Source organism: Chaetura pelagica, unplaced genomic scaffold (assembly GCF_000747805.2).
Source record: "Chaetura pelagica isolate M959 unplaced genomic scaffold, ChaPel_1.0 scaffold455, whole genome shotgun sequence".
Classification (NCBI taxonomy): domain Eukaryota; kingdom Metazoa; phylum Chordata; class Aves; order Apodiformes; family Apodidae; genus Chaetura; species Chaetura pelagica.
Genome location: NW_009953483.1, coordinates 97,718 through 148,431, shown reverse-complemented (window position 1 = coordinate 148,431; position 50,714 = coordinate 97,718). Strand labels below are relative to the sequence as shown.

The 50,714-nt window shown below is 36.0% G+C and overlaps 1 protein-coding gene across 3 annotated transcripts; it reads left to right on the top strand.

The window, feature by feature from the left end:
• Positions 1 to 1,416: 1,416 nt before the first annotated feature.
• On the top strand, positions 1,417 to 47,538 carry REPS1 (RALBP1 associated Eps domain containing 1). Of its 3 annotated transcripts, none has more exons than XM_009998523.1 (19): positions 1,417 to 1,546; positions 6,593 to 6,789; positions 14,317 to 14,470; positions 20,300 to 20,427; positions 20,885 to 21,047; positions 21,358 to 21,421; positions 22,227 to 22,381; positions 27,592 to 27,713; positions 32,512 to 32,592; positions 36,062 to 36,149; positions 36,981 to 37,082; positions 37,416 to 37,485; positions 39,695 to 39,813; positions 40,575 to 40,639; positions 41,573 to 41,758; positions 43,932 to 44,027; positions 44,643 to 44,791; positions 45,412 to 45,517; positions 46,553 to 47,538. In XM_009998523.1, exons 1-19 carry the CDS (start codon positions 1,426 to 1,428, stop codon positions 46,619 to 46,621), a joined length of 2,235 nt encoding a protein of 744 aa, XP_009996825.1. In that variant the 5' UTR covers positions 1,417 to 1,425; the 3' UTR covers positions 46,622 to 47,538. The 3 variants fall into 3 exon arrangements, with proteins under 3 accessions (XP_009996825.1, XP_009996823.1, XP_009996824.1); XM_009998521.1 differs by having other exon boundaries at positions 1,424 to 1,546; positions 37,413 to 37,485; XM_009998522.1 differs by having other exon boundaries at positions 1,426 to 1,546; positions 27,595 to 27,713; positions 37,413 to 37,485.
• The last annotated feature ends 3,176 nt before the right edge of the window (positions 47,539 to 50,714 follow it).

The window sequence follows — 50,714 nt, the reverse complement described above, 5'->3', positions numbered from 1 at the left end:
CTACATCTAGCTCAGCTGTAGTTCATAAACCTGTCCATTGTTCTGATTGTGTGGAGTTACCAAAGTCAGTTTCCTGTTTCAGCAGTGCTGAAGCATATAGGATAACTCATGTGGTTCAGCCGCTGCTATGTGAAAATGTAGTTGACTTTTTCTTTTGGAACTTGCCAGCAAGCAAAGCTCCTCTGCTTTTTGGAACTGTCTCCTCTGAAAGCTGGTAAGTTCTTTCAGGACAGCTTTTTCTAAGCCCAGTAAGTCCATCCCAGTAGTTAGGAAAAAGAGCATCTTTTATGTTTCATTTGGAACATTACAGTCTAGATAAGACAGCTGCGTAGATACAAAGACACTGTAGCTTGGAGAGCCTGATTTGGGATGTTTCATGCTTAGTATCTTATCAGTGACCTGACGCTGACAGTGCAAACCTACTTGTAGTTTTTAGGTCTGTGATGTGAAGAGGTGGGCAGTCATTGCGTTTAAAGACATGGCTTGCTATCTGGATGGACCAAAGTTTATTAAAATTCATAACAAAAGACAAAACCAGCTTTCTGTTACATAGAATGCTGGGGGAAGAAAAGGGAATAAAATAACACCAATTCTTTGTTGTATTTCTTAATTGAAACGGCATCTGTGGCATTTTTTGGTGAACATGAATTTCTGCATTTTACCGAATTGCTGAAATCCGTGCGTATGTGCAGATACTTCTTTGTGTTCCAAATGAATGCTTTAGAGGCTTGTTTCGTACGTTAAAAGCAGGCCTGTATCAGAAAAGGCTGGAAGGTATCATTTGCTGTTGTCAAGTTTTTTTACCTTTTTGTAAATTCTAACCTTGTTCACTGAAGTTCTTCAGGGAGGAATTTGAGGGCAGACCACCTCTAACTTGATCAGTAACACTGTTCAATTTTGCCTAAGAATTATTTCAAAATCATGATTTTGTGTTTCTGGATTATATCTGACAATACAGTACTAAAAATGCTGAATGTTTCTGCTTTTCTGTCATTGTGATTGAAGACACAATATAGGTGCTAATGGACTAGCTAGTAGTGACATAGGATTTTTATTATGTGGTTTTAGGGAGGGGGATTTATTTGTAGTTTTTAAAGGAACATGACCCCAGCTACCCTGTCTTGCACGCTCTCTTGTCAACTGTGTGCATCTTCTAAAGCCTAGGTGAAAGAAAAGGTGAATAATTGGGAGAAACTTGAGTTTCAGACTTGATGCTTTTGCTGGTCATGAGGAATCACATGCTGTGACTCATGTCACATAATGTTTAGAGATTGCATATGAAGTTGTTACTGAAAGATTGTCTATAGGAAGTTAAGATCATTTAATGCAAGGTGTGATGCTCTTAAAATGTATGAAATGGCCTCTGCAGAGCATTTCATGTTTTGAGTGACTTTGTACAAGTAACTGTGTGTTTTGTTTCAGATTATGGAGCTCTGTGGTGCAACAAGACTTGGCTATTTTGGAAGAAGTCAATTTTACATTGCTTTGAAACTTGTTGCTGTGGCCCAATCTGGTCTCCCTCTAAGAGTGGAAAGTTTAAACACAGGTAAATCTAGGAGGGGGTGGGAATTGAGTTGCCAGGTGGAATTACTGTGCTGGGCTCGCAGGTTCTTGTAGAGTAACTTTGTAAATTAGTTTGGTATTTCTTTTTAAGCATGTTGCTAACTTAAAAAATTGCAAATAGACTATTGGGGAGGGTATTCATACTACACAGTAAATATGAGGTGAAATACCTTACTGTTGTTCAATAAGTATTGTTCATGGGTAAATGAAAAACTACTACTGCCTATTGTGTAGGTACAAGTTGATTTTATAGGTTACTAGTGTGAGAACTTGTGTTCATACGCTGTATCATACTCTGAATAAAGTAGTAATAGGACTGATGTGAATTGGGAGGAAATTCGTAGGGTTTTGTAGTTGCCGAGTTTATGAAGCCTTGACTGCAACAAATAAGAGGTAATCTTTTCTAAAGTCACATTCCTCTATACATGACAGTTTTTTTCCTTCTTAATGCAGATATGAAGGTTAATTTTTAAAGATTTTTCTAGTGAAAAAGGTGAACTGTAAAAGATATTTGAAGTCTGTTATCAGCCTGTTTTTAAACACCTGTTTACCCCACTTATCAAAGGTCAGCTGTGGTAATAAGTAGTGAAATAGGAACAGGGGAAAGACTCTAGGAAGATCATTCAGAACAGCAGAAGCTTTGATATGAGGCTCTGCTTTAGCCTTCTGAGTGATGTAAGTGGATCCATGTCAATGTTGCTCTGTGAGATGAAAAGAGATGTAGGAAGATGGATTAATGAGTTTTAAGCTACCGTAGCCCTTTGCAGCATAATTCACAATTCACAACAATCTTTGGAGCACAGCTTTGCATATAAGGTGACTTTCCTACTAAGTTTTTTACCTGTAGAATACATGTTGTGATATAATTTATATATGCTGGTAATTAAAAGAAAGCTTAGGAGTTTTTGTGTCTAAGGGATATAGATTAAACAGAGTAGTTAAGATGACTAAGTTCCAACCCCAACTGCCATGGGCAGGGACACCTCCCATTAGATCAGGTTGCTCAAGGCCCCATTCAACCTAGTCTTGAACACTTCAGAGGTGGGGCTTCACAGCTTCCCTGGGCATCCTGTGCCGGTGTCTCACCACCCTCACACTAGAGAATGTCTTTCTAATGTCTAAAACCTAAATCTTCCTTCTTCTGGTTTTGATCCGTTACCTCTTGTGCTCTCACTACAAGCCCTTGTAAAAAGTCCCTCCCCGGCTTTCCTGTAGGCCCCCTTCAGATACTGGAAGGCCACTATAAGGTCTCTCTGGAGCCTTCTCTTCTCCAGGCTGAACAACCCCAGCTCTGTCAGCCTGTCCTGGTAGGAGAGGTGCTCCAGCCCTCTGATCATACTCATGGCCCTTCTCTGGACTCTCTCCAGGAGCTCCATGTCCTCCTTATGTTGGGGGCTCCAGAATTGGACACAGTACTCCAGGCAGGGTCTCAAGAGAACCAAGTGAAGAGGGAGAATCACCTCCCTGGCCCTGCTGGCCATGCTTCTTTTGATGCAGCCCAGGACACAGTTGGCTTTCTGGGCTGTAAGTGGACATTGCCACCTCATGCTGAGCTTCTTGTGCACCATCATTCCCAAGTCCTTCTTCTCTGGACTCTTTTTGATCCATTTTCCCCCCAGCCTGTGTTTGTGCTTGGGATTGCCCTGACCCAGGTGCAGGACGTTGCACTTGGCCTAGCTGAACTTCATGCAGTTTGCGCAAACCCATTTCTCAAGCCTGTCAGGGTCCCTCTGGATGGCATCCCTTCCTACCAGCATGTCAATCTCATCACACAGTTTGGTGTCATCAGCAAACTTGCTGAGGGTGCACTGAATACCACTGATAGGACTGAAGTGTTTGATAAAGCTATAAATAAGAAAGGTATCATTATGTATACTCTTACAGTTACAGTTCTTCAAGGCTTGTACAAGCAGTATAAACTGTTTTCATGGGTTTTGTAGCTTTTTTTTAGAAAGTGCATTATTTCAGTCTATGTTTTATTGGTATTCGAGTTCTTTCCTGCTCATAAGCCACCCTCTGTTTCTAAACCATTTCCCTCATTTTCCTGATGAGAGTTTCCAAATCTAAAGCCTCAGGAGGTTGTAGCAGCATGCCCTAGAATCAGAAAGTTGGAAAAGGGACCTTAGACTCTTAGTATCCAGTAGAACTGGGACTTGATATAACAATTGTGGGATTTTCCATCAAATTCCTGTTTATGTAGCTGGTTCCAGGGTTTTTGTATGCTTGGTTATATTTTAATGCAAGATACCTTAACTGGAATGAGCTTTTCTGTTAAGGAAAATAAAGATTTGGAAGACATTAGATGGAAGAAATTGAAATGAAGGCACAGAATTAAATCCAAAATACAAAATACTTTGCTGTAAAATTAGCAGCCGTTGGAACTTTATAATAGAATACATTTCCTTGAGTGATGACAATATTAGAAATACATACAATGGCTTCTAGATTTCTAGGAATAAGTCTCTGTAACTAGTTCCAAATCTACTAAATAAAACAAATGCAATTGACAGAACATTTATTTTTATCCTAACTGTTTTTAGCTTTGGTTGTCTGTTACCTTGGTTGCAGACCTGTCTGCAACCTTCCTGCTCCTAGGATGATTCAAATGTTGTTATAGCAGCTACTAAACAGCTAAAATTCAGCAGGCTGAAGACTCAATAACATGATTCAAAGCTTGGGTTACCTTTCTTTGAAAACTGATGTTCAGCAGCCTGGACAGCTGGGTTCTGCCCACAGTCCATCTCCAAGAGGTCTTGAAGAGGAATTGTTAGAGCCACCCCAAACTAAACTGTATACTCTGTCTTCAAAGTAAAACATTTAACATTTTTATTTTAGGTCATCTACTTTTTAGCTCTGCATTCTATGTGTGTTTTATTCCATTATTGTCTTAATGTTATTCACTCTATCTGGACATTTTCTCTCCATGTTTCTTTTGGTTTTTTGTTCACTGCGTGTCCCTTAAGTAAACATGAAGCTTGCTTTATGTGAGTTGCTGAGTAGAGACTACAGTCAAGTGTAATCTAGGTTATCCTTTGCTAACTGAGTGCTGTTCTGATTACTCATGTGTGCAGTGTAGTAAAAATACTGGCTTTGGTTATTATACTACAAACCTCTAAATCTGTTGATCTTTGCTGTCCCAGAAAATTTCTTTCCAGGAAGTTAAACACTGAGAAATTAACAACTGGTATCTATTTCCTAAGTATGGAATACAGGTGTTTTGTGGGGTTTTTTTGTGGAAGAAAATGTTAACAAGCCTATAAAAAGTAGAGACTTTCTGGATTTACTCAACATCAAGGTTTAATTCCATTCATAACAGCTATCACATTTATAATTGAGGATTTTCTAAGTGGTAAAAATGTAGTGTTAAAATGAGTTTATTTCTGCTGTCATGGGGAAAAGATGAGAGAAGTAAGATTGGCAGATTTCAGTTGGCCATGTAGAAACTTAGTAGAGGAGAACAACCTTATCTAGTCTTGTTTTTAAATAAAACAGTATTCTATATGTTCCTTCTAGGCCCCACTACATTATTTTGTGAAGTACTGCTAGAGGCCAAAACCTCATGTTGAAACAAGTGATTGCATAGACTTCCCCGTGTCAGTTGGATGTTCTGGTGTCTGTATTATCCCCTGTTTTGCAAGCATACAAATTTTCACTTGTATACAATTACTTTTTCACCTTTTGCCTGGTTGTAGTGCACTGTTTAGCTAGGTGAATAACTTTCCTAGTGCTGCATGGAATGTAAGGCTAATGTGAAAATGGGCATCTAGAAATTATGAAGGCATCAGGAATTGTTTTAACAGGATTCCCATGTGATGAATAAACAACATTTAGCAGAGGCTGTGTTGCATGTTCTTCCCTGTGTTGAAAGCTGTTTAGCTTGTTGAGTTGTGCTTAGTGACAGACTTAAATCAAGAGTTTCAGAGTGTTTTTCTGTAGTATCGGAGGAGCTCATAACGGTGTCTGCGGTTGTTCAGGACTATGGATTCAAATTACAGTCTTCGAATACAATTCAGTTTAATGTTAATGTAATAAATGTAAAACATAAACATGAAAATGTTTTCTATAATAAATTGTATGCCACTTCATCTCATATTTTAGTCAGTTGTTAGTACCACTGCTTCATTTTCAATACCAAAAGTAATCAATGTAAGCAGTGAACAAGAGAAATTAAATTTGAGGTGTGCTTGCAAATCTGGTTTGTGTTGAGAAAATAACTTCCAAATAAGCTATACAGCAAACTGGCAGTTTTATTTTTAGTCACGGTGGACCAATAAGAAAGTTGTGGTTGGGATTCAGAAAAATGGTAGGAATCTTGCAGAGAAAAACTGAAGACTTTCATAGCCTCGTTTTTATATCAGACTACTCTGAATCATGACACATCAAACTAAGGCTCTCCTAGCATTTGGTAGAAACTCTGATTTATAGGTGTTTGTAACAAAGTGAGATGATAGTGGAATGTTGCCAGTTGTACTGCAGTAAAACAGCTAATTTAGTTTTGATTGTAGAAAGGTGTACACAGATGTGTTTAACGTAATAGATGCAGTTTCTGCAGAAAGACTAGATTATATTATCTGTTGTGAGTATAAACATGACATCAGCTCACTAGAAGATGATACTGAATGTACTGCAGTGTTTCAGTATTTGTCTTGCTGATGAGCTGTTCTGTATGAAGACTCTAATTTTATGCATGTGCTTTGAAAGTGTGAAAACCACGCTTCAGTAATTAAATGTTGGCAAAAATAAGAAAAACTTAGCTAAATCTAGATTATCTGATTGCTTTTTCATTTAATACAGAGTAGTAGTGCAGAACTGTTATGGAGCTATGTGAAGTTCTCTTTGTATACCAAAACCAGAACTTGGGTAGCAGAATAATGAAGTATAATGCAGAAAGAGTATTTGCATTTTTCCAACTGGCAGATGTTGCTTGACTATAGCAGCCATCTCAGTGTTTAAGTAATTGAGGCATGTGTGAAATTTTAACTATATGCTTCTGTATAGTAAATGGCCTGCTTTGGTTTTTTTTTAACAGTAAAGGACCTCCCTCTTCCCAGATTTGTTGTGTCAAAGAATGAACAAGAGTCAAGACACACAGCTTTGTATTCTTCAGATGCCGATAACCCAGCTTCATATTCAGGTGTGATTCCTCCTCCACCTGGCAGGGTACAAGTCAAAAAAGGCTCCGTGAGCCATGATGCAGTTCAGCAACGTACATCAACTGATCAACAGGTAAATTAACTTAAAGATCAAATGGGACTCTTAACCACTACTTTGCTGCATAGGGCTTTCAAACTTTACTGCTTTCAATATAGTTTCTTAAAAAAAGTATATTATACAAGAACACCATATATGGTTCTGAAATACTTGCATGTAGGAGACACTTTTTATGGAGTCCTACAATCACTGTTTAAGATATTGGTCGTAACAGAAATGTCTGAGACAGAAAAGAAAATCAATGTTTAAGATGTGATAACAAATACTAAGTTTTAATCATTATTATATTAGTGTCTCCTTTATTAGATAGTTCACACTGTCTTTCCTGTTCATTGGAACAGTGGTAGTGAATGCCATGGAAGACATAATTTCTAGGCCTTCAACATGCTCCAATACCTTTAAATCTGAAAGACTTTATTTAGGAAAAAAAAAGTCTCACAGTTACTTTTCTCTGCCTTACATTTTATTCAGCTATTTAATTGTGAAGTAGAGACAGTGAGAACCAGAAATAAGACATACTGTGTTCTAATAATGAAAAAGCTTTTATTTCCTTTGGCTCACTGTTTCTTTCATCTTCAGCTACAGGGTATCTGTGTAAATGAAAATGATAAAGATTTACAACTCTATGCCTTCTCATAATTTCATGGGTTTTATGGACTTTACACTCTCTTTCCACATGGAAATCTTTTCTGATTCTTTTCTACAAGCAAGAACAGAGTGCAAATAGTAAATTTTGCTGGCTGTATGTGTGTCTGTGCATAACTGCTAAATGACCTGTTTTCTTCCCCATTGTATGCTCTTTTCTGGGCTTGTTTTGTAAAAAGTCAAGGAACTTGAAATCAAGTCCTCTACTCTCTTGGGAATCAAGGAATCACTTGTAAACATGTATTAATCTCTCTGAGAGACTCTTCCAGACTGATCCAATATAAAGAAAAAGCAGATTAGCAGAAGCCTTCCATAAATACTACCACTTCCTTTCTTTCCAACTGGAGATGGGGACTATAATGAAAGGAGGACTGGCAGTAGATCTGAAAACAGCTTTTTGTCATCTAGTTGTGGTTACGTGTGTTTGAGAGAGCTCCCAAGTACTTGATGAAGAAATCAACAATTGGAGCTCACCTTGATCTGATGACTGGGGTTTGGTTTGATTGAATTAGTGCTTTGTATGTCCATAATCATGGTGTTAAGTTTTAGTGAGCAGAAGTAATATGATGCAGGAGTCTGTATAACTTTAAAATAATGAAAAAGATTGGGTGTTTGATGTCTTCGGGTTCTGGATAAAACCACATATTCACAAAGGTGTATAAGCATCCACCTTGCATTTCTCCGACTGATAGAAGCAGTTTGGTATCTCTTTTGCTCAAGTCTCTATGTGATCATCAGAATAAAATAAACTGTGTAAGTCTTTTGGGAGAAATTACACAGAGAGCAGACTTGGAACAAATGTAACAGCACAGCATTGAGCACAGCAATTTTAAGCTGTGTTCATGGTCTAGAACATCAGGGAATTACTGTCTGGTTTTGCACCCTATTGTAGAACTGCGTTTTCCATGGCTGATTATACATTTCTGACTGCACAATTAATCCATTCAAGCAGCTTTCTTGTCCCAGTCTAATATTTATTGATTTGGACACCACATTAGAAATAAGCTGAGAATTTTAATCCCCTTAGGCTGAGAAAGGGGCTTGAACCAGTATTTAACTACATAAATACTCTAATTGGGTTATTTTCCAAGACAGCTACAGTTTTAGCTGTGTTTTTTGTACAAATTGCTGATCCAGTTGTCTTCACTTGGAGATACTGCTCAGATTTGTAAAATGTAGAAAGGAGTTCAGATAGCAAGTCCTCATTGTATGCCACCTCTTTCAATGATGAGGATGAGAAGAGCTGAAGTTTGAGAAGTAGAGCACAATCTTTCTGAAGGAAATGAAGTGTCAAGTCAAGATGGACTATTTTGCTTTTATAGCCTGTTGTGTGGTTGTTAGATACTCCATTAGTGAGTTTGCGTTTTGATTTTACTTTTTTTTCTTAAACAGTTTACTGGCTTTGGCAATATGTCAATATATGGCAATATATATCAATATATATTGATTTCATAAAATACCTTGCCTGAAATATTTTTGTATGAAATCGTAAGTTATCTTAATCTTCATCTTTAAAAACTGTGTAGCTTTCTTTATTGGTGAGAGTTGTCAAGCATAATAATAATTTATGTAAAATAATTGATCTTAGAGTATTGTCTACTGAAATTTCCTAACTAAAACTATTTCTTTATTAATGTATTATTTTGGCAGTTCCCCTCAATTAGCTGCACTTGGAGGCAGGCTGTCAGGAAACGTCAATCGGGTTGTGTTTCTAAAGAGTAACTATAGGCAAGTTCACCTTTTAAAGTAAGCATGAGCTAAGTTCAGAAACATCCTTTTCCTATCTCTGGCCATTTTTGTGGTGGCATTTTTGGTTTATAGTGGCTAAGTATTACATAAGTACAGCACTGACCAGAAGTTTGTATCTTTTTGATATTGTCAGTATTAACAGAAGATGACTGAAGTCAATGCCCAGCTGTCATGGAAACGGCACAACTGATTCTAGGAGTCAAGCCCAATAGTAAAAGTCACTAGACAGCATGTTGACTGCACATCCTAGTGGAGATAAAACTTTTGGGGAAAATGTTTTGGTTTGTTTTTCTGCTGGCATAATTTCTTCTTCCTAAATAACAGAATCATGGAGTGGTGTGTGTTGGTAGATACCTTAAAGCTCATCTAGTTCTACCTCTCCTACCATGGGCAGGGACACCTTCCACTGGAACACATTGCTCAAAGCCCCATCCAACCTCCAACCTGACCTTGAACACTTCTGGGGATGGGGCATCCACAACTTCCCTGGGCAACACTGTTCTGGTGTCTTACCATGTGCACAATGAGGAATTTCTTTTGAAGATCCCATCTCAATCTGCCTTCTTGCAGCTTAAAACTTTCCCCTCAACCCATCACTCTATGCACTTGTCAGAAGTCCATCCCCGGCTTTCCTGTAGCCCCTTCAGGTACTGGAAGGTGCTTTAAGGTCTCCTTGGAGCTTTCTTTTCTCCAGGATGAACATCCACAGCTCTCTCTGCTAAGGCTTAGTAGATTGGAACACTTCTGCTGATAATGTGACCTATATATGTATGTATACAAGCACTTTTGTTGACATAGGTATGTTAATCCCTGTGTATATACATACCTCTATGCCTTGGCAGTAGCTATGCTACTAAAAATACTAATTTAGGCCAATCTTGAGAGTCTAGATTTTGTTGAGCTCTTGCGGTATTTTTAAAAGCAATCCTCCTAGTAGAGTAAGGAGCTGTCATTGTAGATGAAAGCTTTTTTGGCTCTTTTGTCTTATTCCTTTTTTAAAAAAAAAAAAAAAGAAGTACTTTAAGCATTTTCTTAGAAGCAGCAGCAATGCTGAAATTAAGAAGTATTTTCTATGTTCTGAAAGTAGCTTAGAAGTGATTCAGTATTCTCAGTATCAGTCTTAGATATTGCCCCTGCATGTTTTATGCTTTTTTTTGTTAAAGCCAAAAAAAAAACAAATACTGTTTTCCAGTGTCTTTAAAGTGTGATCCAGTTGTTGATCAGGTACTGATTTAGGATACTTTCACCTGGTTTGTCACCTTTTTCAAGAAAGGTAGGTAGCTAGTTTTAATAGACATTGAGGCTCCAACAGCTGAAAAACATGTATGTAACAAATCCTTGGTATATCAGGTGAAAATAAAAGGTGCTCATTTACCTATGTGCTTTTAAGTATAATACTGGCACTCGGTGCTCATTTACTTATGTGTGCTTTTAAGTATAATACTGGCACTCTAGGTTATATTGATTTGTTGCCATTATCAGTGCGGCCTGATCGTTTTAACTTTTTCTATCTCGTATTGCAACCCCACTGAAGTTATGCTGAAATTCAGGTTAAATATAATGCAGTACCTTTGTCTAGAAAGTCACAAAAATAATATCAGCCAACTTAAGTAAAATTTCCCATGCTGTGATTGATCCCTTTTTCATTTGTCTGTGTTTCTTACTGTCTTCAAAACTTAGCCTAAAACTTTTCAAACTGTTCAGGTCAGAATAACAAGTTTATAATTGACTGAATCACTCGCCCCCTTTTCAAAAAATGTGTAGTGCTGTGTGTGAAGTTCACATTGACCTTTGGTATGTTTTGTTCTTCAGTACAAATGCTAGTTGGTTGCAAAAACATGGGTTCTACAATGCAATTACCATCTCTAGCATAATCTTCATGATGGATCTGTTCACTGACTCTTATGCAGGCTGTTTGCTATCAGGACCTGGGTCCCAACACCCTTAGAGCTACCCTTCAAATTTTGTGTCTGGCTTCACTGTCTCTGGAATTCTCCTTAGGAGGCTTTCTTCTGGCCTGAGGTGTGAGATCCAGGAAAAGGTTTTTAATCTGATTTGACTCATGCTTGCAATGCCCTTGTTTGGGATTCTTCCAGAGTTGCTTTAGTGCAGTGTTGTGTTGCCTTACACCAGTTTGTTTCCTGTCTTCACTACAATTTTACTTTTAGAGCCATATATTATATCAACTTTTAAAATTGACATGCTATTTTAGTAACTGCTGCTCAGTCTACAATCAAGTCCCAAGTTCAGGGTCCATCGTAGTGTCTTGGTTTTGGAAGTCCAGTTTGACAAAAATCATGCTTTTTTGTAACTTCTTAAAATGTGATTTATTTATTTTTAATTCAGATGGTCTGCTTAACTTTTGCCTCTTAGCTAGGACCTTAGTTTCTTAATTAGTTATTGAGACGAATGTACTCAGCAGTTTGATTTTAACATGAACATGTGAAATAGTTATTAACTGTTTATGTGAATAAGCTTTTATTTATGTTTTCTGGAATAATTTGAAAAGGAGAAATCATGTCTCAAGATGGTAAAACCCAGAAAGTGGTAATTGTAATTTTTATTCAGGCTTGTTTGGAGAGTAATTAAAAGCTAGTGTTTTAAATTTTGAAATACAATTGCATTGAAAGTGCTAAAATAGTTTATCAAAATAAGATTGTAATAGTAGGTGATTTAATAAATGATACATCAAACTAGAGTATGCAGATGGTGACTAAAATTGTCAAAGTTCCCAAGGAGATTAGGTGGGTAACTTCTGTTAAAATTGGTGACATTAAAAATTGCTGAGTTATCAGTGACCCAGAATAGGCAAACTGTGTAGTTGTTACATTATGATTTTGAAGAGCAATTAAGTTAGATTCTGTACCGTAATACTTTTAGAAAACTTTGATCCTGGATATTTCTGGCTTTCAGAATAAGTTTATTTTAGTAATAGATCAGACAGGTGAAAGTGAATGATCCTACTTCTTTACCTGCCGCCTACACTATGAGAACACTTTCAGTTTCTCAGCGTTTGTTGCAGCTGAGGAATAGAGGTGGCTCTAATGAATATGTTGCCTCCAATTACTAAAATGTGAAGCTTAGTGCAAAATGCAAGTGGAAACTTTGTACAACAAAACCTGTTTTCTAAGCAGGAGTATGTGAAAATGACAATTTCTGACCCACTGCAAAGACAGACACATAGTTCATGATAACCTGTATATAAGGGGTGGATGAACCTGTAGGTAATTAGTTACAATAAAATCCTACTAATTGTGTTCCTGTGACTGCATTTGAATCTAAGTCAGGGATTCTACAGTCCTGCCTCCTCTCCAGTCTTTCCTGGCTTGCATCTTCTTCACATGCATCATCAGTATTTTGGCTAAGAAATGTTTAAATTATATATAGATATACACACACACAGTGACACAAGTATTTGTGTGTATATAAGTATATATACACACACACATTAAAAAAAAATTATTAAGGAGTTTAGCTATTCTAAACGTCTAGTAAGCTGGATCAGGTAATGCCATAAGTGGAATCTAAGAGTGAAATTTGGTTTAGACTGGTTTTGGGATTTGTGTCTTGTAATGATGATAAAGCTAAAGGTGTGGCTTTTGCCTCTTCCAGAAGCTTTTTGACATCCAAGTTAGTGACATACTTTTGCTGTTTAATAATTTTGGAGTCTGTAAGCTGAAGATACAAATAAATTGTGCCAAATCTATATGTAAATGTTCAAAGTTATGATATAACATTGTCTGGAACATTGAGAAAAAAGTTAATTATTTATTATGCTTGTACTTCTGATTATCTGATTACCATTATTATATGCTTTACTGAATTTCATGAACCATATGTAAAGTAAACATTTAAAGGAATTAAAGTTGATGATCCTATTGACAATTTCTTCCTATGCCTTGAGCATAAGGTCAGATGTTAGATGGAAGTTTGCTGAATAGTGATAGTTGTCAGCTTAATTATGTGTCAAGAGTTTTTAATGTTCACATGCAGATACTGGAAGTAGTGAGCGATTTCCTGTAGGTAGGCTGTCATATTTTTGACTGTGTCAGGTTTTATTCTGTGTCTTTCTGGAGCATTTGACTTAGCAGGGTAAGTCATTTACTTGGAGTAAATGAGTAGTGTCTGTGACCAAGCATAGCTTTCCCTAGGTTTGTTCATTGTATTTTGTGTAAAAATTCAAACATCCTTCAAAACTTGTTTGATGAAAGGTGGCTTGTATAAAAGCGGGTGGGAGCAAAAGCTTTTTAATTTATTTCAGTGATGCACCATAATGGTTCTCTGAGCACCTGTTGCACTTTGCTAAGCAGATGAGCCATTCAACCTTGGTTCTAGCTTCCAGCCTGCAAGTGGCAGTCTTAAGATCTAGGTATAGGGAGGAAATTACTTTCTACTATATGCTTTACTTTGTACAATAGAAATTATTTCTCGTTGTATTTCATTTGAAGTGAGTTAATCTGGTAATCTGAATGTCTCATGATTCCAGCTAGAATTGCACATGTGATCCTCTGTTTGCCTACCTGTTCAGACAGTGTATAGTACCATATGGGATTAAAGAGAAGCATGAGCCTTAACATCAGGGCAAAAATAGCTTGTAATTTGTACAGCAGAGAAGTATATCCTAAATGGCATCATTGTTTAAAAAAAATTACATCTATGTTTTTGCATATTAAAAAAAAATATGTCCCATTGAGTGTTTTTGGGGTTTTTTTGGTAGTGTTTAATTCTGGTTTGGTTTTTTAAATGAAAGTAACTGATTGTGAATCACTTGATGAAAATTAAGTATGTTAATAAGTTGTGCAGTAAGTCTTTCTTTGAGACCTGGATTCAAATATACCTTTAATCACACGTGAAAGTGAGTCTTATAATACAGTTTCCATTGTAAAATAATTTAACTCGGCATTGCTGTTGTCTTAAAAATGCCAGGGTAAGAAAATACTAGATCAGGTTGTTTGAAGTGAATGTGTCCAGTTCCAGTCATACTGTACCTGATTTCTCCTCTTCCCTCATTTTTATAAGTACTGAAATTGTCACTCTCTGAAATGAGGCTTTAACTGCAGTGATGGTTATTCCTAGAAATAATGGTTTTCGATAAGTTTTTTACTAAATAAATACATAAAAGCCTAAAAGGTTCCTTTGTTTTATTAGGAGTCCACATCTCCAGTTGTTTCACCACAGCAATCCCCACCAACCTCTCCACATACATGGAGGAAGCACAACCGCCATCCCAGCGGAGGGAATAATGAACGGCCTCTTGCTGGACCTGGGCCTTTTTGGGCTCCATTTAGCGAAGCACAACCAGGTATTAATGTCTTCTGTTATGCTTCAGCTGTAACCCAAAGTTGTGGAATTATTAAATAAGCATATTAAATATGTTTAGGGTAGTTCGTATTTTCCGATCCTGGAAACTTAGTGGCAGATTCAGATGTTCATGTAGAAGCACTGTGGAATCTGTGGTCTTGCATGTGGCGGATCCATTTCTTAGTGTGGTATGGGAAATGCTTTTTTAGAATTTGGAGGGTGGGAAAAAAAGTATGATAATTTCCTAGTGGAAGTTTTCTAATAAAAACCTGAAATCCTGTTGAAATTTTGCAGACATTTTTAGTGTACCCAAAAATGTGGGAAGCTCAAGGTAAATCAGCAGATAATGTTGGTTGTTTGAATTATGTTTCTGGTAGATTAGATGGTCAGAAAAAGATTTTTTTTTGCTTTCTTCAAAGCTTATGTAAACATATTTGAAGCTACTGTACCTCCAGACTGTCAAGGTAGAACCACTTGTTTCAGTAGAGCTTTTCATCCTTTATTGTTCTTCATCTAACATGAAGAACCTCCCTGTTGTTGTACCCCTGTGCTCAGATTTAAAAAGCTTTCACCTTAATACCTCGTCTTTCAAAAAGTTGCTTTCTTTTCTGATATCTGTGGGACCTAATATATTTGGGATCAGCAAAGCAATTATAATTTAAGTTCTTTTTTTTCTTAATAATGCTAAATAACGTTGTTTTTTGTAGGCTGTAGTTTTGTAGGCTGTAGTTTTGGATTGAACTGTGTCTGGTTGGTCGATTTCAGTTGTGATATTTTAAAATTGATCTGTTGCTTTTCAGTTTGTCATCATTCTGTAGTTACAAGGATCCATGAAGGACCAAGGATTCTGTTGTTAGAATTGCTTGGATAAGGAAATAAAACTTTATTTTAGAAATGAAAGGAGTTGTATGCAGAGGTTTATGCCAGTGTCCTGAATGTTATTTGCTAGTAAGTGCCAATTTAGAATAAAAAAAATAAAGATTATTAGTCTGTTACATATATAATCACTTCCAGGGTTTCGATCCAAGCGCTGTGATTTTTCAGCAGTCAGTATCTTGACTTGTTTCTTGCATGGTTTAGTTTATGTGCTTTTCTTACAAGCTGAAGTCTAACTTTTGAAGTTTTTCTAACATACAAAATCAAGGATTCCAGGAAAGCATACAAACTATTTATACTCTTGAAAAGTTTGATATTGTCCTTTTAAAAATAAAGTTGTAATACCGTGTTAATATTTCAGTTTGGTATTACTTTCCCTGTGATGTCTAATGGATAAATTTTCAGTAGTAGTTTGAAAACTTATCTGAACTATGTCAATATTAATTAATTTTATATTCCATACTGAAACACATCCAAAGTGTTTTTCAGGTAATTTAGAGGTACTGTTATAGAAGGACTGTCTGTTCTGCCAGTGTGAAGGATAGAGTGGATTTTCATGTATAAGTTTAACAAATTACCATCCTGATTCACTATGGGTGATTCTTTTGCTCTGCAGATGATTAATTACTCCTTTGAATTTCAGCTGCTGTAGACAGTTTGTCATTATTTTCCCCTTTCTTGAGCCTGCTTTTTAAGGGGACAGTATTTTGTAGAAAAACTATGTTCTACTGAACTGCAGGTAGATCTGTATAGACTCTTGGTTACTTAAAATCAGCTCTTCATCTTGATTCCCATGCAAGATGTTCTTGAGAAAACAGGTGATTTTGCAAGTACACGGTACTATCTCAATGGGATTTAAGGCAGGGCTATGCCATTTCACTTGTGATCCAAGAAAAGCAGGAACCCAGGTCTCTCTGCTTGTGTGAAACATTAAGAGTATCATGAGTTTGTCAGATGAAAGCATGGAACCTCACGTGTGTAAAAAGGTTTCTGATGGGTCTTTTAATGTATTATCATTTGGGGAATTCAAAGTTCAGTGACAGACATTGATCACCTATGTAGAATGAAGTTTATAGGTAGTTCAGGTCTGAACGTCTAAACGTCTGAATGAGTTCTGTTAAAACCTTTATCTCAAGTCTTCCAGGTGTCTTTGATTTGACAGTTTAAGATAAAGCTGTTCAAAAATTGTCTTGTTAGGTCTTAGCCCTGGCTTGCATCTCTGATCTCTTTAACATTTCTTCTAGATCAATCTTAATAGAATAATACAGTGGATGACTGAACCTTTTGTAGGAAGCAGAGTTGTATATGAGATGAGAGCCTCCTATTTCTATAATTACAAGAGGAAAAAAACAAACACATACTTTAACCTTTTCAGCTCATTTGCACTGCAGCTGCTAGAAGGATTCTGACTGTGAAAAATTTGGGAGAAAGAACACCTTCCCCACTTCAAATGATACGGCATGAGTGGCATGTCAGAATAGGGACAAGAAATTACTTTGTTACCTTGTGATCTGCTTGGACTGGAAGCAAAACAGAACGTTTATGTTGGCAGTATCCAAATAATGATTTTGAATTAGTAAAAAAATCTGAGATTCTCTGTTCAATCACACGTCCTCTATTAGCTTTCCTTGGCATTACATCAGAGTTCTGTTTTGATGTTTGAATATGTAGAGGAACTTGCAGCCCTAAGCCACACTTCTGCTTTTCATTGTTGAGAGAGATTTTGCTGCAGTTCATGAAATAAAAAACCAGAAAGCTTCAGGAACAGAAGCAGAACCCATCTACTATGCTAAGGGTTCATTTCCATCCTAAGTCCTAGGATATGTACTCTGTTTACAGGGGGCTGAATAGTCCTTTGTTCTCCTAGTTTCTGCTTCAGTAATTGTTGTTAATTGCCCTTGTTACAAGTTAAGAATAGTTCTAACCTGAATGTGATTATTCAGGAAGGAAAGACCTCTACAGCATTTTCTTATTGCCAAAATTGTAACCTTCTGGTTTTGTTCCATTGCACATGGCTGATAAGGAGAGCTCTTGCTAGTCCACAAAGTTATTAAATATTCAGTTCTCTGTAAATAAACCACTTATCTGTATTGAAAAGTACAGCATACTCAGTTTTCATCTGGATAGGCCATTTCTTACACTTAAAAGCTTAAAATGAGGGGTAACTTTTCTCCCACAATAAGTATTTTCTACGAGTAATCAATGTGTTGATAGGATATTCAAGCTAGAAAAGAGGATATAGAGCAGCCACAATAATTTAAGTTAGTTCTTCATACTACCTGTGGCACATGAGTTTTCAGGAACTAATTTAAATCTGATAACTGGTCTTAGGCCTACTCTCCCTGCAGAGTGCTGTGAATGATGTTCTCACTGAAAATACAGAGAGACAGCGTTGCAGGCTGCTTCACTGGGTTATGAATCATAATAAAATAAAAATGCATGGATTGTTCTGAGTTTTATTTGATACCCAGTTTTCTTCCACCTTTCCTTCTACCTCAGTGCTTCCAGTCTGCTTTTGTAGTTTGAGAAAAAAGTGAGAGACGACTTTCTTTAATTCAGAGGTCGAATAGATGTAATGATTAAGAATTTAATTATTGGCTGGTGGCAATGTGGGAGTATGTATGTAGATCCAGGTAATTTTTCTCCAGTGTTCTCCAGCCCTCCCATCCTGTGTCCTAAAAGTTGCATTACAGAATGAGTAACGGGAACAGTAAAGCAAGAGTATCCTTGTTGCTATTATTTGTACAGGGAGAAAGGAAACAGTTCTTGTAAAATGTGGAAGGTGTGACAGTTTGGTGCTACTGGCATCTCCATTGCTGTCGAAGTACAGCTTTGGAAGAGATGTTATGCTGCATGGGCTACAAATTGTACTGCAGTAAGACATGTTTTTGGGAGAAGTAAGGGCAGTGTAAACATATATTAGGCTAGTGGTAATAATGTCAGTGTCTGAAGAGCAGAGAAGAGATCAGTTGTATCAAAAGTCAGAAGTTGTGTGCGGCATATCCATAGGAGAGACAGGAAGGACTTGTCTGAATCTCACTGTCTTTTGCCCTGGGCTGAGAAAGACTCAGTTTTTCTGTCTCATTCTAGTGTTGTAGAGTTAGACCAGCTACTGAAGAATACCACCAAGGCAAAAAGCATTGTTAAACTTTGTTCTCAGCAATTTTTTATGAAGTCAGTAGAAGATACAGGCCACATGAGGAGCTTCCAGAAGTGGAGGACAAGTTTGGGAACAAAAGGAGTAGCTAATAATGGCTAAATTAAAAAAAAAACCACAACAACAATCAAACAAAAACCCAGTAAACCCTTGAGATTATTCTCATATTTTGGTGAATTTCAGAAATAATGTCACCTCTCAGTTTTTGGTGTTTATCTTATCTCCTTCAAAAAAATATTTCTTCCCCTGGAAATCTCAATTTTTATTCTATGTTGTGCAAGATTAAATCCATTGTGCACAATTGTGGTTACTGTATGTAGGAGAAGAGCAAAGATAAACCAGTTCTAAGCATTTCTCTCATTACTTTCTTTTAGGAAAAAGGGAATTTATTCAATGAAAGAATACTTGCATACTGCCAGATATTATGTAGCAATTTTGTATACTTACAATGTTACTGTCACTTAAGATGTGTGCCTCACTGATTCTCAGATTTCCTTCACTCTGTTTACTGCTAATTGTGTAGTAGTAAAGTCATCAGTCCCCAAGAACCTGAAATTATTTATATTTGTTGGTTTCATAAATAAACTACTTACATATAAATGGACTTCTCATAGTAATATTTTTTAGTCAGCATCTTGACAATAAATTCTTCAGGTTTATCACTTCAATTTAGATCTTAGTGGGAGGATTAAAGTTATAACATTAATGTCATCTCTTGTTTGTGTGTTGTGTGGAGGGTTTACAGCAACTCAAGTTGACCTGCCTTTTAAAAGGAAATAATATACAAATGAGGCAGAAATTTCTGTAAATGTATTTAACATATTTCGAGAGAAAGTATTTAATTGTGCAAGAGGAGTAGATAAAAGTAATCATTTTCACAACTGCCATTTAGATTTAAGAAGCTCAGTGTTTCTTTTAGGAGTCAAGGAACAGAATGGATTCCTGGGATTCTTCTAGACTTGTTCTAGATGGTTTTCTTTCCCTCAGATCAGAGTTCCTAAAATTTTTAATTTGCATCTGCAGTGTAAGATAATTTTTAGAGTTTTGTACATAAAGCAGTAGATGGCTAAATCTTTCTATAGTTCCTTCTTTGGAATATTAATATTAAGATGTTGAATGTCAGCAATACTCCAAAAGTAGATTATAACAAGGCACTTGGTGAATCTCATTTCTTGTGGTCTAGGTAGTTAATGCATAGCAGTTGTAAGCAATTTATAGAGATGCTTGATATTATTCTTGGACTGTTCTTAAGCAATTGAATTAAGTTAGTCTAGAAATAATTTAGAAAAAAAAATTGTGCCAAAACCTCTGATTTCTAAAAGGAATTTGTTCTTAGAATGCCAACTCAAACCTAAAAAAGAAAAAAAAATAAAAATAATGATAAATCTGCATGCAAGTATCACATCCCTCTTTTAAGCTGTTTGCCCATACAAGTGTTGTTCGTTTCCATTAAGTGAAAATGTGGATTATTAACTCATTCCAAACCTGTTAAATGGGTAAAATCCAATTTATATTTTACACATGTCGCAATAAGCTTGTGCCTCACTTCTGTCTTTCTAGTACAGATTAAAGCTGACCTAATGTAAAAATCTACAGGAGTCATGAGGAGGCAAACTTTGTCACTGTGGTGCAGTTTGGTTTTCATTTTCTTCAACATTCTTCAAGTGTGTAACTCCCTGACAGGACCTTGTGTTTCATAAGGAATTTTTTTTTTTTTTAACTGCTCTCCATACCCATAGTTCTTAATCAGTTTCCAAGGCTGTCTTTTTGAAAAGGACATGTTTCTTCTACTTTCAGGCTCATCTACTTCTAGTGATCCCATATGGTCTGGGCATTCACCACCACCCCATCAAGAAAATTGGGTCAGTTTTGCAGATACCCCACCAACCAGTGCTCTTTTAGCCATGCATCCTGCTTCTGTCCAGGTGTGACACTTTATTGGTATTTTATTTGCTTCATTCAGATTGATGTTGCAATCCTTTTTTTTCTTTTGTTTACTGTGTATCTGTGCTGTAGCCTGTTCAGTGCTATTTACCCTACAGATATTTCTTTCATTGAGTAGACTTCATTTGAATGATAAACTGAAAGTTACTAATTAAAAACATGTCAAGAATTATGACTTTAAAACATTTGTGTTTAGCTTTTTTTGCATATGTACCATGCTTTTTTTTTCTGCTTACATAGCTGCAGTCATTCCTATCCATATGTGTCAATGTGCAAAAATACCCAGTCATTACCCTGAAGATGCAATGTGTAGATAGTTTCCTGTAGTTTTTAAACTACTGCGAGATCTAACTGTGCTTTACTTTTTGAAAGGAAGAAGTTGAGAATTCATAGAAGCATTTCAGGTAGATAATACTGAGGAAAAATATTTCATTTCAGGACCAGACAACAGTGCGAACTGTAGCATCAGCTACAACAACAAATGAAATCCGTAGGCAATCAAGTAGTTATGATGACCCTTGGAAAATAACTGATGAACAAAGGCAGTATTATGTTAATCAGTTTAAAACCATTCAACCTGATCTAAATGGATTTATACCAGGTAAGTTACATTTTTTAAAAATGTAATTGTGGGTGCAGCACTTCTGTTACAAAGACACTGTTGTTTACTTAGGATTGCATAACATTTTGAAGAAAGCTGAGCATTTTACTGATAATGTTCTAATAAAGTCCAGTGTAATTCAAAAAAGTACTTGAGACTTATTTGCCTCTCTCCTTTGTTTAACCCTAGTAATTAGTGCTGTTTTTTCCAAAACCTTTGCTAAATAGCTCATCTCCCTTACCATAACTCTTAAGTCTTCTAATAATTTAACTTGTTTTAAATACTAAAAATAGTTGTTGTAATTTTTCAGGATCTGCAGCTAAAGAATTTTTCACTAAGTCAAAACTACCTATTCTTGAACTTTCTCATATTTGGTAAGTGTGATGTGTCTTTATTCAGGATAATTATTTAGAAAGATGACAGCTATCTGGCAGTCATCTGATCTACTTAGCAGAAGGTGTTATTAAGTGGAATTTTGCTAGTACTGTGGTATGTTCAGTTCTACTTACATTTGTGCCAATATTATTTTAGTGGGCTTTAATGGGTCTAGGCTGGCACTATTTACATGGCATTTTGAGCTTTTGAAGAAATTTTAAACACTTCAGAGTAAGTAGTAATTTATTTGAGGATTTTAAAGTTAAATATGCATTTAAATAATTCTTCATCTATATTTATTCAAGTCTAAGTTTAAATTAAATGTACAGATGCAAATAATTATAAATGTACTTAGTGGGACTTGGTGGCAAATTTAGCTTTGACTTGGCGCAAAGCTTGAATTTCATGATATTCTAGGCTGCATCACTGCATGTGGTCATGGTAGATTTGGTCCTTATTTCAGTGCAATGATTTCTAATTCAGGTGTTTCCCTATTAAAAATAGCTGTTTGCATCAGCACTATTGTTCCTCTAGTATACTTCGGCAAAAATCTAATGCAAATAATACTGTTTTACTGTCTTAAATAGGTTGAAAACCTTGAGAAATAAAGTGAGTTTGAATTGTCTTCAAGTTCCAAGAAATACTAATGGAGGCCCCTCTTTGAAGAATAAAACGTGTAGTGCTAATATGAAGTGTTAAATTATAAACTGCATTCTTTATCTTCCAAGTAACACAACAGAAATGTGACTGTTGGAAACAGATTAGCTTTAAGAAATTTTACTTAAACTAAGTTTTCCTTTTTAGGGAACTCTCAGATTTTGATAAAGATGGTGCACTGACATTGGATGAGTTCTGTGCTGCATTTCATCTGGTAGTTGCTAGGAAGAATGGGTATGATTTGCCAGAAAAGTTACCTGAAAGTTTAATGCCCAAACTGATTGATTTAGAAGACTCAACTGGTAAGACATGCTTCAACACAAATTTCACTGTATTCAAATGATAGTATAATTAAGATTACAGTATATCAGCAAGTACTTATAGGTTTGTATGAGCATACTGCATTAGTCTGTGTGAAGTGAAGCTATGTGCAATTTTTAGAAATCTTAATCATTGCTTAGAGCTAATCTGAGCACATACATATTTTTTGTACAGGGAGATGTTTCTTACGAACAGTACACATAGTGGCTGTTGCATTTGGAGATACTGCCTGTGCGCTTCAAAGGTTAAGGAAAACAAGATTGTCACAGCATGGAGTTTATTCATGATCAGCTGCTGTATTCAAAATTCCCAATCCAACTGTAATTCAAACTTCCTTTTAAATGAATATGCTTTCTGTTCACCCTCATTTTGGAAAACATGACACAAGTTTCTAAGTCTTGACGGTATTTAGAAAATATTCACAGATTCAATGCTGGAGGTAGGACTGTGTAGTTTAAAAGTACAGGATCAGTAGCACAGTTGTTTCTTTTAAATTCTACTCTGGACTTGACGGCGTGATTTGTCCTCCATTACTTTGACACTTAGTCTTTCTATGCATGGTTTTTTACCTTTGAATGCTCCCAGATAAACCACTGAATGTATGTGTTAATGCTCAGTCCTGTAAATGAAAAGCAAATAACTTTTCTATGTAAAAGTGTTGTTCAAAAACAGGAAGCTTATGGTCATCTTTATTTTTTATTTCAAAACAGACAAATGGAAAATCATAAAAATGCTTTAGATTGTTTTAACAGTCTTTGCTTGGAAAGTCATATTATACTGTGGGTTCACAGATACTATGGTTTCCTAGAATTTTATTTATTTTTATTAGTGACTTCAAAGGGAATCTCTGTGTACTGTGTTCTCTCAAAGGCTTACATCTGAGAATTATTGACAAGTTCTTCAACTAGATACTGTGGCTTTTACTAACACTCCTTTAATCATTAAGCCACTTTTTGTGGGAGTGGTGTGGCTCTTCAAAGAACCTTTCCAACAGCAGTCAGCCACAACAAAAGTGTTTTCAGTATGAATAAGCATTTTACTATAACAAAGATGTTCAAAAGAAATACGTACAATTAGTTCAGTGAATACCTAGCAAGCATCTAGAACATGCCCACTCTATTTTTGTGTTAAGGCAATGACAAAAAAAATAAAGGAAATGGAATAGATTTTGTATAAAACATTGTTAGGTTTTGGGTTTGTTTGTTTTTTAAAAAAAAACACAACAACAAAATTGCTGTATCTGTACCTGTTCTTCTGTCTACCTCTGGTAGTAGATTTCAAGGCTTTTATTATTTGAATGAAGTTGTCTGGAAACTATAAATCGGACATTAAACCAAAAAGTGTTATGTGTATGTTGTTCTTAATTTTACAGGCAACTTTGCTGATGTAAAACTTATTTTTATGAGATATAAAGTGTTCTTTAAATTTTAGAAAAACTATTTTTAAAAGTAATAAAAAATAAATGTTTTTCCCTCTAGTATTAAAGGGAAGTTACCGTGTTCTGGTGAATGTTAAAAGGTTACCATACTGTGTAAGCTGTGCTTTAAAAAAAAAAAAAAGCTCTGAGTGATGCTTGATTCTGCTGTTATCACTAGCTACAATGAAAAGTGACAGTTCTTGCAAACTTGAAGAGTTTTAGCCAATTAACTTGTTTGTTTGTTTAAATTTGGGCCACCAGTATTGGAAATAGCAAATCCTTTCTAGCACTTAACAGATTTATTTATCAGCAAAGCTAATATGTTGAATAAAGGACTCCATAGTCAAGTCAATAACTTCTCCTAATTGTAGTTACAGCAGTCCCAATCTCCAGTCTACATTTCCTATTCTAATCTAAATTAAAAGCTATTCATAGGTCTGTGAGCAAACTATAATTACGTGAGTTCCACTTAAAGACTGTAAATCAGCCTAGAAAGATACCAGTTAAATGTCTGTAATAGTTTTTTTGTTTTAGTTCTCATAAAAGCTGTAGTTCAATTGAAGTTGCTTCCAACAGCCTTCTCAGAACTTAAAACTGTAAAGTAAGGGCACTGAAGTATCTTTTTAGGTCCACTTTTTTTCATGGGATATGACTTTCTCAAAAAAATTGTTAGTATCTCCTGCTGACTGAAGCCTCAGTATGAATAACATAATTTCAGACTGTTCAAGAAGGTGAATTACTTTAATATCTTTTTAAACCAATATGCAAGGTGGTTAACAATTTCAGAAATGATAACAATACCCTTATTCTGTCCTTTTGTTAGAAATGTACTCCTTGATCTTCCATGCTTCTGCACTGCACTTGAAACTTGCTGTTGCTTTCCATTTTGAGTTTTGAACTAGTGGCCAGCAGAAAGAAAACTAGCAGAGGCTCCATGCACCCTATACCTCTTGTGATCTGCTGTTTCCCTCATGAGCCTCTGTGAATCTGTTGTGTGACCAACTGCAGGTGTCCCTAACCCATTAACATATTGGTCTTGTCTTACATCTGGTTTCATGATACATATTTATCTCACCTGATAGACGTATTGTATAATAAAGCATCTATATAGTTGGTCATTTTTCAGGTATAGCACTATGCCCCTATAAAATTTTAATACATTCACATGTTAAATAAGGTGCTAATATCTTTTTGCTGACAAGGGAGAAAAATGAGGTGTTGCAAGTTCTTAGAATAATATGGTAATTCTACAATATATTCAGATGGTTTTGAGTTGTACTTGGAAGAACTGTTTGGATTGCAGTAGCTCCACTTAAGATTTAACATTGTGTTGAGGTATTTATGGATAGGTAATGTCAGCTCTTCAGAATGAACAAGCTTTGTGTAAGAACAGCCTATAGAAAAAAACTGCAGTGAATGGAAATGGGAGCATGAAGTCAGGCTGTTGTACAAATACTTCTCTAAGTGCTTATACATTTATTTTATAATTGAATGCTGTTGATAGCATCTGTCATGGCAGAATTTATGTTCTGCAGCTGAAGAGTGCTACTGTCATTTTCTATGATGTAAATAGATCTGAATACTTTCCTTTCAACTCAGTTTTATCTCAGTTAGTAAAAGCCACCAAACCTTTACAAAACTAAAAGCAAGTTTTGCTTATCTGTGAATGTTTTTGTTTGTGCTGCTGCAACAATGTAATTTCTTTGTAAGAAAAGGTATCTGCCGTACTTTGTCTTACACAACTTTATTACTTTAACCCCTGAAGTTTTCCATAGGTGTCTTACTCGTGTTTCATGTCAGTATTTGCAAAATTTCTTCAATTACAGATAGCTGCATAGTCTATCCACAGCAGCTTTCAGCCTTACTTTTTTGCCCTTGTGTTTAAAACTAGCAATGAGTTCAGCTATCTGGTGCACCCCCATTGAAATGAGAATTTAAAGTGTTTCTTTAATTCATTAGAATATGTTTATTCGTAGTACACTTCAGAGCAATTTACATGCAGTGCGCATTACAAAAGCATTACCATTGGTGTATTTGAATTTCATATAGTATTTTGTGTACAATGACCACTGTGTCATCTTGACTACTTGGTGACATCAGTGTACCTGTAAGCATCAGCTTATTGTAGCCTTTTTTTTTTTTCTTTTTTGCCAGTTGCTTTTTACCTGAAACAGGTATTAGATACAATTTTTGTCTTGAATAATTTGTAAAGCCATTTTCCCTAAAGGGCTGTACTATGAGGTTCTAGGTGCTGGACATAATTTTGGCAATACTGAGTCTCAGTCTGATTCCTGGCTATTTACAGGAAGTTTGCAAGGCCTTTGAAGTCTTTGAGTTACTGGCTTATATGTGCAGCTTTTTTCAAGTCAACAGTACCTCAGCCTCCCTTGGCCTTAAGATGGACAATTTCTTTCTAGACTTAAGCATTTTGGCTGTTCTTTTTAGGCTGTGCCTCTTGCTGTGCCCAGCAACACTTTAGAGACAATAAGGGATTGTTGTTGGTTTTCAAAGGTGCAGTTCTTCACCATTGACTATTCAAGTGTTCCCAACTGGAAATTTTTGTTGGTCTCAGTTTTACCCCACCATATACAGGTGTCCTCCGCACCTGCAAAGCAGACAGCTCAGTTTGACAGCAGATTTGTTACGAGTTTCTTCTGAAGGGAAGATAGCAGACAGAATATTGAGCTGTCAGAGCAGAAGAGCACACTGCAAAGTTCAGCTCTTCAGGAGGCTGCAGCAAGTCCTTTTCTTAGATTTCAATCAATTTTTGGTAGTGTATCACACATTCTTGTGGCAGTCGTGTTCAATTATATTATCTGTCACACAGACCTTTTAAATGGTAATTTAAGCAATCTTTCCTCTTGTGCAGTATTTTGTCTTGGTTAGAGTTTTAATTCTTTGAACTACAAGCATCTTAAAATTTCTAGATTCTTATTAGCCACTCTTATCTGTTCCTCCTGTTTCTGAACTTGAGGTTTTTGAGGCTTTCATTGCTTTAGCTTGTACTATGCTATCTAGCAGAGTAGAAGACAGGATTTTACTGTGTTAATGGAGAATGCTTAATCTGCTGTTCAGCTTTTCTTTACCCAATTCTCTCATAGTTTGAACAGAATGAAAATAACTGTGCTGCATCATGAAAATCTGTAGAATTCTCAGAGTTTTGCTGCATAGGACTGTACCTGCTGAAAGCTCTGGGAAAACTGAAATAACACTAACAATGTAGTTACAATGTCACAGCTGCTAGACTTGTTAAATTTGCAAAATTGATTTTATGGAAAAACCATTATTCCAGCAAGGAGGCTTAAAACAAAATGTTCTTGAGTAGTATTCTAAGCGAATGGCTTTCATATTTTTTGTGCTTGCATTGATACACTGGTTTTGTTTTAATCTCTTATATAACGAAGTATTCTTTAAGATTAACTTCTTGGTTCTCAATGTCATAAACTCTAGTGTTAAGTTATTTTCTCATAATATAAGAAAACTGTATATTTCTATATGTTAGCAAAATCTAAAAAAAAAAAACAAACCCAAAGTACTGGGAGATAGTATGGTACAGAGTAATATCTAAAGTCAATTTTTTAGAAAGATCCTCAAAATAGCACCTGATAAATAGTATATTTGACTTGAATGAGTTTTTGTCAGCAGCTAAGTACTTCATTGGAAAAAATTAAACCAAAGGGTTCTTTGTATTTTCTGTGGGATGTGAGCAGCTTTTCTGAGAATAAACTGAATGCAATTCATTATTTTGGTTTATAGTGATTCCTGTCGTTTCAGAAGTTGGGGAACAGACTGGTGAGGTAGGTTACTCCAGCTCTCCAGCAGAAGCACCTCCAAGCAAGTCTCCATCAATGCCATCCCTAAACCAGACCTGGCCAGAATTGAATCAGAGCAGTGAGGTTAGCACTTTTATTTAAGAGCTATTTGATTGCCAGTCAATAACTAAATTATGTATGCATCCATAACTCATCATGAGTGGAATGTTCATCAAAAAATGTGAAAAAGTTTAGCAGGACACAGGAAGGTTCTACACATGTTTAGTTGTAAAAACAGGTAATGTTTTCTTCCTGGTTTTTCTGTCTCACTGTGAAATGAACTACTGTTTAAAATGTTGCCATTAGTAGTAATTAAGCTTTATATTAATCACAAAATGTTGTCATATAGTTTATTGGAGAATGTGAATCTTTGTTATTCAGGGTAGGTTTATGATTGGGTTTCGTTGTTAACTCTGATGGCCTTTTTATAGCCAACACTTTGGCAAAGCTTCAAAATAAATATCTGATGGATCTGGACATTGAGACTTATTTCCGGAGGTGATTTTACCCTGAAATATAAAATATATCACCAGTAATGTAGAGAAGTCATAGCTCTGGCTTTGTTTCAGAAGCAAAGATGTGAAGTTGAATCTGAAGCTAACCGCTCACTAAATTTATTCAAATTTAAAATTGTTACTGTTATGGACTGCTGCTTTGTAGAATCATGGAATGTTCTGGGTTGGAAGAGACCTCTAGAGGTCATGTAGTCCAACTCCCCTACAATACGCAGGGACATGTCACACTAAAACAGATTGCTGGGAGCCCCATCAAGCCTGACCTTGAATGTCTTCAGGGATGGGGCCCCCACCACCTCTCTAGGCAACCTGTTCCAGTGATCTACCACCCTCATATTAAATAACTTTTCCCTAATGTCCAGCCTAAATCTACCTCTTTCTAGCTTGAAACCATTACCTCTTGTCCTATTGTTAACATGCCCTTATCATTCTTAACTTACGTATTTGCTATATAAGGAGTCTTATATAGTAAAACTATATTTTGTCAGAATTTGAAACTGAAAATACCAAACAGGACTTTTTCCCCACAAATGTCTATTGTTTAAAAAACCCGTAGGGCATTGATTCTTGTTGCTTTGTCTTAACATTTTTGCCTTTGTGACTAAGAATAAACCAATGTTTTATTCTAAGAGCTACTTCAGAGACTCAACTGAGTTCCTTACTGCAGCTATACTTTAAAGATGATGTAGGCTTATTTTTCCATTATAAAGGAAAAAAAAGGAAAAAGTATTGAAATTATTTATGGAAAACGTTTAATAATCTGAGACTTTCAAGAACAATTTAAAACTTAATATCTTCAGCCCTGACAGCACCTGAATGTTGTCTTACCTGCTTCTGTTATGAAAGAGCCTTTTTTTTCTTTTTTCTATCTTTGTTAGACTTCACATGAATAGAATGATAATAAAAGATTTAGACAAACTGAAGGAGTGTCAGTATGAAACAGAGAAGAAGCAAATATTTAGGATTAAAGTTAGGAGCAAAAAAAAAAAAAATCATCTTTCAGGACTAAGGACTTTGTAAAATCTACTCTTCCTTTTAAGGGCAAATACTAGCATCTCAGTGATGTCCTTACCAAATAAAAAATGCAGGAAATTGTGATTCCTAGTTGTCCTTTTTGACAGTGACTCTTAGACTGCTGGTAGGAAGCTGTGTTTAAGGAGGGAGGTGAGCAGTTAATCAGTTGTTGCTGAAAAGCTGCAGATGTCTGCAACTGTATTAAAATTTGCATTGATACGTTCCCTCATGTTTGCAACAAAGAGTCAACATGCTAATCATTTGGTAAACTGCATCATAATTGGAGATTGCTTCGTGGTCACGTGCAGCTCAAATCAATTGAATGGGATAATTGCATTAGTAGTATTAATGACAATTCTCTATCAGCCAAAATCTTGTCTTACAAAACTTTGTCCATTCAGATAGATAATGTGGTGTTTTCTTTCTGAGAATCTATTAAAACTTTAGGAGGTTTGAAAAAGTTCTCACAGTAAATATACTACCAAGTACTAACTATACTAAAGTTAGAGTTGAATGTTGATTAAATGTTTAGTTTCTCATTCTAACACAGAGGAATTTCTGTTTTTCAGCTATATTGCTGTGCATGCTTCTTGCTTCTCAGCATTTTCTCTTCAGCATGTGTCAGGTCAAAGTCCTCAAGGTTTTAATGACATGAAAAAATCTCTGGTATTCCTGCAGGCACCAATCTAATTGTTTCCTCTTTGAACCTCTTATAACTGTCATCAACAAAAGAATTTCTTGAAAAAGCTATGCATCTTTGGATCATCTGCCTTTCCCAGCAGCCTCATCCCAGTCAGTTTCAACTTTGTTCTTTATAGCTTATAGTTGATTTTTAGACTGAAGTTGCCAGACTCAAGTTACTGTTAGCTCACAAGTATGAACCAATGCACCAATCTCAAGCTTCAAATGAAGGGCACCATGAAAGTCCAGTTAACTCTAGATCCTACATGCTTCACATTCTTATCTCTTTTCTCATCAATTTCTCACTTCAGACATCTTTTCCATCCAATGTCAAGGCACTCCAGTTAGGAGAGCTAGAGAAAATTGAGAAGCCTTTTAATTTTTTTTTTCAAAACAGCTGAGTGTCATGTGGTCGTATTTACTTTGACACAAGTGTAGAGATTTGCTTTTGAGTTCACACTGTTACACCCTCCTTCAGATCTCTTGGTGTTCTTTCACCAAGGGTTTAGGTTGTTGTGAGTTTTAGGTTTTTTAGGAATTAATCTTTTGAAAGTATTTTTGAAACATTTTTGCAAGTCTAGAAGACAAGTGTTTTAGTTTCAGCTAGTGTGAGTTTTATGCTAGCCAGTTAGTTGTATTGTCAATGCCCTTAAACCTTTCACAGAGTTTGAGATGCAATCCAGTAATTCCTTAATATGTGTAGCTTTCTATTAACCAGGCAATTAGCAGTAACTAGTTTCTGGTAGTATTTCAAGATGGAGCACAAACAGCTTGTTCCCCTGAGCAGTCAGGAGGTGTTGGCGTTTATTTGTCTGTGCCCAGTTGGGGAGCCTGAGGACAAGTTAAAAATGTCATGCAGTTTGGCATCAGAGGAATAGAATAAGAGGTAAATTCAACATCCATTTCTGAAAAATGATACCTTAACATAGATCTTAAATATAACATAGATGCTGGAAGTTGAAAAAATTAAAAAAGCTGTTTCTGTTATTAAATGGTGTGTTTGCCAGTCTCACTGGCAACTTTGCTGCTGGCCAAATTAAATTTAAAAGGTTAGTAGTAGTCCTAAAATAAATATTAATGCGTGTTTCACAAAAGTGAGCAGCTGTGTAAACACAAGAGGCCCAGTCAGGGGAAAGACTGGCAGAACTTGACCATGAAGTTTCTGACTTGGTAGAAATGGGTTCCGTCAACATGTTTGTATAGCTCCAGACTACTTGCAGTGCTGCTTCTGAGTGACACAGATGAGGTTTAGTAAAGGGAGTTAGACAGACCAGATAGGAAGGGGAAACCTTACATCCTTACTAAAAAGGTTTTGTTAGATTCTGTCCATTAAGGGGGTAGTTTTGTGTGTTTAAAACAAACAGCCCCAACAGCAACAAAACACCCACCCCCAAAAAATAAATATGAACAGTATCCCATAATTTTTGCCTTAATTAAGTTTCATATGAGGAGATAAGGCTCTGGCTCTAGGAGCACCACTTATGAAAGCAGTCACAAATTTAGTTGGTATTTTTCTGAATGTAATTTCAGCTGATTGAAAGCAGTTACTTAGGAATTTCTAGGAGTTATTTCTGAAATAATGGTTTTAGACTAGGTACGGGTACAGGCCGTTCACTGAATATAGCTCAGTGTAGAGGAACACATGCGATCAGGTTGACTATCACCAGGCAGTTTGTCCTGTATCTTCTGGAATCATTTGCATTAATTTGCCTGTACAGATGGGACAAAAATATTAATTTGTTTTCACAACTATTTTAATGATTTTTTTTTTCAGATTTTCTGATCACTAAAAGATTTGTATTTATATTTTTTGTTGTAGTGTTTCATATTTACATTTTATTTTACCAAAATATAGTAAGCTTAGTATTCCTGTTGTGATTTGTAATCTGGTTTCTGGATCAGAGACTATGTATGTGCTTTGGTACTTGTTTGATCCAGTTGAGGCTGTAGTTTGACTTGCTAAGCATGAAATAACTCTTGGCAACCATGTATTGATACAGCATGCCTATATCTTATAAAATTGTTCAGAGATTGACTTATTTGCTTGTAGCAATCAAAAGTATGTTTGAATTTGTTTCTTTGCCTTGACAGTGATTTAGACTTGTAAAAATACTATTTTACAGCATAGAATCACTTCTCAGGGGTTGCACTGGCAAGCTGAACTTTTGTAATTGGAGTACTCTGCTCAGTGTTCCTTTGTCTGGGATTTTCTAAGAAAATCTTAGTTTACAAAATACGTTTGAAACTTGGCAGCTACAAAGCTGAAAGACCTTTCTCTGGGTTTTAAAATTACAAATGTGCACAAAATGTGTCACTGGTCTTATCTTTGCAATATATGAATGCAGTATTTGAATGTGACAGTTTTTTTTAACCTGTATTATTTTCATTGGCAAACATGAACTTTGAAGGTACTTGTGTTGACTGCACACCCGTATCTTCATTGTGAAATGTGAATGCAAAGATCAATACTGACAGATAACAAACCTGGGTGCACAACAATCTCAGGCTAAAATAGAAATATGAGTTTATCAGTGTGCTTTCCAAGTCAAGTACTGTCCAGCACAAATGTAGTGCTTCCCAGTGCAACCTCCAAACTACTGTGCTAAATCTCCTCAGTGATCTTTTACTCCCATCTTTCTCATCATGCTGACTTCTCTCCTCTGTCTGTTCAGCAGTGGGAGACATTTAGCGAACGCTCTTCAAGCTCACAAACTCTGACCCAATTTGATTCTAACATTGCACCAGCTGATCCTGTAAGTCAATCACTTAGCTTGCTTGTTTGAAATTAATTTCATTAACACTGAATTTCCATTCATCGTTTTTAGCTGTTATGCATGATTCCATGGACTGCTTTTTGGGAAATGGTGGCAGGCTTCTTGATTTTTTTTAAATTTTTTTTTCCTTCTTTTAGGAATATAAATTTCCTAGTGCAGCTCATGTTTAAGATCTGAGTGCAAATAATGCATTTTTCACTTGATTTTGATGTAATACCAAGTGGATGCTGTCAAAACCCTTATTAAAGTATTTGAACATAATGATTTTTTTGAAAATATTTGTAAGCTAATACAAGGGCCACTGCCAGTGACAAGCAGATCCCATTTTAGATTGTCTTCAGTGTTTTTATAGCTTTCAAGTTGCAGAGCTTTATTTGCATGAACTTTTAGGAGCTGAATGTACAACATCACTGAAAAAAAAAATGCTGGTCTTTAGTGAGTGTGATATTTCATACTCCTAATGTTTTCACCAAATTACTTACAAGGCTTTTCGTATTTCTCCAGCTAAACCTGTGCTGTTCTTATGCTTTACTTGGTGAAGAGTGCTCTGAAGGATTAGTTAAATATCTTACCAAGTTTGGGAGCCAAGTTTGCTAGTGTTTGAAGTTCTGCTGTTTTAAAACTTCACAGCATATGACTTTGAAGCAGTCTGAAATGTATTAAAATTACTGCAGTATTTTAAGCTGCTGCTTTCATCCTGCTTTTCTTACTGATTTAATTACCACTGCTCATATCCATTTTTATTTCATTGTGGTGTTAGTGTCCATTAGACTATATAACAAAATATAATAAGTGTGACTAATACACATTTAACTGCTTTTAATATTAGACTAAGGTCACTTCTGAAAAGATATAAGACATAAATACATGTATGTTTTAAATACGTTAGTTCTCCACTCTGAGTTAACACTGATATTTAGGTGGAAATGGCATTTCAAGATGCTGTAAACTAGAACTCAACTGTACTGTTCCTGTGCTCAGAGTTGTCCTTAGTAAACATTCAAAGTTCAGGGTCATACTAAAAGTGAAAACCTGTCCTTTTCAGCCTAGAGACACTTTTTTTGGTGTAAATTTACTACATTTTTATGCTTTAATGAAGTAAACATGATGGAAACCAGTTTATAGTTGTTTTTTAGTGTGTATAATTGCTTGGCAGTAAAGAGCTAACACTGTCTTGTTTCCACAATAAGAAGATAATTTATTTTTACACATAATTAGGAAATTACAGAAATCTGAAGTTTTTTCCCATATGTTGACAATCTGAAAAGTAGAACAGTGATAATTTATGGAAAACTCGTAGCTCTGTGTGTTTATATGTGTGTACATGTGTATACGTGCAAACAAATTCAGCAGAAAAATGAAAAATGTACTGGGAGAATTTTCTTGAATTGTTTTCTCACAGTGCTTCTAATTGAGAAAAAACTTTAAATAATAGGAAACTTTGCAAGAGAACTTGATGCTTGCTAAGGTAACAGACTTTGGGAACAGATACTTCACAGTCTTTATTTTCATAGGAAAATAAGAATAAATGACAGCAAGTATTTGGTGGCAGTGTGCAGACTTGTTTTAGCAGCCTCAACAGTGGTGCATAGGACTGACTTACTGAACAACTTCTGTTTCCCAAAGGAGAGAATCAGCTTTCTTGAGCAGTTGTTAATGACTAACTAAAGAGTAAATTTATAGACTTACTCTTCTCTCTTTCTTCTGGGAAATCAGCTGCTTTGGCAGTAAAAGATAAGTAGAAAGTAAAACAGTGCGTTTATCCCCTGGTATAGAAACATAATTTGTGTATTGTAAGTGAAAGCTGGTAGTATGTTAAGTTGTTTCATGTAAAATTAGATTAATTTTCTGAATGAATAACGTTACATTAAAAAAACATTTACCTGTTGGAGAAATTACTTTTGTAGTAGCTGCACGTTAGATTACAGTAGAGGACTGAAGTAGGTACAGCAAGAGTGGTCTTTGCATGATAATGCCACTCAAGGGGAAAGAAAATTGCAAGATATTTCAAAGCAGTATAAAAGCCTGATGCAACAAGAGTGCTTGAGCTGTGACTAGAAAGTTTTTTTGAAAAGCTTATATTTGCAACAAGAGTGTAATGCAAGTCACTTTAAACAGTTTTAGAAAAGATTAATGTAAATGTATTGTGCTTGGTGAAATTGATCTATTTGAGTGATTAGGACAGATTAAATTTCTGATACAAGAGTAGCTTTGAAACTTCGTATTATTTCTAGGAGCAGAATGTAATTTGGGATATGTTTTGTGCTGTCATTGTCCCACCCATTCATACATTCTTGATAGAAGTGACAGTAAAAAAACCTCAAATATCTATGCCCATATTTTAGGTTACTTGAGAACAAACATCGAAGTTTTGAGATTTCTTTTTTTAAGCTATTTGCACTCAGTCTCCCAACCAAGGGGAAAGGGCTGTATTAGGTTCATTAAAATGGAACATGTTGTCTCAGCTACAAAGAAAATGCCAAAGTGTAAAATCAACACTTATCTAGAGGTAAAATCCTTAGGGCTTGTTATACTGAAGTTTAGAAGATTTTACTGTTTTGAAGACTCCTAAAACTATTCGTCTTAAACTGCTACAAAGTTACCTTACTTTGTGGAGAATTATGCACACTTATTTAAAGAGGCCATAGCTTTCTGAGGTATCATAAGTAAAGCTGAGGCGTGGGGGGTTGAAATTGTTTGGGTTTTTTTAAGATGCACTTGAAGTAACAGATACCTGGTATGACAAAAATCAAATAATTATTTAAGTTGGAAAGGACCTTAAAGATCATGTATTTCCAACCCCTGTACATGGCAGGGGCACCTCCCAATAGACCAGGTTGCTCAAAGCCCCATCCAGCCTGACCTTGAACACTTCCAAGAATGGGGCAGCCACAACTACTCTGGGCAGCCTGTTCCTGTGTCTCACCACCCTCACAGGAAAGAATTTCTTCCTAATACCTAATCTAAATCTATCCTCTTTCTGCTTGTAACCATTACCCTTGTCATATCACTCCACACCTGTGTGAAAAACCTCTCCCCAGCTTTCCTGTAGCCCCTTCAGCTACTGGAAGGCTGCTATGAGGTCTCTTCAGAGCCTTCCCTTCTCCAGGCAGAACAACCCCAAGTCCCTCAGCCTGTCTTGATATGAGAGGTGCTCCAGCCTCTGGAAATGGTGGAAAGCTGGTAAAATCCAGGTCCTGTTAACAACACAGTAATCTATAGAAACATTTCTAGTGCCATTTTATGGTAGTATGCTAGGTTGAACCTTATAAATAATGAGAGAAACTTCAGCTTATGGAGCTTTGTTTTTAAGTATATTCCATTCCCTGAAACTGTATTTAAAAAATAATGAAATTTTGTTTAGAAATTGCATTTTGCATGGTGTCAGAGACTCTTAATAGAATAATTTAAAATGAGATTAACATTACTTAACTAATCTCTTCCACAGGATACTGCAATTGTACACCCAGTTCCAATAAGAATGACTCCAAGCAAAATCCACATGCAGGAAATGGAGCTTAAAAGAACTGGAAGTGGTAGGATATTTTCTCTTGCAAATGAGGAAGATTTTGTAAAACTAGAGTTGGGTTTTCTTCCTTAAACATCCTGGTTTTTTTCTTCTCTTTACGTGAATATATCTGGAGTTATAACTGGCATAATTAATGAGATTCTCTGAATTAAGAATTAGAGTAGTGTTCAGATGGATGCAGTGTTTGAATTAGCCATTTGCTACAGTGTGCATTTCACCATCTATAGGAGATAATTGCTTTGAATAGTTCAGGACCATCACAATACAGATCTGTTTTGGACCTCTGGGAGAATGTCTGGTTTCTTTATTAAATACTGAAGGGAGACTGTGAAGATGGAGAACATAGCCTGCATTTGTAAAAGCTTGTTCTCATGTGGCCAGAGTTACTGAGTTTATTCTTTTGAAACTTGACAGTATTTGGGAGTATTAGGCCTTTTTAAAATTATTTTTTAATACTCTAGTCAAAAATAAGCAAAGTGGTTTGATAGTTTTCCTTGAGAAACAGTGTAGTCTCAATTTACAGATATATCCCATTATACGGCTGTTCTTCTGAAGTCATGTAACTCATGCAGAATATTAAGCACGTTTCTTTTAAAATTTCATTAGCCTTGTACATAGGTGAATATTCCCAACTGTAAATGCTGAGAAATAAAAATAACACTGTTACAATATAAAACTTCAAAGTTAAAATAATTCTTACCCCAAAAGTGTTGAAATGCAAGACAGTTTTAGTCTTGAGTCACCTCAGCAAAAGGCAGAAAACTAAATCAAAGCTTTGGCATTAGAAGTAAAGGCTACTTTGAATATCTTTGTTTATTAGGATTGTTTTTCCATCTAGATCATGCTAACCCTACTAGCCCACTACTTGTGAAACCACCTGATCTCCCAGAAGAAAACAAAATGAGTTCATCTGTAAAATTCACAGCTGGAAATACAGTTAGTAAGTAGCAAAGCACTTTCTGATCTGATTTTTTACATTATGCAAAATGTAGATCTGATATTCTTCAGCAAATGAAAACTTGCTAGATAACAACAGCTCTAAAATGAGGTAAACTTTAGAGACATTTCTGATATGAAGTATATATTGAAATTACTCAGACTAAAGGATTTTTAATCCTGCCCATATGATACTTCACAGGGAAGCAATACAAGGACGTAAACCTTCTTTAAAAACAAAAATTGGATCTTTGAAATTATAAATTACCTGTGTATGTTTAGGATATATTAATGATGCAAAATGAACATGAAACTTTGTACTTTCTCTTGCCAGCAGATGGTTACAGCAGTTCAGACTCCTATACTTCAGATCCAGAGCAAATTGGAAGCACCGTAATACGGCAACGGTCAGTAGAGCAGCAACAGAAAAATAAAAGGTGTTTAATGGAGCCTGTTTTGAGCTTCTGGTTGTTTTTCAACTAGCTTGTAAAACGATGGCTAAACTGCTTCTTTTAATGCTTGAGAATCTGGAGGCAGTCTGGTTTTTTATGCATTAACAATCTATCCTGCTCCTGTTAATGTGTAAAGTGAAAATTCAGAAAACGGTGTAGTCTAAAATGTTGTTTGGGATTGGCCAGTCAAACAAAACTCCATACTCAGTTAGAAATATTGATAAAGATTTTTTCCTTAAGCAGAGAAGAATGTACACAGGGGAGATCATGATGGTCCTTGAAATAATTTTTTTCTCTTTTAAAAAATAGCCATTAGGCATTAAGGACCTTCTGACTTTGTACCACAAAAGAGGAATAAAACATAAATTAGAAATACCACAGCAGTAACTCAGTCTCTTTTAGTAATGGGCTTTTATAGTATGAAGGGCAGTCATAGGCCCAACTGAAATTAAGGGACTGGAGGAAGCTAAGCAAGCACATAACCAAAGCTGTGTCATTTGACGTAAGAGAATGTGCTGTACTAGCTGGTGCTAATTGTTCCCATTAAATCTGCCTAAATAGGATTAAAAACCAGCTATGCCATTAACCATCGTACAATCAGTTTCAGAGGTAAGTTTCAAAACAAAAATAATTAAGATGACGACTAGCAAAGAAAGATTTGCAATTGCCTTACAGTACAGGACCTTGAAAACTTCTTTCCTTCATTGATACGCAGTGGTAAATCTGGTTGTCTCTCCTGCTTCTGTGTATTTTTTGCACTATCAACATGATGATTTCAACGCATGTTTTCATCTCATTTTGGATTGGGTTCTCTTGCTGAACTTGTGTACATGAGCAGAGCTTTCTGGTGAAGTTTCCACTTTGTGGCACAGGTAGCTTCTCTCCAGATCTGGCAATTCTGGCAGGGTGCACCCAGGAAATTTTTCTCCCACATCTTTTATTTCCTTCCACTGATCTCTTCTACCAATAGCAACTTTTCTATAGAGATTACATTGTCCTTAACCCTACCATTAGTCCAGAGTACTTTCTGTATTTTCAAAAAGGAAAAACTGGCAACACTGTGTCAGATAATGATACTTCAGGAATGTCCTTAGACCACTCGCTGCCTTTATCCTATTTCTGCCTTTTTACTAGACTAGATATAGATGTGACCCAGAGTCAACATAATTAGACTGTGTATTTGAAGAGTTACACAGTGTTACAAGAAGCATTGTTCTGAAGAGTATATTAAGGAAGCAGATTTTTCTATTGTGATAACTCTGTTTTCTGTCTGGGCTTACATATGCAGGAATCTCAGGTTTTGTGTGAAACTTAGGTACCTCTTACCCCTCCTAGCCTTTTCATCCGATGACAAAAGAAGAAAGTTACAGAAATCATTCACAGAGGAGTTTGTATCAGTTAATGACTTGAATAAAAGAGTAGCTGTGTTTATGTCAGTGATTCAGTAAGTCTGTCTTGCATAAGTTGGACTAGTTAGAAGGTTTCTGCAAGTTGTTTTTAAATGGAAGCTCTACAAAAATTCTGTGGACAATAAATCCCACTTATATCCTTCTTTTTGCATGTGTGCTCAATGAACTTACAACAGGTATCCACTAGATGGTGATCCTACCTAAGAATGATTTAAAATTTCTGAAGTTGCTACTCATAGATTTGGGAAATTTCAGGCAGAGTATTAAATAGCTATCTCATACACTCGGATTATATCCTTGATACACCTGGGGGCAGGTCGAACAGAAACTTAATATTCTTCAGTGACATTGAATTTGAACCCTTCTAAAACCTAATCAGGATATTGACTTCATCTTAAATACTTTGCAAATTATAAAGACTACCATCTGGATGGAATTACCATATTTAGGATTCTCTGTTCCTGAACTATCATTGTTTGGGATGTATATCAAGCTGTTGGTTTCCCAAAGATAAATTACTCATGGTAATATAAGAATAATTTGGATAATGGAGATTTACTTAAATGGAAATATAAAAACCAGTGTGAAAACAGAGAATACCAGAAGTTTAAAACCAATTTTGCAGTCTTCAAAATCAGTGATAGTTGGGCTCTTTTCCATCTGTCCAGCTTGATTTTTTAATTACATACTTTGAAGAACTTTGAATTTTAGCTGTAGCTGCCTGAAATCACTACAGAAGCTTTTATCTTTTGCAGATCCCATTCAGGAACATCTCCAGATAACACTGCACCACCGCCACCCCCTCCAAGGCCTCATCCGTCTCATTCTCGATCATCATCTTTAGATATGAACAGATCCTTTTCAGTCACCCCAGGTAGATATACTGTGTTCTTAGTCTTTATTATTTTTCAGCACATATGTTCCTGAAGGAGACAGGTGGTTTTTTTCCACTGAAGAAAGATTCAGAGTGTTTTTAAAACACTACTTCTGAATGAAGAAGCTGAAAATGTTGTCACTCTTCCTGTTTAAATTAAAATTTGTACTCCACTTCGCTTACACAGATAATTTAGAAGTAAATTCTGAGTGTTGCCATTGTAGTCCTTCAGATGAATATGGGAAGCAAAGTCAGGAAGTAACATTTTGTTAGTGCACCCTCATGCAAAGAATTGCATCTGCCAGTACATTTTCAAGATAATTCTTTTGGTATAAGTTCTATTAGAGATGGGTGTTAAGTATTCACTTCAGAGGAGATTATTAAAGGTAATGTCTGATGCTCTGCTTAAGCGTTTTTGTTGCACTTCTGACTTGTCAGTACTTCTTAATTCAGGATCACGAAGAATGAGAAAATGTTAAGTGACTATAAAAGGAAAAAAAGGAAAAAAAAAAAAAAGAACAGAAAAGTTAGGATCATGTCTGTACTTTGAGCTGGAACAAAGGACAAGATCCAGGTTCTCATACCTTGTTTTGTCTGTTTGCAAATTTGAAAGGAGGTGACATTACAGTTATTGTCCTCAACATGATGGGTTAATTTATAGGCAAAATGTAGGATTTCATCATGCTGATAAGCCAAAAAAATAGGTATCACTGTAACATGAAGAATAACAGTCTTGGCCAAATGAGATGCCTCTTTTACAGGACAGCAACAGGCTGGAGTTGTTGCCTATCCCCCTGCAGTGCCTCCAAGACCACAGCCTTCACAGGTGATGTCATTTTTGAAAAATCCTACTCTTAACTTGGTGCATCATTTTTATCTAACTGAATTTTAATTTATCTCTAAAATGAGTAGTATTGCTTGATATTTTTTGAAACTGCCAAGATGTGAATGATTGCAAAACCTAGACTAGAGCCAAATGTTAGCCCTTCCTGAATAACACATTGCTTCTGGTGGAACAATGGGAACAGATTAAAGTAGACATTAAGGAGAAGTGAGTGGCTCTGGAGCTCTAAAGTGTAGGAAAGAAAGGAAAGTTATACTTTTACATTTCTTGACCTGTTTTGCAAAATGAGTGTTGTCTTCCATCTGTATCTGGCACAGGATATAGTTGTATATAACATGTCTGCTCCCAAAAGGAGTGATTGTACCATTTCCTGTGTCATAGACTTGGTAATTTTTGCAGTCTTTGTCTCAGTCAGTTCAGTTAGCTGATTTGGTGAAAACAAATCCCAGAAAAGTTGTTTTTTCTTTGTCTCAACCAGCTGAATCGTTCGACTGCTGTGAAGATCTAACATAGGACAGATAAAATTGCTTTTCAGTTGTTTTTGAGCAGCAGCGACTTGTTAGAATCTGTGTTAAACAGCAGTTCAAGTCAGTCAGTGCAAGGAAAGAGGCTACAGTGACAGGCATATTCCATTCACTGCGATCACATTAGCATGTTTTCTTATGGAACTAGACTAAGTAATAACACATCTGATTGAGGTTCCTTTTCTCTTAAATATTTGTCTATTAACACATTTGTCTATTTGTGCCTTGGATGAGATGCACTTTGTCCTACTGACAGGACATAAATCTTTGTCCACTAAAAAGGCAAATAATCTTTATCATTCTGTGACCAATTGGTTTTTGGCAAGATTCTTTGCATCGGATACCTATGTTAACATTGCCACTATTTTTGTTGTTTGTTTTTTTTTTACAGGGTGCAGGTCCTCATGTGCATCGCCCAGTAGATGCTGAAGGCCTAATAGCTCATACCAATACCTCACCTCAACAAATACCAGAACAGCCAAATTTTGCAGACTTCAGCCAGTTTGAGGCATTTGCTGCTTCAGGTGTGAACAAAGAGGAAGAAGATGAAATTGAAACACACTCAGAAGTCTTGCAGGTGAGCAGAAGGGAAGATACTGTCAATTGCTTAAAACAACCAACAGTTATGACACTTTGTTAAAAAACCTTCTACTGTTTTAACTCAGTGGCGTTTTTTATGATGTCCCAATTCATTGCTAGAAAGCAATTACATGGGACACTGCTGCATTTATTTAATAACTGCCAAACACCTAGACAGAAAACATTTTCTTCTCAGATCTTGTTTGTAATTTAAAAGATTTTGTACTTACTAGCATATATGTGCACAAACATGATTGTGTTGGTGCATTTAAGACTTGCCATAGGCAAAACTTTTACTCTACACACACTTGATACCCTTCTAAGTTTTAAAGTAGTCTGTCTTAATAAATGAGGTAACTGCCAAGTCTCATAAACATCTGCCAAAACTCCAGTTACTTGGTTTTGTTCAAAGCCAGTGCACAAGCAGTGAAAAAGACTAGAGCTCTGGGATCCTTCTGTAATGCACTGTTAGAGGTGTTCACAAAACCTTGTTTCCTAATACAAACACAGGACTAATGTCTTAATAGCTTATTGCTATTATATTAATTACTTGAGACTAAAGACTATTGCATGAGATTCAACAAGAGCAAGTGCAGAGTCCTGCACCTGGGAAGGAACAACAAAATGCACCAGTACAGGCTAGGAGGTGATCTGCTAGAGAGCAGCTCCATGGAGAAGGACCTTGGAGTCTGGGTAGACAAGAAGTTCTCCATGGGACAACAATGTGCTCTTGTGGCCAAGAAGGCCAATGGTATCTTGGGGTGCATTAAGAGGAGTGTCTCCAGGAGATCAAGGGTGATTCTCCTCCCCCTCTACTCAGCCCTGGTGAGACCTTACTTGGAGTATTATGTGCAGTTCTGGGCTCCCCAGTTCAAGAGGGACAGGGATCTACTAGAGAAAGTCCAATGGAGGGCTATGAGGATGATTAAGGGACTGGAACACCTGCCTTACAAGGAAAGGCTAAGAGACCAGGGGCTTTTCAGTCTAGACTGGAGAAGACTGAGGGGGGATCTAATGTCTACAAATACATGAGGGCTGGGCATCTAGAAGGCAGGGAGAAGCTCTTTTCATTTGTGCCCTATGATAGGACAAGGGGCAATGCGCTCAAGCATAGGAAGTTTCACCTTAACATGAGGAAGAACTTCCTTACTGTGAGGTTTACAGAGCACTGGAACAGGTTGCCCAGAGAGGTTGTGGAGTCTCCTGCTCTGGAGACTTTCAAAACCTGTCTGTCTGCCTTCCTGAGTGATCTGCCCTAGTTGTGTGTAGTTTTCTGGCAAGGGGTTGGACTCAATGATCTTCAGAGGTCCCTTCCATCCCCTGATATCCTGTGGTACTTCATGTTTTGTTTTCATAATTTGTAGCCTTCATCCAGATTGTAAGTTCTCTGGGACATCTCAGCATCCTCAGTTGGAAAAGTACTTCATAGTGCTCTAAGGGTCTCCCAGCTATTAGCAGCACATTCTTGCTTCCCTTAATCAGGAAGGTCAATGACAGTAAGCACTATTTGAGCACTTCCTATGTACCTCATTGCAAAATCAGCTATGTTAGCTTGAGCTGCAATGGAAAACTGCTGAAGTTAAGCTTGCTGATTTTTTTGCTTTGAGGTGGATGGGGAACAGTTGCACTGTGTTCCAGTGGAGGGATTAACTTTTGGCAGTAACAGATAATGATGGTAATGTAGTAACAGAAGCAGCTGTAGCAGTATATCATCGGGCCACAGTCTCTTTTGTGCTATACTGTGCCTCATAACACTGGGGATTGGACTTTATTCAGAATTCTTCAAACATCCAGAGCACAACACTTGAGAGTGGAGTATGTTCAAATAACTATTTCATCTTATTTTCATAGTGACTTTAGTTTCTTTCGAATCTTAATTTCTGAATCAAAAGACAGGTCTGACTGATTCTGCAGGTACAGCTTTTTACTGTGTGCCTCTTCTTCTCCCAGGCCAAAACAGTATTTATGGCCAAGTTAGTTTTACAAGTTTTTGCTCCAAAGCAGATGCTCTTGTAATCCAGCCTATGCTTCTAAAGAAAAACTGAATTAATTTTAGGTGTTAATTGTATTCATGTATCAGAACCACAGCATACTTCTATTTATTACAACTGTTTCTGAATGACATATTTTTTCAAGTAGTAGTTTTCTAAATATAGTTTATATCCCTTTAGGTTGAAAAGCCGTCTGATTCTGCAAGTTCTCTTAGAGTTGCCAAAGCAGATGGAAGAGTTGAAGACAAAGCTCCTGCTAATGTCCCCACTAGTGTGGTATGCAAAGTACATTTGGAAGAAGTGTACAGTTGTCTGATGTATACAAAATGATACAACTGCTTCAATTTGCAACAGCAACTTTATACACTTCCACTTCAACTCAGTTTTCTTAGGTCCAATATGTGCTTGCAGTAGGCATAGATGTGTATGGTGAATTTTTGTATCAGAAGATGTTAAAGATTAGCTTTGTTCTTGAGAAAATTAAGATAGTTGTAAGTGTTGAAATTTTTTAAACAGAGCAAAACTTTTAGTGTAGAGCTTTGTTAGTTGTAGCTTTTTTTGTTACTGGCACATATTTACAGGGGGGAAGTGTGCTCTGAGATGTTGTGTATTTGCAATTGTCAGTCGTACCAAGATGTTTCTGCTTGCACAGTTCTTTTTCCGTGTGTAGCAACTTGCTCCCCTTTCACCACAGGGTAGCATCTAGTACTTAGGTTTTTTTCCAGACCGTATTAGAATGCAGCTAGATGTCCATCAGAAAATATCTGATAGCTTGTAAATTCTGTTAGCTCAGTAACTGATTTTAAGAACGTGTAGCACAAATGACCAGTATATAATCCAAGTAAAAATAAGTTAGGTTGTGAGAATTAACAGGCTGTTTTTCCTCTTCAGAGTAAAGGCACTACTCCACTTGCTCCACCACCAAAGCCTATTCGCAGAAGATTAAAATCAGAAGATGAGCTAAGACCTGAAGCTGAGGAACTTTCACAGAAAACAGGTGTCATAGCTGCTGTTCTTGCTTCACAGCCATCTATTCCTAGGTAACACAAGAAGTGTATAAATACATATGTTACTGGAAAGTTTACATTTACAGCCTACACACTGTGTTCTAGAAGTTGCAAACAATTTCAATGTGTTTGTATTAGACTAATTTAACCATCTAAAGGCTTTTGGTTTTTAAATAAGATCATCCCAAAGTCTTTTCTACTGAGAAACCTTTCAGAGATCTGGAGTTTTGAAGTGTAAACTCTTTTAACTTCATCGAGTATGTTGGAAATCAGTGGTGGAAGTATTAAGACATAGTGTTTGATATTAAAAAATGGTTGCTATGAACAGTCCAAAATGCGTTTTCTTTGTGTCCTAGCATGAAAGCAGACTATTAAATTACTCACTTTGTGGTAAATCGGTATGGTGTGTTGGGACTTCAGAAAACTGATTATGACAAATTCTTGAAATGTGCTTCTTGCTGTTGCATGGAAACCAAGTATATGTGGCTTAACAAGTTTACTCAAGCCACGCAGAAGAGGTAAAATTAACAGTGTAACAAGGTTAAAAAAAAAATTGAAAATCAAATTCCGCTTATTTAAAACAAGAGACTATAAATGTGATATCCAGATAAGCAATAAAATGTTTTATTAAAATATTTCTAATATCTTCTCAGATCAGTGGGAAAAGACAAGAAGGCAATTCAGGCATCAATCAGGCGTAACAAGGAAACCAACACTGTTTTGGCCAGATTGAATAGTGAACTGCAGCAACAACTAAAGGTAATTCCATAACCTTTGTCTAAGAGAAGGGCCTGAGAGAGCAATATAGTAACGATGCACAGTAACAGGCATCTCTGGAAACCAATGGTATGCATAGTAGAGGATATTGAAGTAAAATATTTAGTCATTTTTATAGATAATAGAATATACCTAATTGTGACAAGCTCTGTGAAAATCCAAAGGATGCTCTTATTACTACCAAAAACATTTTTCAATGTATTCATTTTCTTTCAGCTACACTAAACAAAAAAAGCAGAAATCTTAAATTAGTATTAATAATTGGGGATAGCTGTTGTGGTCATCAGATATCTTAAAAGCAGTATTGAGAAGAGCACCTGAAGTGGCCTGCCTTCTGAAGAAAACAGCAAACCTTGAAGTCTTACAAAATTATTTAATTTTTAAAAAATAGTTATAATCTGGAATGCAAAACTTGCTGTTTAAGAACAACAGTTACCTGTTTAAGTCAGCTGTTATAATTTTGAATTTCTCCATAGGCAACATCTTAACATCTTTCTCTTGCTATCTTTCTTAAGGTATCTCATTTTAATTCTGAAGTTAATTCTTTAGAAAAACTGAAATGTAAAGATTAATTAATGCGGTACTGTCTAGACTGGAAGATAGGCCAGTTTAAAAGCTATCAAGCCTGAATTTCACTTGTTAATGTTTATGAGAGTCAAGGTGCATAAAATTCACGTAACAGAAAAAACTGGAGGGAGAAAAATGAGTTTCAAATCCTTTAACTGAGGTTAGCACTTTTACCCCCTTAACATTTTAAACTTCATTAGAAAATACTATAGTTGTTCTTGCAACTGGTTACAACTATGTGGTTTTAAGCAAGATATTTATTTTCTTTTATGAGCAAATACTAGCTGACCAATCTTCTATTTAGATTGTGGGAAGAGTTCTCCAGATTCTAGAAAAGACCTAGATCTTAGTTCTCAGAACTGAAGCTAACATTTGCCAGTTTGGCTCACGTGAAGACAGTTTTAGTATTCATTATCTGTGGACAGTCAGTAGAAAATCTTTCTTTTTTAGGATGTTCTTGAAGAGAGGATCTCCCTGGAAGTCCAACTGGAACAACTTCGACCCTTCTCTCACCTCTAAGCCTACTGCCGTTAACTGTGAATTTACTAATTTTGAAAGGGGTGTTGGTTTCAAAGCCTATTTAAAGATCCATGCATCTAGCTCAGTGCACTGTATTCTACATTAAATGTTGTGGTTCTGTTTGGTCAATTTGTCCACTTTTGTATTTAAGTATTTTATTTCAGTACAGAGAAAAAAAAACAAACCTTTTTCCTTGAATGTGACACTGCCTCTCACATCATTTTCTGTGGGCATCCCTGATCTTCATTGGACTTGAGTTTGCAGAGTTTGTCGCCAAAATTTCCAACTGGAATTTTTTAGTGGTTTCTTTTTTTTCCCATTAAAACACTGTTGCAGAAGAGGATTGCTAATCAACTTACTTTAAACTTTAAGCACATAAACTCTTCTTTTGTTATGGCATTTATTTTATTGTGCCAGAAAAGAGAAAAACTAGTAATGTCATTAGCCAATGTTACTTTCCAAGCTGCCTTTCACAATTGGAAAGTTGTTCACAATTGTAGAAAGCCTGCCTCTCCGCAATAAACCCACTAATCCAGGTTGACAGAGTTCTTGCAGGCTATTTGCCGTATCATCTGGATTTGATTTTGGTTTTGTTGCATACATTACAGAGTATGTAACCACAGATTGCCAGGTGTTCACATTTTATCCATTCATGGTCCTGATTCAGCTGCATGTGTATAAAGATCTAGGGTACAATTGGTAGTCTCTCAAACAGACCTTTTTCAGTCCTCCCTTTGTGAAATGTTGGGTGTAAATCCCCAGCATATTAATTACACATTCCCTAAGCACCACCTGTAATTGCATGTTTCACACATTACCTTTTAGTAACAGATCACATCCACCAGTCTTCACTATAACAAATTGTACTGTCAAGTAACGTGTCAATACCTCTATGAACTTCTACTTCCCAGCAAAAACAAAACAAAACAACAACAACAAAAAACACAACAAAAAAACCAACAAAAAGTTAACAGTTTGCTTTTTAGAAATTCTGGGGTACCTTCTGTCACCTTCTTTCCAGGCCTTATTTCTCCAGAGTTTAGACAGGCTTCACTATCAACAGAGTTCCCTGAGTGTATCCTGCTATTCAGGTTGATGTACTGTATTAGGATTTGTTGTATATTGTATGATACACACCTTTTGATCTCATATGTAAATTTGCATTAATTGCTGACTAACAGCAAATATTCTATTTAATGGCTTCTTCTGGCTGTGGGATCATAGATGTTTAACTGCATGGATGTATCTCTACAGAATCAGAACTAGCAATTGTGTGATTTTTACACCAATAAAACAGCACAATATTTTGATTTTGTTGATTCATCTTTACCTGGGAATTGAAACTTGTTCAAATAGCGGGGAGGGTTTTATTGCAGGTCTGCAGGCAATTTTTTTGTAGTTTTGACGCATGTATGCAAAACAGTTGATCATAATCCCCTGACCATTTTCTTCCCTCATTTCTTAGCTGTTGGTCGGAAGTCATCAAATTCTCTTGGTAATCTGTGGCTGTACTCCTTTTGTATTCTCCTATAAGCAAATGTCATATAGTTGTGATTTCTAAAAAGTAAATGCTACTACTGACTTGGATCAAAGCAACATATATTTCTTTAGTCTGCATTTCTGGTTTGATTTCCTTGAGAGTACCTTTCAAAATTAAAACCAAATGGATCACCAGTTAGCAGTCCTTAAACTCACTGTCTCACTTCTATGCTGAAATGAAATTCTCTTAACATCTGTTTCCCTTAGAAAAGGATAGCTCAAATCAGATATTTCCACTGGATATGCTCTTTGTTAACATGAAAAAAAGTATTTATTTTTCTGGTTATTGTATAGACATTGGATAATAATGGTTATTTTTATTACTGTAACTATGCCAACATTTTTTCAAATGTCGTGGAAGTGTTGCAAATGCCTTATGTAATCCAAAGCAAGATTCCCTGGTATGAAAGACACGAATGTCATAGTGGGATGAAAAGATACTTTCTATTTGCATGTTAATGGATTAAAAAACGCTAGCTAAATGGGCACAAAGCTTACATATAAATTACTTTTCAACTGCGCCTTGCTGATTAATAGATAAAGTGCAAGACTTTAAGAAATAAGATAACCAGGGAAATGCAAAAAAACCCACCCAAAACGAAAACCCAAACCAGACCAAAACCCAAAACAAAAAAAAATTCAAAGTTGATTAACTAGTCAGTTCTATTATAACTGCCAAATAGCAAGAACAGTGTTTTATAAGTGGGAAAAATGGGTCACTTATGGTAGCAAAAAAATGTTGATTTCAAGCCACCTGTATCTTGTCCACAGGTTGTTTTGAATTTGAAAATACATTTTTTAAATAGAACTTTTCATATTAATGTTTAAGTACTAACCCTGTGTTTGTAGCAGCAAGATTCTTAAATCAGAATTTAACATTTTAAGCTTAAATATAAAAAGCCTTTTACATTCAGATGTGACATGTAGATATGAATTTATGTAACATCCATATCTTTCTAGTGGGATGTCAAGTTAGTATCTCAAATGCAGAATTTAGGCAATCTGAACATTTTTGTGTCTTGCCAACAAGTCTGTTTTTAAGAATTTTTGTGGATTACTTGTAATGCATCATTCAGTAAGTTTTAAACTAGTTTTCCATGATCAGAAGAGCTTCTAACTGAAAAATTACTTATGTCTTAAGGACGTCACTGCCAATGATGTTCAGAAGTTACCTCAGTAATGTAACCCAACTTTAATCCCATATAAAATGATTCCCCTGTCTTCTCCATTTGTTTGATCTTGATCCAGCTACTTGATGCATTCTTTTTTATGAACTTAGATTGTAAGCTCTTTGGGGCAAGGAATTATGTACTGTACAAGTGATGTGCTCTCTATATGGCAAGTATAAATGTAGGCTAAATAGGATGAAGTGTGATTCATGTACCCAGCTAGGATGGATGGACAGCAGCATGCATTTCTGAAACACCTGCAAAATGTTTTTCTTTGGACTTTGTGATTGGAGGAGTGTCTCTTTTCTAACTTGATTTGCATTTCTGTTGTTTCTCCTACTAATGTGCCTCTCCTGCTTTGGAGTTGCTTTTTCTCTCCATTCATTGCCTATCTTTGGACTGCAGAGAAGACTTCCAACCTGCAAAGGTAAAAGGCTGAAAAGTCACTTTTTTTGAGCAGCATTTTAAGTCTACCCAATGTAAGCTAGTATTTTCCATTTTTTTGTACTTCACATGCCCCTCATTCTATTTGCAATTGTATAGTACATGAACTAGAGGATCTCTTATTACTGAAAATGTCTTATGTGTGATAAACAAACTTGAGGTTATAAAAACTTAAAACTAAAGAAAATAAATCTGCAGCATTGTTTCTTGTGTGAGATGTCTCTGTCCCTTATGGATGGGGTGTACTGAGTTTCTGGTCTACAGTAGGGTTGAGTAAGTTGTTACTCTCCTGGGTTCTGCTATGCCAAGAGTCTGCAACTTTATGGATGACCTAGGCTGAATCACTTTCCTAAAAGAAAAAAAATTAAAAAATCCCCATCTCCTGACTCATTCTAGTATTAGCTTCTAGTAAAAGGTAGTTTCATTAAATAATAATAGTTTACAAAAACATGATACTCCCAAGTCTGTAATAACAATGCAATGCTCACTCTGTGTGGAACATTTAAAAAATAACTTGTGTATTTTAAATATATTTGTATGCTTAAGTTGCTTCAATAGTTTATAAAGTAGTCCATGTACAGTTGAGTATTCAGTTATATTCCCCTAAGTTCCATTTTTTGAGATGAATAACTAGTTTCATAAGCAGAATTCCAGCATGATGTACATGCATTATGTACAAATAATTTATAAGACAGTTCTATAGAAGAAAACACATGAAAACTAAGGACCTCGGTTAAGAAGGTTAACATTAAGACTTCTCTAATAACAAAAAATACTAAAATGTTATTTCTCTCAATAGTCTTTAAAAATACCTAATTAACTCTTGTATAGGAACAATGTTAAAAATGTCTATATACTAATAACCAAATGAGACTCTACCGTGTTGTCCTGATAATTAGTACTCAAACAAAATACAAGCCTCTGAAATTACTGCTTTTCAA

Coding starts and splice junctions, on each gene's coding strand:
- REPS1 (XM_009998521.1), top strand. CDS start 1,426: ATGGAGCTCTGTGGTGCAACAAGACTTGGCTATTTTGGAAGAAGTCAA. Junction 6,790..14,316: donor GTACATCAACTGATCAACAG/GTAAATTAACTT, acceptor TTGTTTTATTAG/GAGTCCACATCTCCAGTTGT. Junction 41,759..43,931: donor CACACTCAGAAGTCTTGCAG/GTGAGCAGAAGG, acceptor ATATCCCTTTAG/GTTGAAAAGCCGTCTGATTC.